Raw genomic sequence first — 58,503 nt, 5'->3', positions numbered from 1 at the left:
TAGGGTTGTGAGGAACAATTCAAGTGGTAGCTGTGCACTATAGCATTACAACTAAACCCTAGGAAGAACAGAACTGACTTCACCAGAACAGTCCTGAAGTTTCAAACCATTAAAAACAAACAGTAAACTTAAAAAACGCAAATTGTACTAGACAGTTTGGTTTGCTCCACTTTACAGCATCAAACTGAATGCCTGGACGTCATTTGCTGGTCAGGAAGATGAGTTAATTTTTTTTTTTCCTGCCACACACTAAAGTTTTTTGCTCCAGGGAACATTATACATAGTGTTAACACACTCAATTTACATTGTAGTTTTAGTGTTGAAGATTTCCTGGAGGGCAGGAATAGCGCTATTCCATCGTTTTTAGCCCAGTCAGACTGGATGACGGAGAGAGGGAGGGTGAAAAGGAGGGAGGGAAGGGGAAAAGGCAAGGAAGAAGGAATTCAAATTAAACACTCTTCCTATAGGAAGAGTGTTTTTAGAGTGTTTTTAGAAGCTGAGCAAGATGCCCTCCAAGATTATGTTTTTTAAAAAGTAAAGTTTTTCCCATTAATGGTGGTGCAGAAGCGTCCTAATCCCATCGAAAGTACTCTCACTCTTCCTCCATTCGCTGTCTTGACCTCCCCTGGGCCTCCTTCATTCAGCCTCCCAGTCCCGCCCACTTGTCTCCGGCTCCTACCCTCCACTCTAGCCTTCCTGGCAGCCTGTACATTGCGCATGCGCACTAGTGGCGTTCGCGCCGCGGACCCAGAGAGGGGCGTTCCGCGGAGGAGAAGAGGAAGAGGAAGTTGGGGGAGGGTCCTAGCGGGGAGTGAACCGGAAGTGTAAAGGTTCCTGCCTCTCCTCGGCCAGGCGGAACCTCTCTGCTGGGCCCGGTGGCCGCAAAAGAACTTTCTTTCTCCCGCCCGAACGGTCGCCGCGGCCAACTGCCTCGCCCGCCTGGCAGCCTAACCCTCCTTCTCTTCTTCTCCTCTCCGGCTTCGCGCGGCCCTGCCTCCCTCTCGCCCGGCGGCATCCGCTTGCTGCTGCCACCGCCTCCTCATCTTCTGCCCGGCCAACCGGCCTGCCCCGCTGCAGTGATGTGCGACAAGGAGTTCATGTGGGCCCTGAAAAACGGAGACTTGGATGAGGTGAAAGACTATGTGGCCAAGGTAAGCGGGGATGAGAAGAGTAGGCGAGAACACGGAGGTGGGCTGGAGATGAGGCTGAGGAAGCTGATGGGAGCTGGACTGCGGGGATGGGGGTGGGCGGGAGGAGAGACTTCCTGGGTGGAGGCGGCACCAAGGAGACAGGGGCGTCTAGGGAGGAGCTAAACTGAAAGAAGGGTCTAGGTAACTTGGTAGCGTTCTGTGTCAGGTAACTGCTGCGTTAATACAGTCAGGCGCTACCTGACTTCCTGGCCTCTTGGGGGAGGGGAGGAGTGGTGTCTGGCTCATCCAGAGTTTCTTCTGCGCACTGATCATTTGAGTTTGGCCCTCTTCTACACCAAAGTTACTTAAACCTTTCTTTGAATGAGGTAATTCTCCATCTTGGACTTACCCATTACTAAATGAAGTAACCTAAGTAATTAGGATCAGAGGAACATGTTTTTTAACGCTGGGCCTGGTGTGAAGTTAAAGAATTCATTGACCGTGAAAAGAGTACCGAAAATAGAAATAGTTAAAATTCTGAAACTGAGTATCACTTCACTGTGGTGTCTTAACTTTGGGTGTGGCCTTTTTCCTTTCCCCCACCACAACAAATACATATTTGCTTCAAGTGGTAAGGTTGTCAACTGGCATCTGGGAATGTTTAAGGTATCTGAATAGTTTTTAAACAAGCATGTTAACTTCAGTTATTCCATTCTTCTCCCTGATTTCACCTGAAATGCTTACATGTGTAGTAAATAGCAATGCAGTTTAGTGGCAGTGTATTTGGGGGGTAAAATCATGATGAAGAAAGACAAACTCAAACCTCAGCCCCAAATATAAAACTGAATCGACATTGTGGCAGAGTGGGAAACTTAAAATTCCAAGCCAGCCTGCCTTTCCATCCTGAAACTGTGCCTTTGTAATTATGAGAGAACTTAACATGTGATTTTAATTTAGTGATAATCTAAAATGAATCTTCCAAAACAAGTATAATTTTATGACAACCGCGGATGGCATCTTGCTCACCTTCTGAAAGTGTGAGAACCCAGTCTAGATTTTAACTCTTCAAAGAATAGGACCTGACCTGGGTTTTTGCTTCAGAGGCTGTGTTAGGAAGCAAGTAAGCGAAGCAGTTTCTTAAAACTTACAGGATTGTGCAAGGCAAACTGCTGAAGGTTTTTACTTTATTTAATGCCATTACAATTTAGACTTTTTGGATGCTGCTTACCTGCTTAGTTTTTTGCAGTGGAGTTTTAGGACAGGCTGTCTTCTCGTCACTGCCTTCTCAGCTGGTAGCCGACTGAAACTTGACTTATTGGCTATTTCAATATAAAGCTAAAAGGTAGAAATTATTTGGTACACTTACCAGTGGTGGGACACTGCAATACTCTGGAAGTAAGTGGGCTTTTGTTTTCCTGTCATGGTGGAACCTAGGTTGTTTGATATACTTGAAATACAAAAAGTTGATTAAGTACTAACTGAACTTACAGCTACCAAAATAACACAATGTATTTAGTGTTTTCCTGACACATTATTTTATGTCATCCTTGTGAATACTGGGAAGTAAGTCCTATTATTGGTCCCATTTTACAGATTACTGAGATGCAAGATACTTAAGAAAAGTTATGGAGATGGTAAATTGTGAAGCAAGAACTAAACTGCTGACTCCAAAACTGAAACTCTTTAACTGCTCCACGCACTATCTCTCAGTCTAAGATCTAATTGTGAAAGCGTATCATACCAAGATTTCTAGTAGGACATTCCCAGGGTCCACATTCAGGCAGGTAAATTGTGCCCAAAGAATTCTCAACTACACAAAAATATTTATATGAAAATATATGCCAATAAAGATGGATTAATTTATTTCCAATTAGTTTTATAATTAGGTTAGGTTATCATGTTCAATTTGATTATTTTCCCTATATTACTACCGTAACCTGTTCTTCATTAATGTAAAAAATTTGCATAAGAGGGAGGGTAGACATTCAGAAAAAGCAAAAGGAAGTATTGAAAGTTGGACTATCCAAAAAGATATGACTGTAACTGTAATGTAATCTGATGTACAGAGCATTGAGCTTTATCCTTTCTTAGTTTTGAAGATTTCATAAAGTATCTTTCACTTTGTTAATGAGAAATAATAACAAGCACTGAAGTTTATACTGACTCAGCTCCCTTATGGTGCCCATTTATACTTTCAGTCCTTATTACAGTTTCTTCTGCCCCACAGCTGTCTTCCCTGCTTATTTATTGACTCACATTTTTCATCTACCAATTTGTGAACACTCACTTTTTGAGTTTCTGTAATGTGCATCTATCTGAGTAGGTGTGTACAAAGAAAATACTAAAGAAACACTTAGACCTGTCTAGTCTTCATTCTCAGGGGTGAGAGTCTATTTTAAAAACTCTCCTCAACATTCCTGTGAAGATCTCTCATATTGTTAACCTAAGAATCTACCTGTAAGAGTAAGATAAGCATTTTAGTATTCCCCTCCTCCTCCTCTTTTTTTTGGAAACGGTTTTTTTGTTTTTGTTTTTCGGAGACAGGGTCTTTGCTTTGTCGCCCAGGCTAGAGTGCAGTGTCGTGCAGTTCACTGTAACTTCAGACTCCTGGGCTCAAGTGGTCCTCCTGCCTCAGCCTCCTGAGCAGCTGGGACCATAGATGTACACCACGACACCCAGCAAATTTTATTTTTTGTAGAGACTGGATCTCACTTTGTTGTACAAGCTGGTCTCAAACTCCTAGCCTCAAGCGATCTTCTGGCCTCGGCCTCCCAAAGCACTGGGATTACAGGTGTGAAAGCACTGGTTCACAGGTGTGAACCCGTTTTTCCTTTATAAATTAGTATTTTTAAAAGTCAGTAATTACACTTTTCTGCCTGCCTCTGACTTCTCTATTAAAGTTCGAAGTGTGAGTATCCCTAAATCATTGGTTTTAGGTGAGTTCTTGAACTTAGAAAAGTCAGTTCACAGTCCCCAAACAACTGAAAATTGTATTTTGAAATGGAAAAGACAGTATTGAGAGAAAAATTTAGATTATTTAGAGAAAAATTTAGATTATTACATTAAATGTTTCATGTATAACTTTAAGACAATATCTGAAGCAATTTTAAAGTCTTTCAACACTACATTTGTTTTCTTGACCACATTTAGTTAATTCATTCATTTTTACTAGGCATCTTTCAGGTCTTAAACTCTTTAGTAGTCCTGGGATGATAGTAAAGAAGTTCGACACAGTTTTCAGGAAACGTAAGCATCTATATTTAGCAGACCTACATGAAAAAAAATTCATACTTTTATAGTAGTATGCAAATTATAAATAACATCTCATTTTCATAAAATTCAGTTGTCCGGCTGGAAAACAAGTGAAAGCCAGAAAATAAGGTATTCATGAGCAGCTATAAGAGACATTCATAGCCCCATTTTTGATCTGGATGTTTCTTTTGGGTGACATTATTTTTGACTTTGTCTTACATTTCTGCCTTTATGTTCTCCTGTTGGAGTTAATTCTAGCCTCACCTGAATTTCAGACTGCATAAGCTCTGTTCAGACAAATTCCAAATTGAGCTGTTTTCCTCTCAAAAACTGTTTTTATTCCTGTTGTGTCTCCATTTTCACTAATGGTATCATGACCCAACCATTTGCCCAAACTGGAAACTGGGAAATTTTCCTAGATTTCTGAGGGTTACCAAGACTACCTTCTTAGTCTCCCTCATCCATTCCTCACTCTCCTTTCTTCTTCTCACTACTTTAGATCAGTTGCTGCTTCTTTCCAGCCTGGACTATGTTTTCTTTCTTGACTATGAGAAGATAGTCAAGAAAGAAAATATAGTCCAGGCTGGAAAGAAGCAGCAAAAATTGACCCCTTCCTGGTCAGTTTACACAGTTTAGGTGGAGGGATCTATCAATAACATGAATGTAAGCATGTAATCTTTTTCAGCCAGTCTCCTTCACTGCCCTTAAAATATTAATACTTTTGTGATTTCTCACTGCTTATTTTAAAAGGGCCAACTCCTCATTGGTATGGTGTACTAGGCCACTATTATCTGGGCTTGCTTTTCTACGCTTGCCTCTCTGTAAGCACTCTGCTCCAGACCCTACCATCCTGTTTCTTCCTTGTAGATCTTTACATGTGTTCTTTCATCCTCCCTGACCAAGTCTGCTCACCTCAATCCCTAACCCCCAACCTGTTAAACTCCTATTTACCCTCCTAGGGTAAGTATCACCTCTAACAGAAAAACACCATACCAATGAGGAGTTGGCCCTTTTAAAATAAGCAATGAGAAATCACAAAAGTATTAATATTTTAAGGGCAGTGAAGGAGACTGGCTGAAAAAGATTGACTTCACATAGAGTGCTCCTTCTTTTACTGTTTTGCTCATCAGATTGCTGTGATTTTGTTTACATGTGTCTTCATTAGGCTCTGAACTCCTGGAGGGTAAATAATATATTCTTTTTCATCTTTCTGTCTCCAACATAACGCCAAGGAATTTTACACATTAAAATCATGTTTCTGGTAAGAAATTCATTTTATTCTTAACTTAGCAATAATTTCAGCATACTTCATTAATTACAGAATAATAATTACCATTGACTGGATGACTTACATTGTCAGGTACTGGAAAGCACTCTGCAAGATGTTTTACCTAAGTTTTTATTTGCTTCTTACCACAGTGTTTCAGTATAAGTAATAATCTCATTTTAAGGATGAAGAACCTGAGGCTTAGAGAACTGAAGTAACTTGACAAGGTCACAAACTAAGTAGCATAACTGGAATTTAAACCCAGAACTGTCTGAATCTACATGGTGTGTGTGTGTGTGTATTTATAACCATATCAGTTTGCTTTAAAAATGTTTTTTTTTTAGCTAACAACACTTTAGAATTAAGAAAACGAGAAAGAGGCTTGTAAGAAGCAGGTACAACTAATTAGCTCTGACTGTGAATGAAGACAAAAATGGCAACCGTATTTTAAAAATTGTAAATGTAACAATTCAGAAATAATTAGTATAGAGACAAACATCTCTGTAAACTTAAACTCTCATCAGAGACTGTCATTGCTCAAGACGTGTCCGTAAGAGTGACTGATAGCCTGCAGAATGTTTTGTTGTATTTATGGTCACATATAATCTAACCTTATAATTTATGTTCCTAATTGTGATCCTACACAGTCCAGAAAAAGTTAAATTTTGTTTGTTTGCCTTAGGAAGAAACAAAAATAACTAAATTATTGAGATTTCTATTCATAATTATTTAAATAAAACAAGTAACATTTGGAAAAAAGTATGTTTATAAAATTTTATGGATTTGAGGATTGTGATGCAGTATACAGGTATTATTTCATTTACTTATCAACAGTAAGCCATGAGCATTATTAATAATGTTAACCCCATTTTAGAGATTTTAGAGGCAGAGATTAAATAACTTGCTCAAGATCATAAAGTTCTTAAGTGGTGAAGCTGAGATTTGAACTCACTTCCTTGGGTTCTGAAGGAGTTTCATAGCCCCATGCTGTTAACTACTTCAGCATACCCTTGATCTTCATTTCTCAATAAGGCCAGAAACTAGGGGGGTACTATATTATTGAGTAAATAGTAAAAATAATCATAGCAGGATGGTAATTATCCATTGAGACTACTAAAAGGTGAGCTTTCTGGTGGATTTTGAGGATCCAACACGCTTACAGGTGAGTGCTTGTGAGTTGCATTGATAAATAGCCCCTTTTAATCTTCAGCAGGTCTGATATATGTACTCTCTTGTTTACATGTACTTCTATTTCACTTGCTGTGAAATAGAAGCCTGGTCTCTAACTTCCCTTTCTCTGTGGTTTCCTTTCCCTCCAGCCTCCATTCTAATTACATCTGCCGTTGACACTCTAATAGGTTTGAAAAGCAACAATTGTGCACCATGTGAAAGGATAGAATCTCTTGGACCTGAGAAAGATATCAACTCTAATCTTTAGAAATTCCAAGACTTATTGAGATCACTTTTCACTTTCCTAATAAAATAGCCAATTTAAAAGAGGCCCTGATTCAATCTACTTTGCATTTATTGGTTTTAGGCAGCTTCCCTTTTTTTTCTTCTTTAAATTATTAGTTTCTTATAAAAATGTATCACTATGTGTTGCCCTTTCTACAGAAGGGCTGGTGACCCATTCAGAAAGCATATGTGAGCTTGTATAAGATACAGGTGCCCTCAGTAGACAGAGAAACATTAGTATAGATTCTTTTCTAATTATTAATGCTTTTAGTCATTTTAAAAAATATATAAAATAGAGGAAGATCTTTTTTTACGTTGGAACATAAATGTTCATTCAGATGTACATAGGCTATATAAAGTGTTTTGGTTTGAGATTCTAAACATTTTCCTTTTATTAGTGCAGATAATTAAAAATTTAATGAATTAAAGCTGATTGAAATTATAACAATATTATGTGCTTGTTATTTAAAAAAGCAAAGCTGTATTGAATAAAGTAAAATATCCCATTGACTATTTTTCCTACCTATGTGGTTCCTCTCTTTAAAATATAAAATTGATTAGGTGTTTTTAAAACAGAAAAGAATAAAGAAGACAAAAATTGGCCAAAATTTTACTATTTAGATAACTCCTAACTTTTAAAAAGTAAAATTAAATTAATTCAGATGTGGATTTTAAAATGCCACAGTTAGGACTGAAAGGTAAAGATCTCCCCTCCCCAGTGCCTGTGAACAAATCAGCCATTCTCAACAGGTCCATGTAATTAATTTCAGAAAAACATTGAAAATTTACTTACTCATCTGTTTTTCCCGCTTAAAAAGTTCTGTAAACACTTCTGCACTTTGCTTTCCACATTGAAATGTATTTATTCTTCCCTTTTTAAATGGTGAATAGTATTCCATTTTCTGGATGTTTATTTAACTATTCCTGTATGATAAACATTTTGTTTCCAGTGCATCTTTGCAATTAAACAGGATTGTAGTGATCACCTTTGTACATATACCTTGACAACTTTTGAGACTATATCTGCATTACTCTCTTCATGAGTTTCGTCAGCTTAGGCACACATTGGCAGACATGAGACCAATGCTTCCCTCACACCATCAACAGCACTGGGCATCATCAGACTTTTTAGATTTTGCCATTTGGATAGATGAAAAATGATTGTTTATGTCTTTTGTTTATTTTTCTTTTAGTTGGTCTGTTTTTTATTGGTTTGTATAAACTCTATAAATTAGGGAAATCAGTTTTTTATCATGTTTTGCAAATATCGTTCCCAGTTAATCTCTTGACTTCATTTATTTTCTTGTTCTACAATGGTCTTTTACTTTTTGTGGGGTTAAATGTATCGCTTTTTTTCTTTTTTGTGACTTGGATTTTGTATCCTGTTTACAAAGACCTATTCTCTTCTGTAAAATTACAAATAAATTTGCTCTTCTGGAACTTCATTTTTTCTTCCATTTTGGACATTTGACCTTTCCATTATTTATTTTGAAGTAAGGCATGAAATAAGTGTATAGTTTTTTTTTTTGACAGTTTTTTTTTGACAGTTCTCATACCATTTATTGTTATAGTTCCTCTTTACTAATAATTTGAACCATCATCTTTATCATAAACAGATTTCTTGCTCTTTTTCTATCTATACCAAACTGATTTAATGATGTGTGGTTTCAAAATATGTTTTAGTATCTCCCTCTCACATTCTCTTTAGGATTTTTGCAGGTGATTCCTTAAAATTTTTTTTCCCATAATCTCAAGAAAAATATTAGGATGATTTGAACCTACCTAAAACTTAACCTGTATCTTTTAATAAGCATTAAGCTTTTTTTTTTTTCTGGAATGCTGGGATCGTGTGATCTGTGGGACATAATACTTTAACTTTTAATTCTTTATGAATCAACTTAGGATAGGAGGATGTCATGCACTGTGAGAATGTGCCATATCAAAGATTCAAAACAGAGGAAGTGTGTTTAGATAATCAAATCACAGCAAAATTGGTAATTAAAGTTAGTTTATGGTATTACATCACAGGCCACCTTGTAATAAGAAAAATGGCTGAAAGTAGTTTTTTTGCAGCTATATCTTTACTAAATAATTCTGATAAGCTTAGAAGCTTGATTTTTTTTTTCAGTCCACAGAAAATTACCAGTGTGAAGAGGAGCTGTGATTACTGAAAGAAAAGAAACCAAAATGTAAGAAGCTGACCCAAGAAAGTGAAGGGCAAAGAGCCATATTTACCTTAAAGTTTCAGAGGCCTCAGGCAATAATTAATATGTATAAGCGTAACCTTGAGCTTCACGAAAAGTTTAAACTTGGTTACTTTTCCCTTATTTACAAAGTCAGAGACATGTATTACATATTTTAGGAAGATTTCAATTTGACATATAAAAAAAAATGAGCATTTGGATACTTAGGCCTAAAGTAAGTATCTGAAAAATACTGAAAAATGGAGGTATTAAAAAAAAATTGTAGGCCAGGCATGATGACTCATGTCTGTAATCCCAGCATTTTGGGAGGCCAAGGCAGGAGGATCTATCACTTGAGCCCAGGAGTTCAAGACCAGCCTGGGCAACATAGCAAGACTTCCATCTCAACCACAAAAAAATTGTAGGTAGTAAACACTTTAAACATAGTACAATAGACACTCATTATGGCACTGTCCTTTAGGGATTTGGAATTGCATTATTGATGAAACCATAGCATAGAGGCTAAATGTGTTGGCTTTGGAATTAGATCTTCCAGGTCTGGCCTTCTTACTAACTAGACACTTTGGGTGAATTAAGCACTCAGAACTTGAGTTTCTTCAATTGGTGAAAATGGGAATGATTGTAATACCTACATAATAAGTGTAAACTGTGTACCATTGTGCCTGGCATATGGTGAGTGCTAGTAAATATTAGCTGTTGTTACTAATCAGCATCCTCATAAATTTGTTTAGAAGCAAGATTACTTACAGAGCAACTAGTCCAGCTCCCTTATTTTATAGATAAGGAAAAATTAGGTGTGAAAGCCCTTGACCAGTATCATAGTGCTATTTGAGATTGAAATTTAAATTCAGTTTTCCTGAACTTGGATGAGGGTTGGTTGGTTGGTTGGTTGGTTGGTTGGCTGGTTGGTTGGTTTTCCACTACACCATTGTGTTTGCTAATGAAGTCATCTTATGCTAGCTGTTAGCTCTAATAAATTATTCCTTTTTGTCCCACAACATCTGCTTGGCAAATTTCTTCTTCTTCCTGAAGTTTTATATTCATGTCTGTTTTGTTCTGCATAGATTCCCTGACTGCTTGTGCAGTTTATTGTTTCTTGGTGACATCTAATATAGAACTTTTTTGTTGTTTTTATGTTCTGTTGTGGTTTCTTAAATTTGAGAGCTTATGGGCTTCTGGCTTGACTAACAAGTTATTAGACTTGAATTTGAAAAACAGCGGCTTAAGAAACTTAAATCTTGTTCTGTGGGGTATGTCTTTAATTTTTGAACTGCTGAAATGAGTTTTGTCTTAATGACTGGTTAAAAAAAAACCAAGGTGCATTTATAAATATGGATCAGTTATTACCATTTAGTCACTTGAATAGTGGCTCACAAACTTGAGAATTCAGAGGCTCTTCACCGCCCCCTCCAGCCCCCTAAAAAAATGTCTTCAGATCTTTAAGCTACAGTGCTTATAGTGGGGCATTTTTCTGTTGACAGGGGTCATATAGCACTTGAAGCTTCTTCCTGTGCTTGAGGAGTTCCCTACTTATATAGTATGAATCTTGATCAAAGGCAAGGTCTGGTGCTCACCGCAACAAAAGCCAAAAAGGGCAAATAAATTGCTTTCTCTTGCCCACACAGGAAAAGAGCTCATAACCCAAACATGACTAATTGGATGCGTCTATCTAGAGCTGATACAAATGCTCAGGCACAATAAAAGATGTAGTGGCAGCAGTAAAACACCACTTTCCAAAAACAGCAGAAGTCGTTATGTGCCACTTGTAGCATCTCTTCTGTGCCCAGGTGGTTCTTGTGACAGATTTTGATTTCACAGACAGTCCCGGACTTAATTTTTTTTTTGACGTTGCGATGACGCAAAAGTGATACACATTCTGTAGAAACTGTACTTCGAATTTTGAATTTTGATCTTTCAAAATCAGAGCTTTCAAAGTCAAAATCATATCACTGCTTAGGGATATGCATGATGGTACTCTCATGGTGCAGGGAGTCGCAGCTCCCAGTCAGCCACTCAATCATGAGGGTAAATAACTGGTACTCTGCTGTGTATTGTAATGCCAGCTGTTTTTGCCCAATGGTAGGCTAAGGTAAGTGTTCTGAGCACATTCAAGGTGGGCTAGGCTAAGCTGTGATGGCAGGTTAGGTTTATTAAATGCATTTTCAGTGTAACCCAATCATAAGTAGAGGAACACTTGTATTTCTTGCTTTTAAGCATCCTTGTTTTCTGTCCATTTACTGAGCTTTGTTCTTCAATCCTCCTAGCAGTTCTGGGAGCTACTTTTAATATCTGTTAATGTATTACATGTCTATTAATCAGTCTGATTTGGTTTCTGTTGCTTGAAATTAAGAACCCTATATTAATTTTTACCTATTTATCTCACCTAATATTCTGTGGGTTTTTTGAAGGTAGCAATTATCTTTGTATCCTCAACAGTTATCACATTGCTTGTTATCTGCCATACAGTTTCGTTACATTTGTATTTAATTGGTATTTGCAGAAACTATCCCTTCCTTTGTTGTTTTCAAAGTTGGTTTACCATATACCACTTTGTATGTTAACAGATATTCTTAGTGTATGATGTTCTTTCATTTCCTCTCTTAGAAGTAGCTCTAAATTTTCAAGCTGTTTGTTGTTTTAAACCCAATGAACTTTGTCCAACTTTCCACACTGTTTGTAGTGACAACAGTTGTATTAGTATAACAGCAACTTCCACTTGTAACCTCTCATGACTATCATTTTAGAATTTCAGTCAAGAATTGTTAACACTATACAGTCTCACCAAAAGTAAAGATAGTTTTGTGCATGCTTCTTGTGAAAAATAAGAATCATCAGTACTTTTACCTTGGTATTAAGAAACAAATGTTAAAACCTATACTTAATGCCACATTACTTATAACAATATGAAAGCATATGGACCCTAAAACTTAAGTCCTTAGAAAATATTTTTTATTATTTATTATTTTGAAGTTCTCTATAAGAGATATTACACTTTCATTTTGGATTTCGGTAGACCTTGGTTTGATTCCCAGCCCTGTCTACTTACTAACCTTGACCATGTTATTTAATTTCATCAAACCTCAGTTTTGTATCTGTAAATAGGGATTGTGATAATACTCAATTCATGTTGTGTACAAGTTTTAAAAAATAATGTAAATGTAAAATTTGCAAAGCAGTGCTTAATACACTGAAATTCTGTAGTAAGTATTTGCTGTTTGTATTATTGTCTGTATAGATCTTAGAGGAGATTTAGAGAGGCCAATGCTTAATAGCAAGAGTTGGGAGACATTTTTTGTAAAGGGGCAGCTAGTAAATAAAATATTTTAGGCCTTGGCAGTCACACAGTCTCTATCATAACTATTCATCTCTGCTGTTGTGCAAAAGCAGTCATAGATGATACATCAATAAATGAGTCTGTCTGAGTTCCAATAAAACTTTATTTACAAAAACAGCATGCTGGCTTTGACCCATGAGCCGTAGTTTGCACACCTCTACATAACACTGAAGTTAGTAAAACTACTTTGTCTAAGTTTCACTTTATTCTCAAGTTTTTGAGATATAAAAAAATTAAAATGTATAATATAAAACTTATTTTGGGGGTCAGCATTTTCAAAAACATTATTCAGAAATCTTTATGATTCAAATATGTTGGACTGGAAAAGCAAGGCATGGAAAGGTGCTTGTGGATAGAGAGAAGAGAGAGGGAGTTTGAATGAAATTCTCTAAAAGAAAAAACATAGAATTTCTATACTAAATTTGAACCTTAGGCAAGAGGCCTAGATTTCTGAAAATGAGGAATCATTACTTGTAATATACAAATAGGAACTAATTTAGATTCTTAAACTGAAAGTAGATTCTGCGAAATCTTTTCAGCTGCATGAGATCATCCTTCACCAAAAACGTTCCAGAATTTTCTTCCCAGCCCTAATGTGAGTCCTGTGCCTGGCTTGATTTCCAACTCCAGAAGCGAAAGAGAAGGCTGGTTAGCAGTTTTCACTGGTTCATTCATAATTCATGCAGCAAATACCATTTGAGCACCTACAGTGTCAGCCACTGAGATGAGTTTTCTTTGGTAGGTTTAGTTAAAAGGGTTAGAAAACATACAGCAGATAAGATGGTTGTATGAGTTCTGAATACATTATTTCCCTTATTTGATACATGAAATATGGATAACACTTAGCAGCTATACAGTTTGTTAACATAAAGTTATATTTGGTTCCTTTCTCCTCTCTTCCCTCCCTCCCCTCCAACTGTGGAGCCATGAATTAGAATCTTATAAATGAAGCTACTTTTTGATTGTCAGTCTTTTTTCCAAATTGACAATTTTTTCCAAATTGACATATTATAACATAATGTTTTAAATGGATTTTCTTAATTTTGATAGTCTTTCTTTATATAAACACGTGTTTTGTTATTAAAATTTTAATTTCTCACAAGTAAGCTTTTAAAAAATACTTCACCATTTTCAATTAGAAAATTTCTAAGTGTAATTAATTGCTTCTAAACCTTCCAAAGAAGAAGAATGGTGTGTATTTAATAAGTAAATCAGCTGAAAACTAAAACTAAAATTTCTATAATTTGAATGACTGAAGTAGTCATTTTTGAAAGAAAAAAATGCCTAAGTTGAAGGTTCCAAGTAAATGTATAGGTGAGATAAGAATACATAACAAATGTATTGTTATTCATTATTTAAAATGAGTTCATATTTGTATCATTGAAAGTTTGATGCATTTGGGAGGATGACATCAGCAAGAGAAAGTTCATTTGGTGTGACGTTAACATTTCAGAAAACATGTCAAGTAAGAGCAGGTTGATGTTATACTTTCGTCCTTACAGACCTTCTTTCTTTCTATGGTGCCATCTGTCTGTTTTTCTGTATTGTAAAGTTCCAAATAAAGTATTAATGTATTATCACCTTTCTTGTTTGCTTTGTCCCCTCAGTGGTAGAGTTTACATATAAACCCATTGCTGTGTTGTAATTTATAATTGTGGTATTGTTTGACACACTGATATCAGTCACCAGTACAGTAATAGGTGATTCTTTTTTGCAAAGTTATATCCTAAATAAGGACTTTTAACCTGGGGGATTGGGTAGGGAGGAGGACAGAGAGAGAGTATTAGGAAAGGAGGGACTATATTATAACATTCATCTCAAATGGATCTGTCATTTTTTAAATATTAAACACTGCAGTCTTAAGGAATTCTGAATTCCCATTGGGGAAGGATAATACGTAACTGTAACTGAAATTATTGGGGACATCGACTCAACTATATAGAATTTTGTAAATTTAATACTTTTGCTGCTTTCTACTGTCAAGTGTCCAATATTTAGTTTACATGCTGTGGTACAAAGTGGTGACACATATGCTAATTTAGTCTACTATTTGTTAGGTAGCTTTTGGGACACTGATCTCTTGTGGCAGTACAGTATGTACCTATACCTTGGAACTCAGTGGCAGCAATGCGTACATATCTTACAGATCAAACAAAGAATATTATTTGTCTCTTTTCACCTGAAGAAAGGTCTAAAAACCATTCTCTGTAGGAGTCGGCCATTTCACTTAGAAATAGCATAAAGAGTACTATTTTATTGTAGTGTTTATTATTCAAATAAACCTAATGCTATGTAATAGAGGCCTGTAAGAAGTACTAATCTAGTGAATAATCCCCACCAAGCCACACTGTGGAGGAGCATGTAAAAGATTTTGCTGTTGAAGAGAAAATCTGAAACTTCTAAAAACATACCGCTTATTTGTTAATATGTTTATGTTTCATATTAAAACCAGTTAGGAAAGTAAGGGAGAAAAAATTGAAAACAGCTGGGAAAAATCTAGTGAACAGTGGTAGTCTTTTAAACCATGTAATTTCATATTAATTTAACCACCTCCAGATTGGTTTTTCACAGGTTTGGATGTGTCCATAAGTAATATTCTTGTCATTAATAGAATACTTTAATATTTTAACATTTATTTTCAAAATGGTCTGCAATTCTAGTATTGAGTCCTTCTTTGCTCCATCAGTAATTTAGGAGATTTAGTATTGGTTTGGTTGTGTGTATGTGTTTTGTGTGTTATTTTTGTTCATTCATTCATTTTTTTTTTCTTATGTTTACTTTGTGCTAACACTTTTGGTATTTTGCTAATCCCAATTAATCTAATCTAATTAATTGCATTAGATTAATGCAATCTAATCCCATTGCATTGGGATTAGATAATGGGTTCTGTAAGGTTTTAGACTTTGGAATGTATTGAAGTTTTCTTTGTTCTGTTATATTTTGTTGATATTCAGTGAAATAGTAACGTACAATTTCCATAGAGTACAAAGTTTGATATACATTAACAATCTCATTAATTATTAATCATGCCTGCTGTGTCCTTACCTGCCAAAGACTAAGATGATTATGATAGTCTCTCTGTACAGTGCTATTTTTGTCAGTTGTTTTCTTGCCGTTCTTCAGATAATTCATAACTAGCTTTTACATTTTTTCATGTAAAATGAACATCTTCCCCATTTACTTTTTTTGCTTTGATTCTACTTTATCATGTACTAAGATTACTCTTCCTAGCTTTTTAGATGTATGTGCCTAGTATATTTTTGACCATTAAACAAATTTTTTTCACATTTTCATATTTTGCTTTTAGGTATCTCTCAGTAGCAGCTTCTGGTTGGAAATTTGTTTACTTTTCTTTTTGTTGTTGTTTAACAAAATTCAAGATTCTTTATCTTTAAATTTGATGTTAAGAGCCTAGCACATTGAACCTGTAATCCCAGCTACTGGGGAGGCTGGGTTGCTTTAGCCCAGGAGTTCAAATCCAGCCTGAACAAGGCAGTGAGACGTTGTCTCAAAAAAGAAAGAAAGAAAAAAAAAAAAGGTATATATCTCAAACTCTCTCCAAATATCATTGCTATAGATAGTTTCTCTCTGTAGTCCTCTGGAATTCGGTGTTCTAAGGAAGCCACAAATATGAGACCAGTCTAATTTAATTTTTTTGGTGTTAATGTGATTTTGACTTTTTAATTTTGGGAGTCTTTTTGCTTTATCTAAAGAAATTCTAAAACTATTTTTGGGAGGGGGGAAATAAACTGAATTTTTGCCTACAATACAGTGAGTTCTTATAATCTATAGGCTCAGGTCTTTCCTGAGTTCAGAAAACTTTCTGTTCCTGTTCTGGTTATGTATCATTTATAAGTTAGAACTTTATACTCCTAATACCAATCATCTTTTTCTTTAAACATTTGTACTACTTTATTACCTTGGTATTCTGGGAAAATTTCTTAAGTTTGTTCTCAAGTCTTTACTTAATTGAGTTTTCTTAATTTGAATAGTGTTTCCCAACTCTACTGACTTTGGTACAAATTTTAATTTTGCAATTGCAGTTTTAATTTCCTTGCTATATGTCACTTTCTCTGTAGCTTGCCTTTCCTATCAGCCTGCACCTCAGTTTGTTTACTTTGTGTATTTGCCTGTTCTCTTCTTAAGACACCCTTACTTATTGAGCCCATGTCTTTTGGATTCCATTTTGATTACTCTGTAGATGTTTCCTAAAGTTAAGTTTCTTTTCTTTTTTTTTTTTAATTAAAAACCAAAAAAATATGGACTGCTTCATGAATTTGCGTGTCACTCTTGCAGAGAGGCCGTGCTAATCTTCTGTATATCATTCCAATTTTAGTATATGTGCTGCCGAGGCAAACACTAAAGTTTCTTATATTGAATCATTTCAGAGGTATGTATTTCCTTAGAGTTTTTTTTCTCTCTTTTTCTACTACATTTTAGAGGAAAGAATTTTCAATATATTTCTTTTGCCATATGATTTTTATACGCCTACCTCCATATTGGTTTTCTTTGTTACCTATCCTTTAAAGGGGAAATACTATTCAGATTTAGGGTGTGCTAGCAGTTAGGATGTGAGGATTGCCTCTGACCACACTTAAAACCTGCTTATGTACTAGAAGAATCCTAGTGCTGGTGGTTTTGTTCACCCGATCTTTTATATTCTCTGTTGCCTAAGGCATAACTTCATTACATTGTTTAAAAAAACATGAAATCATGAAGACTGGAAAAGAGAAAAATGTTTAAAGAAAAAAATGTTAGGCTTAGCCCAAGCTTAATTATCTCTTCATGGTAGCTTGATTAGACCCCTCCCAGGCTGAGCTACATCTCCTTTTCTGTATTCCCAAAACAAACTCATAGCCTGTACTGCAGCTTTAATCACATGATATAATTTAATCACATTATATGAATGGTTTACTTTTTGTCTTGCCTTTTATGGCTACACATTCCTTGTGGGGAATGACTCCTTTTTCATCACTATCTCAGATGCTTGCCACAGTTCCCAAAACTTTATAAGCTATCAGTAAATGTTTCACGAATGATTGAGTAACCATATTGATGTCTTTGGGAAAATATTAGAATAAACCATTTAATAAGCATAAAATACTAGAAGGAAAAAACAACTTGGCATTGTAAAGAGGAAAGTATACTATGTAAGTTTGATTTCATTCTGTTGTTGCAGTAAAACAGGAGGCAATACACTTAGTTTATCTTGATCTTAAAAAAACAGATGTTCCATTAAAAAAAAAACAAGCAGATGTTCCTCCTGAATAATACTGACAAACTAGAAAAATCTTCCCTTGCTTGTAGTACTGTTAAAAAAGCAAATAACTCAGTGGGGATAGCCAGGTGGCATATATTAAACTCTAGGGATATTTCCTATACAGCCAATAACATTGCTCTCAGAAATTAGATGTAAGACATGTTCTATTTAATATTTAATTTCTCTTCTCTGGATTAAAAATAGTTGATGGCACACTCACCAAATTTTCACGAGAATAATATCATCAGGTCGAATCAGTGAATTTCACCGTTTATGTTCTTCAGAGTCAGCTTAATCTAATTCTATACTTTACACTCTAACGTCTTGACCCACCCATGTATAGGTTTCAGTAGCAAAGCCAGGCATAGGCAATGATTGTTAGTGTTTACACAAAGTACATAATCAACCCATGAGTACTTTTCCGCCAATCTCCAAGGCAAAGGGTGTCTGTGACCAATTTTAGGGACATTAAAATACAGAAAAATGTGTGCTTAGGAATCAATGAAATAATGTAACTGTTATGTTCTATAAAATAAGAATTTTAGTGTTACAGGCTATTTGATATTTATTGCATGTCTAGAATTAGAATAAGTAAACTATGGTACATCCACTTGATAGGATATATGTATCTTTCAAGAATGATGTCTCGTGAAAGAATACATAGTGTGATCACAACTTTTTAAAGCAATTATTTTCATAGAAAAGGATTAAACAGAATTATAGCAGAGTGGTAACAATGGTTGTATTTTGGATGGTAGGCCTTGCTAAAATATTTTTTAATTTCCAGATTTTATTTTATAAATATGTATGTGGTGGCAATGGGGTGGTTTATAACACTTAACAGGGGATCAGTTAGAAATCATGCTGTACTAATTTCCTTTCTTTGAAGTTTCTAGACTGTTATAAAGATAATCTGAAATACTTCACTGAAATTTGAATGTTTCAAAGATATCCTTGAGGGAATGATGGGGAAGGATGATTGGATGAAAGTGTCATGAACTAGATTAGGGATCAGCAGATGGTAGGTCTCTCTGACCCATTAGTGACTCAAATTCAGGATAACAGCAAATCAATGAAAATATTTAGTTGTAGTTACAGTGTGTTGTGACTGCTAAACACAAGTAATAACCTAGTGTAAAAATAAGAATTGCTTGTGCCATGTGTCTGCAAGGGATAGAACCATAACTAGTAAACAGTGAATTTTCCAGTACTGAGAGCAGGAATGGACTGATCAGCAAGGTTCTGAATTGCCTTTCATTAGAGATACTCAGTTATAGGTTGGGCAGACACAAGCAAGGATTAAAACATAGAATGGGTGGCTGAATTAGATGACATTCAGAACCCCTTCCAACACTGAGATTGTATAACTTTCAAAGACCCTAATAAGGTTTTAAAAATACCGCTTTGTGAAGTAGTAGCTGTTTGGTAGGCAACAGGTTGCACTGTGACAAAGCTGTTATAAGTGACTGTAGAAACTATTAAAATAAGACTGCTATGCACAAGTCACCCACAGACATTGTAGGCAATATATAAACAAGACATTGTTCTTTCATTGTCCTTTCTTTAATGAAGTTTTTATTAAAGTATATAAATAACATACCTGATCGAATAGAGGTAAATATAATGAAAGACATATAAACAAGAACTATGAGGATTAAGGGAATTATATATCAAGAATATCAGGAAAATACCAATAGTATTTAATTTTTTTAGGTTGAAAAACGTGTCCAGTGCCCAGTCCTAAAATGCCACGTGTTTTAGTCTGTTTAGGGTTGTTACAAAGGAATATCTGAGGCTGAGTACTTTATAAAGAACAAGGTTTATTTGGTTCATGATTCTGATTCTGTTGTCTAGTAAAGTTTAAGATTGGGCACCTGCATCTGTGAAGGGTCACAGGCTGCCTCCACTCGTGGCAGAAAGTGAAGGGGAGCCAGGTGTAGAGAGATCACATGGTGAGAGAGGAAGCAAGGGAGGGAGGAGGTGCCAGGCTCTTATTAACACCAGCTCTCACAAGAACTAATGGGATAAGAACTCACTTATCCCACACCCAGTGAGAACATTAATCTATTCATCAGAGATCCCGCTCCCATGACCCAAACACCTCTCTTTAGGCCTGCACCTCTAATATTGGGATCAAATTTCAACATGAGATTTTCCTGGACACACATCAAAATTATAGCACTATGCTTTGGCATTGGAATAAATGATATAATAATTAGGTTCTCCTCTGACATGGAACTCACCAACTTATTGATATAAACTGGTCATGCATTGTCACTTTTTTTTTTTTCTTTCCAATTTTTTTAACACTAAGAAGAATTCAGGTTAGGACCAAGGAAGACTCAGAGAAGCTAATCTTGGGTTGCCAGAATGTAATCTTAAGACCTTTCTTGGGTTCCATTTGGTTTAGAATTTCACATAGACTTTCTCCTTTCCACTATAATCTAAATCCTCATCTTACTCTTAGAAGCACCAGAAGTCAACCTATCCTAAAGCATGTTATGGTTTCTATGGTGGTTCCAGATACAGTGTATGTATTTAATTTAAACTACTCACCAGAATATACTATGAAATAGTAGTGTTTCATATGTGTATTATGTATATACATTATATATGTTACTTAGATTACATATATGGAATATACCATATTTAGAGAAAATAATAGCTTCAAAACAACGTAGTATGTTTTAATATAATACAATCTAGGTTGTGAATTTAATAACTGACAGACTTCATGTTGCAATGAAAAGAAAGAGTTTTAAGAGTAAAGGGAAGCTTTGTATTTGCAACATGGAGACCCTTGACCTCGGCAAAAATGGTTATGGTAATAGTGTTGAGGGTGGAAGCCAAATTAGAGTGGACGGTGAAACACTGGAGATAGCAAATATAGACAATCCTTTTGTAAAGTTTAGCCCTGGAAGGGAGGAAAGAGAACAGTAACTGAAGGGCAGATGTCAAGTCCAACAAGAGGTTGCTGCTGTTTGCTTTTTTAGTGGAAGAGCTGTGAATGGCACATGCTGGTGAGAAGGAGCCAATAAAACAGGAAAGGTTGAAAACACAGTCAAGAAAAGAAAGAAACATGAAGTTTTCCCCAAAAAAAGAAAGAAGGGACGATATACAGAACATAGGTGAGGGATGGCTTTTGATAGGATGACAGGATAAGTCAGTTCCAAGAAGGTGTGATAGAAGTTCCTGAGGGAGATCATGTCTGTAGGCAGTCTTCTGTATAAAGAAGGATATGGGCTCATCTGCTGAGAATGAAGGGGAAGGAGGAGACAGAAAAGTCTAAGGTCTATAATAAGTAGAAGAGGTTTAAAATAGTATCTGTGGAAAGTGGAAGAGCCAGAGGAAAAGGAAAACATGGTAACATTTCCATGTGAGGTAAGGAACGTGTTAATATTGTGTATCTCTCTTCTCTATCCCCAGAATTTGGGAAAGAAAATTAGGTTTTCATTTTTCTCTGTAACTGGTAATGTTTTATGAAGTTAGAATGAAGATTACAGAATAGGTATCTTTATCTCTGCTAATGTCACTAAGGCCTAGAGTATAGGCTGGAGGCAGGGAAGAAAGGAACTATATAGAGCACTATCTTCCTTTCCTATTTCATCACCACTGTTGGACCTACCACCCATCAAGACTGCTGAAAACCTGGTGAAATTGTCATTCAGCACCCCCCAACCATGGGATCTGCAGATAAAGACAGCTTTAATTCTTCCTTTTCGAAATGGATGCCTTTTATTTCTTTTCATGCCTGGTTGTACTGATTAGAACCGCTAGTGCAACATTGAAGTGGTAAGAACAGACATCCTTGTCTTATTCCTGATCTTAGGAGGAAAGCATTCAGTCTTTCACCAATTAAGTATGATCTTTTTTTTTTTTTTTTTTTTTTTTTTTTGAGACGGAGTCTCGCTTTGTCACCCAGGCTGGAGTGCAGTGGCTCGACCTCGGCTCACTGCAAGCTCTGCCTCCCGGGTTCACGCCATTCTCCTGCCTCAGCCTCTCCGAGTAGCTGGGACTACAGGTGCCCGCCACCACGCCCGGCTAATTTTTTGTATTTTTTTAGTAGAGATGGGGTTCACCGTGGTCTCGAACTCCTGACCTCGTGATCCGCCCGCCTCGGCCTCCCAAAGTGCTGGGATTACAAGCGTGAGCCACCGCGCCCGGCCGTATGATCTTAAATGTAGGTTTTTTGTAGGCCAAGGAAGTTTCCTTCTTATCCTAGTTTGCTAAATTCTGATGACAAATGCATACTGGGTTTTTTTTTTATAATCCATTGAGATGATCAGTCATATGGCTTTCTCTGTTTGTTAAAATGGTAAATTATATTCACTGACTTTTCGAATATTAAATCAACCTTATTCCTGGGATAAACCCCACTGGTCATGGTATATTATCCTTTTTACATAGTGTTGGATTACGTTTGCTAAAATTTTTTGTAAAATTTTTCCATCACTTTTCATGAGGAATATTGGCATACAGTATTTTCTTATAACATCTTTGTCTTGTTTTGGAATCAAAGTAATGCTGAACTCATAGAATGAGTTGAGATAACATCCCATCTCTTCCATTTTCGGGAAGAGTGGGTAGAATTGGTATTATTTCTTCCCTTAAATGTCTGGTAGAATTCACAGTGGTGCCATCTGGAGTCTGAAGGTTTCTTTGTGGGGAGGTAATCTGTTGTCCGATATTGGCACTTTGTATCTTCGCTCTTTTCCTGATGACGTTTGCTAGAGGCTTATCAGTTGTATTGATCTTGAAGAATCAGCTTGTGATTCCTCTCATTTTTCTGTTTTCTGTTTGTTTGATTTTTACTCTGATCTTTATTCTTTTCTCTTGCTTATTTTGGATTTAATTTTTTTTCTAGTTTCTTATGATGGAAATACAAAGATTATTCATTTGAAATCTTTCTATTTTTCCAGTAAGGCATTTAGTGCTATAAATTTCTCTATAAGTACTGCTTTGCTAAGGCCCTGCTGACAAGGATTTTTTTCTGTCAGTCACACAAAGCCTTTTCAGTCTCGTCTTTTTGTCTGCTAAAATAAGAATTGTAATGTAAATGTCTGAAGGAATAAAGGAGAAAATTTAAACTCACAACTCCATTTCATAGGCATTTTGCACTCGTATTAAGAGTGCAAGGGAGGATATAACATTTTTTATTTTTTGAGATGGAGTCTCGCTCTGTCGCCCAGGCTGGAGTGCAGTGGCACAGTCTTGGCTTACTGCAAGCTCTGCCTCCTGGGTTCATGCCATTGTCCTGCCTCAGCCTCCCAAGTAGCTGGGACTACAGGTGCCCACCACCACGCCCAGCTAATTTTTTGTGTTTTTTAGTTGAGACGGAGTTTCACCGTGTTAGCAAGGATGGTCTCGATCTCCTGACCTTGTGATCCTCCCGCCTCGGCCTCCCAAAGTGCTGGGATTACAGGCGTGAGCCACCGTGCCCAGCCCTGAAGGATGTAACATTTTTGGTTCACAGAAGTATCTTTGACAAAGATCTTATTGATGATTTATTGCACTTATTTATTTGCTTTGTCTCACTCTAAAGACTCGTCCAGTTAATCCTGTCTAGCTAATATTAATAGAAAGGAAATGTTAATAATGGGAGGAAAACTAATTTTATCTGAATTGTTAAGCATTATTTGCCTCAACAACATTTTTGTAGTTGTGAATAAAGACTAAGGTGGTATGCCAGTTCGCCCTTACTATTTAAATTTGATTTTGAATATAAAGCATGTTACAATAAATAATGTCTTTAATTATTCATATTTCAACCATTATGCAGAAACCTGCCTTAATCCTATTTTGAATAATCTTTTGTCTAGTATAAGCCAGTACCAGGAATCCACAAAAATAATAGTGAACCTTTATTAAATATAATAGCCTTCATTAAACATTTGTTAAACAATGTGTCAGGCACTATGCTAAACACTTTGCATGGGTTATCTCTTCCAGTGAAACACTGAAACCCTGTGAAGTGTAGACATTTCTATTCCCATTTTACGGATAAGGAAACCAAAATTTAGAAAGTACCTGGTCTCTGGTACCACAACTAAGTGGTAGAGTTGGAGTGCTAACCTGGTCTCCAGTGATTTTAGGCACATTATACATCCTTATATAGACATTATATATATACATTATATTACATATATACATTATACATTCCTTCTATATCCTTCTGATTTACAGGAGGCCCTGTTGTAATGCATGTATCACATATTGACTTAAGTAAACAATCCATTAGAAATTATTGCTTTGAATTATTGAAGTAGTCTTAACTTAGAAAGATTGTTTTATCATCTAATATTTCAGGTAGGAAAATGCTGTGTGATGAAACTCTTGATCCTCCAAAAAAATATATATTTGAAATACACATGTGGGCTGGAATTTGGAAACACTCTATAATTTAGTTCCCTTAATGCTTCACTGACACCATTGGTTGCTATGGTAGACAGTTGATATCACCCTTCTCTCAGAATGCTTAAAAATAAGTAAATTCATATTTGAGTATACCTATTACATACATAGATAATACTTATAGATAATAGCTAACCGTATTTCTGTTAATATTAGCTAGTGTGATATTTAAGTGCCTTACATGGATCATGTAGTTTAACCCCCACAACTCCATGAGCTGCAGGTACTGTCATCTCTGCACATAGAAAGTAAGTAACTTGCCCAAGGTCTAATGGTGATGGAGCTCCTGTTCTTAATTCCCACATCATACTGTAGGAAAATATAAAGAAAAAAACATATAATTTCTACTCCCAAGGAATTTGCATTCTGTTGGGAAAGAAGGCATATACAAAGTTGTAAGGGTACCATATATTTAAATACTAACTGATTCCTGTGAGTTTTACGAGAAAGAGAGCTTACCATTATCATGGAAAGTTTCATAGACAAAGTAAATCTTAAATTTGATTGAGGCTTGTAGGACCTATAGTATTTAAATTAATGGGAAGGAAGGAGGGAGCAGGCATAAGTGACAAAGGGGAAGGGGAGTTTGGAGGAGTTTGGAGTATGTGTGTTTGAAAGAATGGTTTATAGTGGCTGTAAAATGATAGGGCTCTGAACATCTTGATTCAGGGTATGGCTTGATGAGTTGACCAAACTATGCTAAGTGAATAATACAATTGTTGAGAAAATAAACTTTGTTTTTCTGAGCCAGGGTCTCACTCCTATCACCCAGGCTGGAGTGTAGTGGCAGGGTCATGTCTCACTGCAGCCTCAACTTCCTGGGCTCAGGGGATCCTCCCACCTCACCTCCCAAGTAGCTGGGCCACAGGAGCATGCCATCACGCCTGGCTAATTTTATATTTTTAGTAGAGATGGGGTTTTGCCATGTTTCCCAGGCTGGTCTTGAACTCCTAGGCTCAAGTGATGTACCAGTCTTGGCCTCCCAAAGTGCTGGGATTACAGGTGTGAGCCACCACACCCGGCTGAGAGAATATAGGATGTTTTGCTCCTCAGTAAAATCTGAACTCTCCTAAGAGGGAAGGGGCAAATACCGAATTAGAAACAGCATGTTGGTACAGAAAGAGAATGGGTTTAAATCTCTACTCTGTTACTAACTGAACCACAGTAAAAAGTTATTTAACCTCTTTCAGCTTTAGAGTTTTCATGTATTAGATGGAAGTTTTTCTCTTCTTGGGGTAGTTTGAAGATTAGAAATAATGGGTGTATCACAGTGCCAGATGTATTGCAGCTGGTCCATAGAGAAGGTAGTCATCATTTTTAGTCTCTGTTAATCTTCAGTGAATGAAAATGACTTTTTTAGACTTAAGTTCATTTTTCTGGCACTATACCTCCATTCATCACCAGGATTGTCATGTTCTTCTGAAAGCCCTGAGTTCCTTTTTTTGTAGCACTTGTATTTTGAAATTATATGTTTAATTATGTGATTATTAATATCTGCCACCCAACCCCAGACGGTAAGCTTCATAAAGTCAGGAGTCATGTCTGATTTTGCTGACCACTGTCTTCCTACTGTCTAGCACAGTGCCTGCCACACAATTGGGCTCTACTGAATGTTAAATGAAATAAATTCTTAATACCTAATACTGAAATTACATTGTGATATTGATGGCTGCCTACATCAAAGTGGGAATACTTTCTTTGAAGAATTAAAATACATGTAATATGAACTGTGTAAAATCTCAGTGCTTGAACTCACTAGTCTTTTGTGGTCACATATTGACATTATGCTGATTGAACTCCTTAGAAATGGAGGACAGTAATGTATTTCGTTATATTTATCATTATTGTATATTGTTTTCAGCTTAACTAATTGTGGCTTGAATTTCCATCATACTGTATGTTAACTCTTGTGCAGAATTTCATTTCAAGTTTTTGGTTATTTTATTTTGCAAGAAATGTTAATTGTTTCATGAAACTCTTACGGCTTTAAGAAAGTAAAACATCAGGTGCCTCATTTCACTTCTTCAGTCTTCCATTCATATAAATATTGTTTTCATTTGGTTTTCTTATAAGGGAGAAGATGTCAACCGGACACTAGAAGGTGGAAGGAAACCTCTTCATTATGCAGCAGATTGTGGGCAGCTTGAAATCCTGGAATTTCTGCTGCTGAAAGGAGCAGATATTAATGTACGTAGAGGACGTGATCATTCTTGAAAAAATTTTCTGTTAATATGCTATGGGTAATTGTTTTCTATAGATTATAAAATAGCTATTTGTAGAAACTTCGTTCTAAATAAGAATACAGTCTGAAATTATGCCAAATTGCCTATAACTTAGAAATACAATGGTGGGATTTTTAAAAATAAGCCAAAAAAGCTGACTTTTTTAAGCTGACAAAAATTGAAGGTTAGTATGTTTCCCCTGTGGCTGTTGCTTTTCAAGTTCTAAAGCTTGGGGAGTTAGCACTAACTGTGGGTAACAAATGGCTATGATGTAATACAGCATAGGACTCTGCAGTCATAGGCTAAATCTAAACTGGATTATTGGACAAAGGTCAATGGGCAAGTGGTCAGATAAGTGCAGTCATCTCCCAACTTTAGCCTTTTGTAGCTTCTGTATTTCAGGGGGATGCCATGCTACCCGGCCCTTTTACCTCCTCTTTGGCTGTGTTTTACCCCTGTTTTCCCTTACTGGACCACACTGGCATTTCTACAGTTGTGGGGAATCAAGGCTTAGAGAGGCTAAATAATAGTACCACAGTAAGTGGCAGAGCCAAGATTTGAGCTGAGGTCAAAGCCCTGCTCCCTATGCTCTACTACTATGACTCCTAAGGAAAGACATTGCTTGTGGGCTTGGGTCTCTGGTAGCTCTAAGAGACTAGACACTTGACTCTGTGGATTTATTTATTTATTTATTTTGTAGAAAGGCAAATAGGTAAATCTAGAAAGAGTTTTCTAGTTAAAACTAGAAAGTAGGAAGAAATGAAAAACAGATAAAGTTATCTCTGTTTATTATTTCATAGGCTCCAGATAAACATCATATTACTCCTCTTCTGTCTGCTGTCTATGAGGGTCATGTTTCCTGTGTGAAATTGCTTCTGTCAAAGGTGAGGTCAATTGCTAATAGTATTGCTTTTTCTATTACTGTGTTTAAGCCAAGTATTTGATTGTTAATTTATTTGAATTTTGTGTGGCAGCAGGGACAGAAAACTGGAAGCAATATACAAAATTGAGGCGTAGTGTTACTCAAAATAGCTGGCCCATAAACTGTTACTAGTTTGTGGTAGGTAAGGAGCTTGGGTGAATATAAATCAGCAGTCTTCTTTGTCAAGAAAATATTTTACACACACACACACAAAAACCAGCTTGAAATAACCATTGTACTTGATGATATAGAAGAATGTCATTTTGGACAGTAACACTTTGTGGACTGGCACCAGGTTCATACACCGTGCTTTGAGTAGCACTGGTTTGAAATGTATATGTTTCATTTTCTGGAATACATACCGAGCAAAATGGTTAGAGGTAGTTTGCTGTTAAGTAAGGACTCTCCAAGTTATCTGGTTTCTTGATATGCTTGAGATAGTGGTAAATTTGGAGTTTTCCTACCTTTTTTGTCTTTGCTGTTATAAGCCCTTAGATGGAGTTCAAAATCCAGACTCAGAAATTAACCATTTAGTTGCAGCCATTCTAGCTGTATTAGATGGATCCTACAGATGTTGGAAAGCAAGAAATCTTCAGAAAATATTACCAGTTACAGTATTATCACTAGTATTTAATCCCAGCCTTGTCATTTTATGACCATACTCTGGAAAGTGTTGTTTATAGTATTTCATTTGGGATCTTAAGCCCTGCTAAAAGAAGCAAGAGAAAAACAGAAATGAGTAGACGTATATAAAGCATTTTGCCACAGTGCCTGATACATAGTAAGCACTCAATAAGTAGTAGCTTTTATTATAACTAAGGCTGAAGAGGATTTTAATGCTTTGTAGTGTCAGCTTCAGTAAGATATGAAGAAAATTGGGAAAGAAGATAGCACATTTATCTCTTAACACTTTATTGACAACTTTGTAAAGATATGGTTCTAAAAGCAGTTAATTTGGGTCCTCTAAATAGAGCTAGTGTTTTTTCTATCCATAGCTTCATGTTAACCACAATTACTGGATTTCTTTAAATATGTTTGTTGTTGTTTGGGTTTGGGTTATATATCAAGAGCAATTTTTATACCTTACTGATAAGAATGATGCATTTGTCCAAAAACCAAAATAAGTGGAAATATTACTCTTTGCCACTAGTGGATCCAGCATCTGTCATAGGGTGTGCTCGCAAAGATTTCCAGTCACTGTCTTTCTCTTTACTGTTCATCCCTCCCCAAGATCTGCGAAAGGATTACAAAGTACCTTTGAATACTGCTAGATAATTTCATCCCTGGGAAATATTTTTGCTTACTGTATCAAAAACAGATTTGCTGTTTATGAAAGATTTATATAATTTCAATATTGTATTAGTTAGGACTCTGTCTTGCAAGTAACTGAACCCAGCTCAGACAGGCTTAAACAGTAAAGAGATCTTATTAATTTATATAACTGTACAGTTGAGGCACAGCTTGACCCTGGATTTAAGACACATGACCATGATCTCATTTTTTTATTTTTATTTTTGGCCTGTGCCACTTCTCTTCCTCAGCATTGGCTTTATTTCCATGGCTTCAGCCTATCTGCTAGCTCTCAAAAGAAATGGAGGACTCCCTCCTTACCCTTCGTTCCCGCCTTTTCCCTGACTTTTTTTTTTTACCCAGCCAAGGGTTTTGTTCTCTGAAAATAAAAACCTCCATGGGATCATTTTTTGCTTAGGTCCCTTGTCATTTACTAAATGAGCTGCCCTAAATGTACTCTTTCCTTCTAACCATATCTCAAACTGTAGATCAGAACAATTTTTCTTTGTGTTAGACCTCTCTGTCCTCCTAGGAAAAACAAAACAGGATATAATTTTTATGCTATAGAGAACCCAAACCATTGTTCTGTACTCCTTATTCCCAAAACATGAGGCTTCAGGTCATTGAGACCTTGTGGATGTAAGTTTCCGTTGTTAAAGAGTTGAAAACATTAAATGAGTTCCTGAAAAGTTGGCTTGATTTGCATGTACATTAGGCCCTAAGATGTCATCCCAGAAGGTTCTCTGTGTGTGTACTGTGTTGCTAAATTATTGATTGTAAGTTGTCTTACTTTTAACTAGTTTGTTTTTTCTTTTGCTTATGCCCATTTTGTTCTTTTGTGTCTGAACCTTGACTTTTTTTAGCCAAATAAGTGACATTTGGAGATAGCTATGTTGGTAGCAGACCGTTTGTAACCATGTAGAGCTGTTGTTTTATATGAAAGAGATTTTCTTCTTTTTGAAATCAGCATAGTACATTTTAGTTCTGCTTTTTCAAAATTAATTACTTTGATTTTATTATTGCATAAGCTTCTTTAATGGATACCCTGTAGTTTTGTTAGGCAGATTTTTTTTGAAAATTGATTATACTCTTTCAAAAATTCTTAGTTGCTAAAATAGAGCTGTTCCAGTGCATCTTTTAAAAGTTATAATCAGTGTTTATATTAAGTCTAATTTGTTCTGTCTTTTATCAAAAGTAGAATTCTTATGGATTATTATGAATTCACTTGAAAAGACTTGGTTTAAGAACTTTCCAGAGTCATTGACATTTCCAATACATTGTCCAGTTGATTTATCCTTAGCATAGGAAAAAAGGCAAAATAATAAACAGGGATTTAGAAACCCAGTATGATCACAACTAATAGGGGAGAAATCAGAAAAACAAACATGATTGCTAGAATATTTGAAATCAAACTTTATGTGATATGCTGTATCATTTATAATTTATCATAAACCCAAATACTTAGGTATTATTATCTCTCTTTTATGGATAAGGAAACCATTTATCTCGGGGTGGTCTAACTGCTTGAAAGTCAAATACAATGTAATGGAATCAAGATTTGTTCCAAGATGTAGGATTCAGCAGCCTGTGTTCTTACTATTGCTTGAAATTGCCTTTCAGAAGTACTGTCAGGTCAGTCAATGAGAAATGGAACATGTACATATCTGCAGGTAAAAAGACTTGTGGCCTCATTTTTAATTGGCAAGCTGGTAAATGAGAAAAATGTAGAGATCAACAGATGAGAGGCTTCCATTTCAAAGTTTAGGTCTGAGCACATTCTGTGGTGTTCCCTTTTTGCCCCCAATGACAGAAAAGATGTTTTTAAAGTGAGTTGATCAGTATCTGCTTCGGACCAGAAGAATTGGATCCATCAAATAAGAAATTATAAGGAAACCTTGAAAGACAGAAAACAGGCAAGGTAGGGCCAAAGAAGAAATTCCCAAATAAGAGCAAGAGAGTATTGTTGCAAAAGGCAAGAGCTGATCCAAGGCCACGCCCAGAGGTGCCCAGTACCCCCAAGCAACAAATGGAGTGATAAGTTGGATGCACTTCAGGAAGAAGCAAATTAAACCCAAAAGGAAAGACTGAGATGCAAGAAGGGGAATGATAAGTAAGAAGTTAGTGTGAATTAGTATGTGAATAACTCTAAACAAATATTTAACACTAAAGTTTTTAAAAAATAAGCTAGAACCAAATAAGGTAAATAATATGAGATGATCAAAGCTTCTGGTATTTTCACCAAATCCAGAGTACCTGAGAAACATGGTAAAACTAGCAAGAAGAAACAAGGGAAAGGAGGCAGATAATTAATGCAGGCTCAAGAAGCATCCTTGAAGAGGTAGCAGCAGCAGAGGAGTGAGAGTGTGAAGAAGCTGATGTGAGTGTATGAGACAGACACTCATAATAGAAAAGTAGCAACTGACCAGTACAGCAGTCTGCGGAGAGGCCAAGCCCAATGCCTGTTTTTATCAGAGCAATAATAGGCAGCCTGTATAATCATGTGTCATTTAGAATTATAATTATCTCAGTGAAATAAGGTTCCCCTTTATTTGCCCTAAAAAATCTTAACCAGGAAATTTTTGGAATGAAAAGGATATTTAAAAGGTGGTATTAAAAAGTCCTTCAGTTCAAACCCCAATACAGGAGAAGCACAAGACAGAGAAGGGCCAATGGGGTCATCCCCTCCCTAACGAGACTCTCTGTGCTGGGGGTACTAATTACATGGCAGGAAGAATGGGGCCTCTAAGGGAAGTGTGGGGTCTGTCTCTCCCTTTTTTCCATCTTTTTCCTCTCTCGCTTTCTTTCTTACACAGAAACATACACATACCCAGAAACCTATTTCTCAGACCCCTTTTTCTCCTCTTTCTCTCTCCCTCTCCCACACCTCACACACACATACTCCCACTTGCAACTATTCTGTTTCTCTCCTGGGCTCCCCCACTTTCCCTTCCCCACCCCACTTGTATGCTCTGGAATCTGTGGAGACGCCAGCCCTGCCCAATCAGAGATGCCAAAAATGGGGACATGACTTCTGGACAGAGGACATGGGCCACGCCCCCATGCATCCCCACCCCCGCCCCTCCAGACGGCTTACTTACCTCATACGCAGCTCATCTTAAACCAATAGAATCGCTCGGTGGACGAGAGTGTCTGACTCAGATATCTACCTCGGAGGGAGTTTCTGCTACTTTAGGGAATTTTTGACTGGGCTTTGAGGTTGAACTTTTTTTTTTTTTAAAGAAAGAAAAACCCTGGGATCCATCTGTTTTTTTTGTTGTTGTTGTTTTTGTTGTTGGTGGTGGTGGTGGTGGTGGTGGTTCTTAATTTTTAATTTAGTTTGGGGAAGTAGCTTGTTTGTTTTTTTTTATAAATATGTTGATTTCTTGTCAAAAAAAAAAAAAAAGTCCTTCAGTTCAAAAGTTGGCAAACTTTTTCCTAGGCATACTCTTTTTGCGAAGGCATGCCTTTGCAAACTACATGCTCACTGATGTAACATTGCCATAGACAATACATAAACGGATGGGCATGGCCGCATCCCAGTAAAACTTCATATACAAAAACAAATATCCAGGCCATAGTTTGCCAACCCCTGCTCTAGCTCATAAATAGTTTGGAATTTATAAGGCACATCGTTTTAAAACCCTAACCCTCAGTGGTAAGATGATGCTTCCCTAAGTGCTACAAGGTGAGTGTGTATCCTTCTGGATGCTTTTATTAGACTATGCTAGCACTTATTTTTGAAAAGATTTTTTAATGTAGCCAAACAAGAGTTTATAGGACACTTATCTGGGATATTCACTGTTCATTACTAAACTGGTCTTTCTGATTAAAATCTGAAACACTTGAATAATAGCAAGGTTGCACAAACACATTAGTAGAAGGGGGCTAAACATGAAATCATATTCTTGAATAGTATTAGCTGATGGACTTTCCTAAGTTCAGAGTTCATTTACAGTAGTCCCCCTTTTCTGCAGTTACCCATGGTCATGGTGAGTACATTACTAAGATACTTTGTGAGAGAGACACCACATTCCCATAACTTTTATTACAGTTAACTTTTATTAGCATGTTATAGTTGTTCTATTTTATTATTTCTTCCTGTGCCTAATTTATAAATTAAACTTTATCATAGGTATGTATGTATAGGAAAAAACATAGTGCAGTCATGTGCCATATAATGACGTTTCAGTCAACAGTGTGCTTATGGAGATGCTGGTGTAAACAAACCTACCTCACTGCTGGTTATACATAATACTTGGTAATGACTGTGTTATATGTTTATGTATTTACTATACTATGCTTTTTATTCTTATTTTAGACTAGAGTTTCTTCTACTTATTAAAAAAAAAAGTTAATGTAAAAGAACTTCAGGCATGTCCTTCAGGAGGTATTCTAGAAAAAGGCATTTTTATCATACGAGTTGACAGCTCCATGTATTCTCTTGCCCCTGAAAATCTTCCAATGGGAGAAGATATGGAGGTGGAAAAAGTGATATTGATGATCCTGACCCTGTGTAGGTCTAGGTCTAGGCTCGTGTTTGTGTGTGTGTTAGTTTTCAACAAAAAAGTTTTAAAAAATTTTTAATTAGATAAAAACTTATAGAATAAGAATATAAAGAAAGAAAATATTTTTCTACAGCTGTGCAGTGTACTTGTGTTTTAAGCTAAGCTTTATTACAAAACAGTCAAAATGTTAAAGACATTTAAAAGTTTATAAAGTAAAAAAGTTACAGTGAGCTAAGGTTAATTTATTGCTGAAAAAAGAAAATTTTTCTTATAAATTTAGTGTAGCCTAAGTATACAGTGTTTGTAAAGTCTATAGTAGTGTGAGTAGTAATGTCCTAGGCCTTCACCTTCACTCACCACTCATTTCACTCAGAACAACCTCCAGTCCTGCAGGCTTCATTGATGATGAGTGCCCTATACAGGTGTACCATTTTTATCTTTTATACTGTATTTTTACCATACCTTTTCTATGTTTAGATACACAAATACTTACCATCGTGTTACAGCTGCCTATAATATTCAGTACGGTAACATACTGGATATAGGTTTGTAGCCTAGGAGCAATAGGCTATAACATATATCCTACGTGTGTAGTAGGCCATACCATCTAGGTTTATGTAAGGACACTCTATGATGTTCACACAATGATGAAATTCCCTTGTTAAGCGACATGTGGCTGTATCTATTAGGGTTCATTACTGTCTGTGGTTTCAAGGCATCCATTGGAGGTCTTGAAATATGTCTCCTACAGATAAAAGGAGACTACTATATTTTTCACAGTTACATATAATTGGACATCTTAATATAGTTTTGACAATTCTGTAAGAGAAATAATAGTAGTTTGCCTATAGCATTAATACACTATCATGTGGCACATTTATTTTCATTTTATTTTATTTATTTATTTTTTTGAGACAGAGTCTCCCTCTGTCCCCCAGGCTGGAGTGCAATGGCGTGATCTTGGCTCACAGGTTCAGGCACTTCTCCTGCCTCAGCCTCCCAAGTAGCTGGGTTTACCACACTCAGCTAATTTTTATATTTTTAGTAGAGATGGGGGTTTTGCCATGTTGACCAGGCTGGTCTCAAACTCCTGACCTCAGGTGATCCGCCTGCCTCGGCCTCCCAAAGTACTGGGATTACAGGTGCGAGCCACCACGCCTGGCCTCATGTTGCACATTTCTAGTATTAACATAATACATATAATATTGAAGATTATATTTTCTATAATACTAAAATTCCATATAATGTACATAATTCCTTATAATTTTAATAAAGAACTTTAAGAAGTTCAGTATTCCTAATCCTAAGGAATACTATTTCTAAATAATCAACTGTGGGGTATTGTGGGGAAATATCCTAAATATTTACTTCTTTTATCAATCATTTAAAGATGTTATATTTGCTATAATTTAGAATTTAGACAGATAAGCTTTCAGTCATTTATGCTGGTGTATTTACACTCCATGCCTTACATGGTATATACTGCTATTAAAAATGACCTCTCAATCGCCTATAGAAATACGAATTCTTATAAATAAATAGAAAAAGTTATACCCCAGCATGAGAGAATCAAAATCCCATGAGTTGAGAATTCAATGAAAGTTTCAAAACATTGTAGTTTTATTCTTAGATTACAAAAATAATCTGACAGCATACTTAATTTGTTATTATAAGCTATCATTTTGTTACTAGTGATATTTAGCATACTGAGCTATACCTGAGAGGAGAAAGCCCAAAAGAACTGCTTTTTTGTTTTCCTTTTTTTCTCTGCTTCTGTGTCAAAAGAATTTATCTCCTCAGGAAGCCAACTCTAATCTTACAACAACAACTATATATAATATACCACTGATGGTTATGCAGCGCTAATTTTAGTGACTCAGCTGTTTCAGACCACTCTGTAAGTTAACTATTCCTGGCTTGAGAACAAAGGTATACTCAACTGCATTCTTATTTAAAGGAAGTCAAAATATTTATGTTTTATGTATAATTGCTATAGAGATTTTAAAATACTGAAATTCAGTCTGCTGAGGAAATAGAAAAAACCATCTTGTCTGGTAACATTCATGTTTTTGATAAATGTATTTTCTGTGCTTTTTCTTTTTAATCATGCCGCCAGTTAGTAAAACTTAAATATCCCTCTCAAGTATCAGCATTGTTGACTCCCCAGGGAAGTGTCTGTGGTGCAGAATGTGCTACTTGAATTGGGAATCAAATGTGTAAGATATAAGGGCTGAAAGTTAGCCCTTTTTAGCATAAGCAAATTGGTGTGCCTGCAGGCAGAACAAATATTTACTTGAATTACTATTTGTTACTTGAATTACTACCATACCTCCAATAAAATCTGAATAGCTTCAGATATTCCTCCACTCACATTTTAGGCTTATTTGGAACCCCAAAATTCTGTTCCATATAAAACATGGTCAAGTTGGGTTTCAAAAAAGTTTTAGGACTGGTCTTCCTCAAAGAGCTCAGCAGTGCCTTACTGAATTGTCTTATTTTTAAGAAACTGTGTCATAAAGGGCCTACCAGAGTGATATATCTACAAGATTTACCCCATAAATAACTGAAGAACCAATTGTTAGACTGTTTTGATAGCTTTCACCAATCTCATACACAAGTATGCCCACGGTGTACGTTCATTGTTATTAACTATTTAGCTCTTTTAGACTACAGCACATCATTTTAGCTTCTGTTAGTGATCTGTGCTATGTGCTGGGGTGCCACACACCAACACACACACAAGTTTAGTTCTCAGTTCTGCTTAATAACTCTGGGTTTGAGCAAGTTTCTTAATATCTCAGCCTAAGCTTTCTCTTCTGTAACATAGGCCTGTATTTATCCCATAGAGTTGATATGAGGATAAAATAGCTCACAGTTAAATGACATTTACTATGTACAAGTACAGTTTTGAGGGCTTTGTGTATATTAACTTATTTAATCACCATAGTAGTCTTATAAAATATTTTTTAATCCATTTTACCACTGGGGAAACAGAGGCACAAAATGATTTAGGAAATTTGCCCAGCATCACACAACTAGCAAGAAGGGGAATTGGAATTCAAATCCAGTCAATTTTGCTCTAGAGCCTGTGTCTGTAACCATTACATTATACTGCCTCTCAGTATAGCCAAGTACTCAAGTGAGATAATGTGTATTAGCCACTCGCTGAAATGCCGAGCACATCATGAGTTCTCAGCAAGTACAAAGACTTTAGGATTGATGTGCTTCTCAGGAAAGGAAAGACTTGCTGTAGGAATGAGGGTTCCCTGAAGAAAATAAACTTTATGAGAAGAACTTTGTTTCAAGTGTGGACGTACTTTTTTGTCTGAAACTTAGGATGTACCACCTCTTAAGTAATATAACAGCAGCCGGGCACAGTAGCTCACGCCTGTAATCCCAGCACTTTGGGCGGCCGAGGCGGGTGGATCACCTGAGGTCAGGAGTTCGAGACCAGCCTGGCCAACATGGTTAAACCCCATCTCTACTAAAAATGCAAAAAAAAAATTAGCCGGGCGTGGTGGCAGGTGCCTGTAATCTCAGCTTCTCAGGAGGCTGAGGCAGGAGAATAGCTTGAACCCCGGAGGTAGAGTTTGTAGTGAGCTGAGATCATGCCATTGCACTCCAGCCTGGGCAACAAAAATGAAACTCCCGTCTCAAAAAAAAAAAAAAAAGTAATATAACAGCTCAATATGTGACTGTCTTTGAAGAGGAGTAATTTGAAGGCTCGTTTGTGCTTTAACCCATCCTATTTCCATTAACCCATCCTATTTCCATGATGAATTTTTCTCTGAAACCTTGAAATGATCTTTCTATTCATGTTAAATGTGATTGCTATAGTGATATTAAAATCATATTTTTACTAGGGGTACCATAAGAACAAATCCAAGACCATTATATATGCAACTGAAAATGAACTATAGTTAACTGTGTTCAAATAAGGAATAAAATGAAACATAAAATGTCTCATTGCTCACATGTGTGTGAGTCTCATTTGTTAGTTTTTGTCATTTGAGTAAGTTTGAGCAGCTGCTTGGAAAACTTGAAGTACCTGCCTCTTTAGATTTTAACTGACATTTTAAGAATTGAATTTTTGGAAAAGTTAAAGAGATGAGACAACAGCATCAACACTTAGCCCACTTGGTAAATTAAAGTTCTCAACAAATGCTTTGGTTCATATGACATTCCCCATTGCATACTTAGCACGTTGTTGGAGAAGCAGAGTGGTGCAGATAGAGGAGCTTGGCAATGAAGTTAGTAAACCTAGATTTAAGGCCTGGTTCTGTAACTTCATAGCTAGTAAATCACTTGACATCTGAACTCAGTGGGTTTAATAGTATTCATACCCCAGGATTATTCTGAGAATCAAAGAAGGTAATGGTCTTTCCTATTTTTAGTACTTGCCACACTATTTATGAAATATATGAGAACTAGTCTCTGATTCTCCCTAATGCCCTAGAACAGTGGGCAACAAACATTTTCTATTAAGGGCCAGGTAGTAAACATTTTCTATTAAGGGCCAGGTAGTAAACATTTGGGGCTTTCTGTGCCTTATGGTCTCCATTACAGCTTCTCATCTCTGCCACTGTGATGCAAAAGCAGCCATAAGCAACATGTAAATGAATGAGCCTAGGTATGTTCCAGTAACATTTTATTTACCAAAGCTATATCTGCCACTTACTAGAAACTCAGTAAAGAGTCACAGAATGGACTTGTGAATTGAGTGTCTATGAAAAGATGCTGTGGTGTCAGAGTGTGCAACAGATGACATGTCGTATGTGTGCCATCCCACAGTTCTTTTATTTTCTGTAAGATACAAATAAGCTGCAGATATCTAAAGGTAATAAATTCCAAAATCTAGTCTTGTCCCTAACATTTTGGGGGGAGAGGCCATGGGTAATTTTCAACTAAATGTGGTATAGAATACAAAATTTGGAGTCAGATGGTTCTAGTTTTCGTATTTGTTGACTGACCTTGAGCAAGTTTCTTAACTGAGCTTGAGAGCCTGTCTACAAAATGGAGTTAACAATGTCCACTTCAGGGGACTGCTGTGAGAAAAATGTGGTTACATATTTTTACTGTTACATTAAAAACTCAAAACTGCTATGAAAAATGTAAGGGAGGTAACCAATAATAATATAAGGTATTATATTAGACCTTATAGGGTATCCAGAAATTGGCTTTACTCTGTCTCCTGTATCAATATGTAAATTAAATGTGCTATGAAATCATCCTGCACCAGTAGATAAAATTGCAAAGTATGTATAATTGTAGGTATTTGAATAATTTTTAATGTCACTAAATACCAAATCGATTTTTAGTAGTTTCTGAAATTGAATCATATGTTTAAGTTCTATGGTAATATTTATATATTTAAACAGTGTAAGGTTTTCAGATTCTGAACATTTTCTCATAGTACCATGGAACTACAAACAGTTGCCTCAAATCATGAGATAATGGAGTTCTTTGTGAGTATAGTAGTTTCTCAAGACTGTTCTAAAATGCATATAAATTGATTCAAAATAATTGACAGTATTCTTTCTAATGATACAGTAGTACATACTTAGACAAGATAGTATTTTTTAAAAAATAATTTTTCCTTTTAATTTGGATGCTTGTGTTCACTAAGGGTAATATTTCTGTTACTATGACCCAGATGTGAATTTTTTTCATTTAATATTTATTGAGCATCTGCTGGCTACCAGGTATTATCCTAGGTATTAAAGCTATAGGGACAAATATAACAGGACCCCTTCCTTCATGGAGCTCAGCCTAATTTGGGGAAGACATACCTGTTAATGGTTAATTATAGACTGTGGTAAGTTCCCTAAGAAAGGTGGAGTTTAGCCATGAGTAAAAAAAACCCTTACTACAATGATCTAAACAAGAAAGTCTGAAGATGTGCAGTCCAAGGCTAAGTGACTGGCTCCGCTGTGTATGTTGTTGATATCCCACACTGGGCACCCGCCCCACGCACCCCCCCCCGCCCCCATTTTCCCCAATCCTTGTGGTCACAAGACAACTACTGAACCGCCAGGCATTGTGTCTGTTGACAACAGGAAGAGGGGGGAAAGAGCTAAGGCCAAAATTAGGTCAGATAGTCACCTGTAGCTTTAAGGGAGTCTGAGGATTTCACTTATTTTCAACCTCTGTAGTAGAGGAAAGCAAAGAAGAACAGGTTGGAAGTGGGTTGTGTCAGATGCTGAGTGAGCAGTACTGACCTGTGATCTCCAGGGCACCAGCTGCCTGGGAAACCAGCTTCCTGGGAAATCCCAGCAGGCTTCACAGAGAATCTAACAATTGAATGAGAGGTAATTGGGTGGTTCCAGGGAAAGAATAAAGAATGTCTTTGATCCTTTACGTTTTTCGAAGTCTTCATGAGACATTTAATATCAAAAGGAAGTACACACTGTATTCATTTAAATACTGGGGATATAGGAGTTAACAAGGTAAACAGATCCTCCGCTGTTGGACACCTCATTTTCTAGAGGGAAGGCAGAGTAACACCTCATTTTTCTAGAGGGAAGACAGAGTAAACAGGTATACAAATAAATGTAACTTAATTTCAGGTAGTAACAAGTACTGTGGGGGGAAAAAAGCCTTTATAAGGGTAAAAAATAACTATTTTGGATAGAAAATTTCTTAAGGGTATTATATACTTTTCTCTTAAGCAGAGTAACAAGACATGATGATTTCCTTGAAGCCTTACCAGCATCCAACCCTCGGGGGTCTGTTGAAGTTTTGGTTAATTGTCCTTACGCTAGCTAAGCTTTAGCCGGGCTCAGTCTTGGTTTCTTTCTTACTATAGTCATGTCAAGCTCTTGTCAGATGTTACTGTTGTTAGTGTGACCGTCTTCAGTAGGCCTTCTCTCCTTTCTATTTTCTGTTTCTGATTTGATTTTGACTGAGAAGGTCTGTGTTTGAAATAAAAATTTCTGAGTGAGGACACCAGCATGCTTCTATGGAATGATAAAGAGCTTGAACTCTGTAAAGCTGTTTCAATGGTTTTTTAAAGTTTTATATTCACCTCCTGTCAGTTCAAATCAACATAAGGTTGCTAGAATCCTGACCTGATAAGTATCTGTCATAAAATGTTAAACTAGAAACATTGCAAATATTCCTTGAATTGCCTTTAATCCTCAACTGCAGTCTTAGTCCTTTCAGACATTCGTTTTGTATTTGATTCTAAATTGCTTTCTTTCCAAAGTGAATTGACCATTCAAAACCATGGTTGCTAAAGAAAATTTTCTGCAGTAATTGGTTATATTCCAAGGGGGAAGGGTATGTGTGTGTGTTTATCTATGTGTATATGTAGATAGGTAAATCCATATGCATATATAGAGATAACACACAGTTTGCCCTCCATAGCCATAGGTTTTGCATCCATGGATTCAACCACAGATCAAAAATAGATTCAGAAAAATAAGTTAATAGCACAATAATTACAAATAATATAAATTAAAAAGCAATACAGTATAACAACTGGGTGACCCTTGAACAGTGCAGGGGTTTAGGGTTGCCAACCCCTGCACAGTCAAAAATCCACATAGAATTTTTGACTCCCAAAAAACTAATAGCTTACTGTTCACTGGAAGCATATAGATGACATAAACAGACAGTCAACACATATTTTTTGTATGAGTTATATACTGCATTGTTACAGTAAAGTAAGCTGGAGAAAAGACTATTAAGAAAATCATTACAAAGACAAACTACATTTACTATTCATTAAGTGGAAGTAGGTTACCATAAAGACCTTTATCCTCATTTTCTTTGCTTCAAGTAGCTTGAGGAGGAGGAATTGGGGGTTGGTCTTGCTGTCTCAGAGGAGGAAGAGGTAGAAGGAGGGACAGGAGAGGCAGGCACACTCCATGTAACTTTTATTGAAAAATATCTGCTTATAATTGGACCTGCACAGTTCAAACCCATGTCGTTCAAGGGTCAAGTGTATTTATATAGTGTTTACATTGTATTAGGTATTATAAGTAATCTATAGATAATTTAAAGTATACAAAAGTATATAAAGTGTGTATGTTATATGCAAATCCTAAGCCATTTTATATAAGGGATTTGGGTATCCAAGAGGGAGTTAGGAACCAATCCCCCTCACACACAGAGGGATGACTATATATGTAGTTGACTGTATTTATATTTGGTTCAAGAGAGAGAGGGTGTGTGTGTGTGTGTGTGTGTGTGTGTGTGTGTGTGTGTGTGTGTGTCCAGTTAGCACTTGGAGATCTATATATATATAGAAGTGCTAATTTTTTGCCTGATTTTATAAATTTTGTAAATTTTATAAATTTTGCATGGAAACAAAGCTGCTTGTTATTCTGTCAATTTATCAGTATAACTATAATCAGCATCTTCAAAACCTTGACAAAAGCCTCTTGTCAAGATAATGTCAGATAACCTCTGAGGAGTTTGAGAGTTTCATCCTTAAAATGTTACTAATCCAGTTTTCTTGGCCTATTTTTACATGCTAAGAACTGATAATGTACAGGGGAATTAGGCTGTCTGAAGTAAGAAGTAGATAAAGGTGACAAGCAGGTAAAGATATGTTCTTGTTGTTTCATGTGGGTATATCTTATCTTTCCAGCTAGATTGTAAATTATTTATGGGTGGAGATAGCATGACTTGAAGTTTTTTTAAACATTCTCCGTGTTTGACCTCACACTATCAAATAATACTTGATTATCTACAAGTGTGGCATTTGAAGATCAATAAATTACTTGCAATGCCTTAAAAACGTTTACTCCCTAGAATGACAAACAGCCTGTCTGTTTGGGTCACTTTAACTTGGCCATAGCAACCTTTTTCTCCTCCAGAAAACTTCAGAAAAATCAGCAGAATCATGCTGTAGGCAAATGAACCTAGTTCTGATTGTAATCAGATGTCAGCAATAAAGGGACTTCTATGTTGAAATTACCTGAAAATAAGTGAGTATGTTATATAGTGTGCTAGTAGGCAGGCAGCCTGTTCACAATGGAAATGCTTTGTTGATATATTCACAGCAGTCTGTCTTTAAATCTGCCGATTTAATACTATAATTATTTTATCAAGTTCCTTATATTTTTAGTTCCTATTTGTATCCGTTTTTTTTGTTTGTTTCAGACGGAGTCTCACTCTGTCACCCAGGCTGGAGTGCAGTGGCACAATCTAGGCTCACTGCAACCTCCGCCTCCTGGGTTCAAGCGATTCTTCTGCCTCAGCCTCCCCAGTAGCTGGGATTACAGGTGCCTGCCACCATGCCTGGCTAATTTTTGCATTTTTAGTACAGACGGGGTTTCGCCATGTTGACCAGGCTGGTCTTGAACTCCTGACCTCAGGTGATCTGCCCACCCTGGCCTCCCAAAGTGTTGACATTACAGGCGTGAGCCACTGTGCCCGGCCTGTATCAATAAACATGTATTGATTACCTCTTATTGGGCCTGTGCAAGGCCTTGGGATTGCAAAGACTAATAAGCCTTGTTCCTGCCCTCAACATAGTTAGTCTGGTAAAAGGAGACAAATATGTAAAACAGTCAGTGCCTTGAAGCATTGTGGTTGCTGTGACAAGAGTTATATGCAATGTGTAAAGACCCGAAGGAAGAAGAGGGCAATTGTGGTCTTGGAAGTTAAGGGGATAGTGTGTTATGTATAAGAATGTCATTACAGCTCCAGGTGCCACAATTGTAATTTCATAAAGCAGTTGACACTTGAGCTGAACCTTAGAAACTTAGTGTCTAAGAGTCCAGTAGAGAATTGAGGCACCATCCCAAGCAGAAGCAACAATGAGAAAAGTCACAGGGACGAGAAAGAAACCATGATGTATTAGAGTACAGTACGTTGTTTGGCGTAGCCACACAGTCAGGTAGAAAGGATTTAGCAAGGCCTATGACTAGAGAGGTAGGTAGTGAACAGGTTATGCCTTTATGTGTCATGTTATTTATCTTTATTCTATTTCGTGAGAATGCCATTAAAGGCTTTTAGGTATATGAACAGTATGATCAGACTGGCATTTGAGAAAGAACACCCAAACATTTAGAGTCTGAGTTAGAGTTGTGTAATAAAAAAGGCCGGGCGCAGTGGCTCACGCCTGTGATCCCAGCATTTTGGGACGCTAAGGTGGGCGGATCACAAGGTCAGGAGATCGAGGCCAGCCTGGCTAACACAGTGAAACCCCAACTCTACTAAAAATACAAAAAAATTTAGTCAGGCATGGTGGTATGCACCTGTAATCCCAGCTACTCGGGAGGCTGAGGCAGGAGAATTGCTTGAACCCAAGAGGCGGAGGTTGCAGTGAGCCGAGGTTGTGCCACTGCACTCCAGCCTGGGTGACAGAGTGAGACTCCGTCTCAAAAAAAAAAGAAAGAAATCATTGCATCAAAATGTTTATACCTGAACTAAAAAAGTGATGGTAGCAATGGAGAACCAAGGACAGATGGGAAATGTTAATAGTATGGTCTGAAGACTTAAGTAAACAAGAACTGCATACTGTCTCCACATCTTCTGGAAGATGGTAGTGTTCTTCACCTTGTTGGAGAATATTGAAAAAGGAGCAAGGTTTATAGGAAAAGATTACACATTCATTTTGGGAGAGGTTGAATTCAAGGTATTTATGGAACTTAAAGTAGGTAAGTCTGAAAGCCAGTCCTCAGAATGAGGACAATAAAGGTTGGACATGGATGAGATGATTAGGAAGAGCACGTTGAGCAAGTTATAAAGAGTGTTAAAGACCTGAATCCTGTATAAAGGACAGCCAGAGAAAGTAAAGGAAGGCAGGGGAGAGTAGAAGGAGTTGGTGTGGGAGGGAGAGGCAGGCTAGACAGGAGAATGTGGAGATAATACTGTCTTGAGAGTTAGGACCATAATGAGTTAGGAATGTCACTGTTCAGATACTATATATGTTGACTAGACTTGGCATTTAGAGGACGTTAGTGACTTATTTCAAAGTGTTTTCAGAACAGTATAGGTCAGGTTGCAAATTGTCTGTCATGTCTGACTTTTCCTTGTGCTTTAGAAAGAAAACCCTAGGTTGTAGTTGTCCACATGGCAGCCTAGGTAATCCTTGTGTCTCAGCTTTCCTTGCAGTAATTATGGCTGTGTGTCTAACTTTTAGGCTACTGGGATATGCACAAATGATGTGTGTCACTTCCAAATCATTACAAAATATGAAGCCACTTGCTGTGGACTTTTCTCCTTATCTAGAAGGCTAGAAGCAGCTGTAGGATGAGCCAGCTCCAGACATATGGGTGAGGAGTGTACCCATGGGAGATCAACAGAATGGAAGGAACTTAGGTCCTTAGATGACCTTAAAGGACAGAGCCACCCTGCCAACCTCTGTGTGCTTGGCACTAAGACTGTTTTATAAGCAAGAAATAAATTAACTTAGTTCAATTCATTGTGTTTTAGTTTCTCTCTGTGGTAGCAATTTACCTTAAGAGTAACAGAGCAATTTACCTTAAGAGTAACAGATTGGTTCATGAATTAGTCTGTTCTCACACTGCTATAGAGAACTACCTGAGACTGAGTAATTTATGAAGAGAAGAGGTTTAATTCACTCACAGTTCCTCAGGCTGTACAAGAGGCATGGCTGGGGAGGCCTCAGGAAACTTAAAATCCTGGCAGGAGGCAAAGGGGAAGCAGTCATATCTTCTCATGGTGGCAGGAGAGAGTGTGAAGGGGGAGGTGCTACACACTTTTAAGCAACCAGGTCTCATGAGAACTCTACTCTATCACAAGACAGCACAAGGGGGTGAGGGGTGGTGCCAAACCATTAGCACCCGTGATCCAGTCACCTCCCACCAGGCCCCACCTCCAACATTGGGAATTATAGTTTGACTTGAGATTTGGGTGGGGACACAGAGCCAAACCATTTTAATTCATTAGTTTGTGGGACTGGGGAAAACTCAGGCTGTTACTGTAAGTGTTACCTTCTGATTCAGTCATTTGTGAGGATTGCATAGGGTTGCAATATTGGAACAACAGAGAGAAAATGACTAGTCATATTAGTCTGCTAGGTGCCACCAAGAGCAGTATTTACCTAGAAATAATTTGAACATCACTTACTTAACTATAAGAATTGATAAAAACACAGTTTTTACAGACCAGGATATAAAAGTTAATCTTGACAAAATAGAAAAGCTGGCAAATTAGGAGGTGGAGGGAGTGATGGGAAGGTTGAGAAAGTATCTTATAAAATTACTTCATGAGAATTGATGGAACAAGAAATACAGGTTTAAATAAATATCGTTTACATTTATAAAGAACAAAATATTTTAAGTATAAGAAATTGAGAAGGTCTGGGGAAGGGTGGTAGTGGTGAGCTAAAGGCCTATGTATGTAGCAGGAAGTCGAAAGATAAAATCTAAAGTTATAGCTCAAATATCAGCATGAGTATATTATTTAAAGCTATGCAAATAATTAAAAACAATTAAAAAAATGGTTTCTTCAAGGAAGGGATAGGGCCAAATATACTTAAATTCTTCAGTTACTTCAAAACTGGTTCATCTTTTTTTTTTTTTTTTTTTTTTTTTTTTTTGAGACTGAGTCTTGCTCAGTTGCCCAAGCTGGAGTGCAGCATCACGATCTCATCTCAGCTCACTGCAACCTCCGCCTCCTGGGTTCAAGTGATTCTCATGCCTTAGCCTCCGGAGTAGCTAGGATTACAGGCGTGTGCCATCACATGAGGCTAATTTTTATGTTTTTAGTAGAGATGGGGTTTTGCCATGTTGGCCGGGCTGGTCTCAGGTGATCCACCTGCCTAGGCCTCCCAGAGTGCTGGGATTATAGCTGTGAGCCACTGCGCCTGGCACTAAATTTATTCTTCAGTATTGTATCCCTTTTGATGGTATTACAAATGGAATTTTTAAATTACATGTTTGAATTGTGAACCTTTTATCATTATGAAATGTCCCTCTTTGTCTCTAGTAATTTTTTTTATCTTAAGGCTTCTTTTGTCTGATATAAATATAGTCACTCTACTTCTAATTACTCAACTATTTTTAAAGAAGTATATATGTATACATATTTAGAATAGAAGAGTAGAAGGAAACACTAAGATGTTAACATTAGTTGTATCTAATGTATAGAATTATGAGTTTTCTGCAGTAATTTTGCATCATAATTAGGAAAAAGGTGACATATACATTTTAAAAATATTTTATCTAAATACTTCTGGTTGCAAATAGCAGAGATAGTCAACAAGCAGAAAAGGAATTTTTGAAAAGATACTGGCCTAGTTGCAGAATCAACAGGAAAAGCTGGGCACCAGGTTGAGAAGAGATTGAGCTGTGGCAACTGCAGGGCTCTGGGTAGTAGGAACTTCTCAGCTGTTTCATCGAGGTGGTGCCCCAGAAATGAGTTCTAACTTCTTATATTCTCTTTTGATCTCTTCAATCAAGATTCAAAATCTAGGAGAGAGTATTCTGCTTTCAAATCTTTGAAATTTGGTGAGGAAAATAAGCATCTAGGTTTTATAATCCTAGGACTATAGAGGACCCTGGGAATGGTTAAGGGGAACAGAAATACAGTTACAATGAATATGATCTAGTATTTGGTAGCACAACAGGGCTACAGTAAATTGTTAACTGTTGTTAACAACTTACTGTTTACATTTGTTAACAATTTACTGTGTAATTTAAAATAAGTAAAAGAGCGGAATTAGAATGTTCTAACACAAAGAAATGATAAGGGCCCTGATTTGATCATTACACATTGTATGCCTGTATCAAAACATCACATACCCCATCTATATATATAACTGTTATGTACCCATAATAATTAAGAATTAAAATTTTAAAAAGCAAGAGGGGACAAATGATTCCCCAAGATGAAATTAGGGTGCTGCCATCAAATGGAGGGAAATAAACTCTGAGAGAGCTAAAAAGCAACAGAAGTTCACTATAATATGTAACTGTTAATGCAGAATTATAGTTGATAATGCTAGTCATAAAAATAGCCATCAAAATGAATAAGAAATAACTTTTTTTGAATACAGTTATCCCTTAACCATTGTGGCGGGACTCACAGCACTGAAGTTCTCACGGACTGACGTCTCTCCCACTTGACCCTGAATTCCATGTCTTCCATGAAGCAGTTAAATTCATTTAGAAAATGAGGAAATAGAGACTTTTATAATAATACTGAGGAGGACTTTGTGATAATTTAACACTTCCTAAAATGTCATCTCCTCCCTGGTTTAACTAATCAGCCTGTAGTTTCTTGTCAAGACTCAGCTCAGGCATTTTACCTCATCCCGGAAGACTTTCTCCCTTAAAACGCCCTCCTGCCACATCCTGTTCTGATTATGGGCCTCTCATCCCTGTTACTGTTCTCTTCCCATGGTGTTGTGTTGGTTGAGTTGTCTGACTCATACCAGCCAGACTGGCAGACTCTTGTCTTATTTTTCTTTGATTCTCCAGTCCTTTACACAGTATGCGCACATTAAACATTCAGTAAATATTTGTTGAGTGAATGGGTGGATTTGCCAGAGAAAAGGATAAGGCATCCCATCTAGAGCCCGCATGGATAAAGGCATGAAACACAGCAGGAACTGGTGAGAAATTCTGTAGGATTAGAGCATGGAGCGGTTAACTGGAGAAGAGACTGGTAAAGCTGACCAGCGTTAGCCTCTAAAGGACCATATATGCCAAGTTTAAACAATTTTGTAGGTGTCAGGAACAAGCAGAAGAATGTGTGAGATTTGGCAAGGGGAGCGGGTCAGGACTCTAGAGAATGTGTGGTGAATAAATACTGGCTGGAGCTAGAGCTGGTAAACAGAACCCTCAGATGGTAGGATGTTGTCTCTGGGAGTTAAGAATCAGACCTGGTTTGGGAGCAGATTAACCTACCATGCACCTAGGCACTTTTCCAGGTGCTGGAGTAGAGTGGTGAATTACTGCTCCCATGGAGCTTTCATCCAGAAAGGGTAGACAGATGAAACAACATACAGGCACAAAAGGGCACATATACACTCTCAAAACCGGAATGCCGCGTTGCAGATAAAATGTTCCAAGGCAGCACTCTCCAGGTTAAGCGTTCAGAGCAGTCTGGTGTCTGCACTGAATATTTCCCTACAATATCGCAGGGAACCTTCTTATAGTCCGCATCTCAGGCATTTGCTGCGAAGTTTTTACAAGTAAAATGATGAATACAGTATATGTTCTTGATGTATATAATACTGAATGCACTCTACAAAAAGTGTTTCAAATAAAAAAATAATTTGTCACAGGAATACTTCAGCAAAGTGATTTACTTTTTCCCCGTTTCATACTGCACATAGGGATATTATTTTTAAAGCCTAATTAGATAAATATATGATAGTATAAATAAAAGCCAGTGATTGCCTGGGTTAATTTTGTACCTTACAATTCTTAGTGCCTGAAAAATAATGTGGCATTTTTACAATTAATCCATAACGTTGCCAACTTGTTTGTTTTTCTGCAGTAGAATAGACTCCACTAGTAAAGGAATTTTTAATTCTTGATGTAAACATTAACCTGTGCCATGCGATCTAGTCTTACATTCCCTTCCCCCAGTTGTGGGCTCATTTAATGATAAGGACCCTTTCCTCTCTTTTCCAGGGTGCTGATAAGACTGTGAAAGGCCCAGATGGACTGACCGCCTTTGAAGCCACTGACAACCAGGCAATCAAAGCTCTTCTCCAGTGATGGATGGATGGACTGATAACTCCGGAAGAATGACTCTCCTGTGGCCTCACACTGCTGCCTGTCTGTCTGTCACTCTCTATCTGCCAGCTTCTTCAGCTAAATACTTCAAGAGGGGTGAGGGGAGAGAGAAATTCATAACAAATCAGACTACCAGAAAAAAAAAAAATTGTTTTGGAGGAGGGGCAAAAAGAACCATGATCAGGCTTTTACTGGGATTCCTGATCAAGTAAGCCTCTTCCCTTTCTAATAAAATGTACACCTTATACCCAAGGGAGAGCAAAGACAAAATACACCAGTAACATTTGACCTTTTCAGCTCCCTAGCTAATTTATTAGATTGTGTTGAAGGTCTGATTCTACAAAGGCCAACTCTACATATTTGGTAGCCCTAACTGTCTGAGCAGTAGTGGCTGCTGTGATGTAAACTTAGGGTGCTGAGATAAGCAATTAGCTCTAGCCTTCTGCCTTAAGAATGCACTCTACTGGGGATTTCCTGGCATAGTTAAGAGCGCTGCCTATAAGGTTGGTGACCAAATCTTTCCTCGGTGACTTTAAGCTTTATGTGAAAGCTTAGTTAAGGTGAGGAGGGGCACACTCCTAAATTGCTGGATGACTGAACTTTGGATTTTCTCTCCCCTTTCACATGGATTTCATGTCTCTTTAGATAAAACTGACTAGTTTTATTTATAAAATCTTAAGTTTTGGAAGTCTATAAAGGAGAAACCATTCCAGTATGCATATTTTTCTCTCCTCTAGAGTCATACATTTATATAGCATTGAAACACTTTCAAACTCCTGCTGGTAGTAAAAGGGGATTTAAAAATAGAATCATAGCCATAAGCCTGTTAGTATCATATAAAGAGAGAACAGTTATCTTAGTACCTATGGATTTTCTTTATTTGCTGTTTGAATGGATTGACCTTGGTTATGTGTTGAGAATTAAGGAACATTCTTTGGAATGCCTCTCTCAGACCCATCTTGGAGGCTGATTACTTACTGCACCAAAGCTCTCACTGGGGTGAGATTTACTGTTTGGACAAATTTAGCCCCATCCCTTCAAAAATACACTTGTAACCAGGTTTCCCAGAGTTGTTGATAGGCTTCTGCTGAACATATGCCAACCCACCTGCATAATATATTTTTGTTGCTTTTATAAATCATGCATCACATAAAGTGTGACAACTTCAAAATGTATTCTCTGTTCTTGGAATACAGTGCCCTAAAATGGTGTTCTTATGACCTGCAGAAAATATTTACACATATTTCCAAATATTTATTTCATGAGCAGTACAGCTAATTAAAATATATAAGCTTAAATTTTATATCTTACATTTAAAATATTAAGATTCCTTTGACTTGCCATCCATATAAGCTTGCTAAAAATATTAAGACCAAGTCATGCAATAATTGAATGTACCTCAAATTTTTAGAGAGGGGAGGGTGGGTTAGGGACTGATACTCAGATTGTGGATAATAATTGAATTGATTTTTAAAGGCAACATAGCATTCTACAGCAGGGTTAAACTATTATCAAGAACAGTCACCCTGGTTAATAACAAGTTTTACTGATCAGTTGCTGGTTGATTGGTTGGTTGGCATGTGGGTGTGTGGGTGTATAGGTGTGTGTGGGTGTGTGTGTGTATTTTTCCCCATGAGTCCTTTTTTTTAATCCTGTGGCTTTTTCACTTACAATTAGCCTAACCCTGTAATTTTCCTACATCCAAGAAAACAATCACAAAGTAGTGGTTTAAATACTTTGTTGTATTTGGCTAATTTTGCTGTCTTAATGCAGCCTATTAAGAGTTGGGTTAAAAATCAGTAATCAGTACTTTATTACATCACTGAACTGAAATATGGAGACATCCTCGTTGAAAATGGAGGGCACTCTATCAGTCTATAACCATCAACGTAGTGCAACAGGGTGTTTTGATACCTTTGTTTTCACCTCTTGACATAATGCTATTTAAAGGCTTGAATTTTTCCCTTTATATAATTTTCACCTTTACTTTCAAAGTGTTTTGTTGTAGTTGGCTATTGCAGAGAGTGCATTGTCCTATCATTCCTAAACCTGGTCTGCTTTCTACATTCATGGTATGGAAACCATGTGATTCTTTGTACAGTTTATCCTGATGTTCCTTGTAATGCAGTAGAGGCTATTTCGCCTTCCCTCCTTTCTCAACCTTTTTGTAAACCCTATAATTATGAAGCGATTGCTTGAGAAAATAACATATAAACATAGAATAGAATAGACTGACCAAGATGGTTCACAGTTTCTTTTTTTAACTAGGTTATTTATAATGTATTTCTGAACCACTTGGCAGACAAATTCACAACACTTAATGTTCATATTTTGAGTAAAGGAAGCTAAAACCATGTTTGCTTTCTGGTACTACATGCATTAGCGAAAGGTTAAGTAAGTTTTGTTCTCCACTGAAGTAATACTTAACATCTCAGAAAAAATTTTGCATGTTCTGTAGTTTTGTATTAAATCAGTCATTTCATATGCATTATATCAAGTACAAACAGGTAGTTTACCTGTTTATAGTAGTGTACTAACAAAGTCTCCCTTGCAGCTTCAGACTGTTATCTATAGGCTTATCGTTCAAATACAGCACTTGAATATCCCAAGTAGTTCTTCTACGCATAGCTCACCTTTCTAAACCCAGTTAAGCATGGAAGAGAGGTAGTAGGTAGGTGCAGTGTGTGGAAGCTGCAAACAAGTAGGCCTTTTATTCATTGATTTCTTTTCCCAAGTACTGGATTTTAAATCTGTATGTATCTGTTTGATATTTTTTTCTAATATTTCAATTGAGCTGCTGTTTTCTTCCATGCAATATTGTATACTCAATTGTGTATAGAAGAAGCTGGTGAGAGTGCCCTCCTACATAAATAAGCAATTGCAGTGTTTTGCATGCAAAATATAAAAAATTTAAATTGTCCTGATTCTATTTTGTAAATGGAGAAACAATCATATCTTTCTAAGCAGTAATGGAGGAAGACTAGTGCTTTGTGCATTTTGATATATTTGAGTTCATTTTTTCCACAATGTCATACTTTTGACGCAATTGGGTTTCTCATAAGTATCCTAGTTCATGTACATCCGAATGCTAAATAATACTGTGTTTTAAGTTTTGTGTTGCAAGAACAAATGGAATAAACTTGAATTGTGCTACAGCTAATGTGTCAGCAGCATTTTTCTCAGTTATTATCACCTTCCTTTTGTAGTCATCTCTACAACTATACCAGAAGCTTGATTGACTCAAACATTTAGTTAATCTTATCCCACTTCTAGAAAAAAATGAGTGGAGGGAAAATGAAACATAAAGATTTAATTGAAATAAACCTTACCAGTCTTTGAAAGGATTTGCTTTTGTGTCAGTCTCCTGACATTGTTTTACTGTAACTTCAGTAACGCTCCTGGTTGACGGGGAGCAAGGTGTAGCCAGCACATCCCAGATCGTCAGGATCTTCAGGGGGCTTGAAGAAAATGGAGTCGTGGTTAAACCTCTGATCCTTTCATTGCTCATCTAAGTTGCTCCACATTTTTTGGAGATCTGCATTTCCCAAACTCAACTACAAGCACTTTTTTAGAGTGTAATTTTCAGGATGAGTGATCACTTTGAACCTTAAAACTGAACAAAATTAAATACAAAATCAGTTTGATTGTGTTGTAATCTTGTTAGCACCAGAAGACTATTCTGCAGTTTACTTTTAGTGATAGAAAAAAATATATATATGTGCAGATACTAAGTTACAGCAAAAGCTGTATTTGAGAACTTTCACGTTGTTGACTGAAGTATAAATGGGGACCATGTGCGGCTTTAGGTGGAAGTGTTTACAGAAATTTTTTTAAGTTCTCATTTTAAGAATTGGAATCTAGGACCGGCGCAGTGGCTCACGCCTGTAATCCCAGCACTTTGGGAGGCTGAGGCAAGGAAGACCACTTGAGCCCAGGAGTTCGAGACCAACCTGGGCAACAGAGGGAGACTGAGTCTCTACAAAAAATTAAAAAACAATTAGCTGGGTATGGTGGCAAGTGCCTGTAGACCCAGCTACTTGGGAGGCTGAGGTGGGAGGATTGCTTGAGACTGAGAGGTTTGAGGCTACAGTGAGTGAGCTGTGTTTGTGCCACTGCACTCCAGTCTAGGCAACAAAGCGAGACCCACTCTGAAAAAAAGAATTGGGGTCTGTAAAGAAAGTTTAAATCTGGTTAAATACATTTTAAAGGGACTAGAGTCCCCTTATATAATGATTGAAGAACAGACCAGTATATGTGGATGGAAGGCACACATCTGGTGGAAAGAAAGAGCTTAGAGGGAAATGAGTTTGCCATTAGAGAATAGCTGTCATAGAACTTTTCATGCAGCACAGTGTACCAGACCACCATAAGATTTTTTTTTTTTCTCTTTCTGTAGCATCAGTGATTCTCAAAATGTGGTCTCTACACCAACAGCATCGCCATAACCTGGAAGCTTGATAAAAATGCAAGCTTTTGGACGCTAGCCAAGACCTACTGAATCAAACTCGGGCTGGACCCAACAGTCTATGTTGTAACAAGCCCTCTAGGTGATTCTGATGCGTGCTGAAGTTTGAGGACCATTGAATAACACCATAAGAGCAAGAAACAGTCAAATAGCCTATAAATAGATGCCATCAGGCATGACTTCCTAAAGAGAAAGTAAATGGAAGCCTTTAACATGTGAAATGTAGCAAAACTGGCCAAGTTTTGAAGCTCCAGATGCCCAGGAAAATCTTTAAAAATGAGTTTCAAAGGTATATTCTGGCCAAAAGAAGTCAGGATGAAATGTAACAATGGTTCCAAAGGTGTAATACTGGTGAAAATGACCCTTAGTTATTCTTAGGGGGTTCTTCCGCCTTATGTCCCCAAAGCTGGATTCCTGAGACTCAAGCCTTACCCTTAACCTTACCTTTCCTTGAATTCCAAAGTAAAGTGGAAGGTGGAAGCCGGGCACAGTGGCTCACGCCTGTAATCCCAGCACTTTGGGAGGCCAAGGTGGGCAGATCACTTGAGGTCAGGAGTTTGAGACCAGCCTGGCCAACATGGGAAAACCCCATCTCTACCAATAATACAAAAATTAGTTGGGTGTGATGGCGCACGCAGCTCCTTGGGAGGGTGAGGCACAAGAATCGCTTGAACCCAGGAGGCAGAGGTTGCAGTGAGCCGAGATCGCACCACTGCCCTCCAGCCTGGGCAACAGAATGAAACTGTCTCAGAAAAAAAAAAAGTGGAGGGCTGGGAGAGACATGCAAAGAATTCTTGTGACCTATGACATGAACTGCAGTCTCATGCTTTTTATATGCAGGTCATTGTGGGGTGCAGGACTGGCAGGCAGAGCCACTCCGGGAGGAAGTCAAAGGCTGCTTTCTCAGCCCAATGCCCCCGTTTGCTGTCACAGTGTGCTGTGAAGATGGATTCCCCACTGCAGTGGGTATGCTGCTGGCTTGGAAACAGCAGCCTTGGGGCAGCCAGGTTCCCTGGAGTGGAGTGTCCCAATTCCTCCGCACAGTGGAGTGGCTTTTGCCCTCCGTTTTTCTTTATGGGTGGCCACTCATCCTATCCAACTAACTAGGTCCTGTGTCAGGTCAACGATCTTACCCAGATACCAGCCAGATCATCACACATCAGCCATGGGATATTTTTCTCCAAGGCTTTTACTTCCTTAAAATATGATTGCTGATTGAGAAGAGAGAATTTAACAACAGCTTTAATAGCACCTGGCCCTCGACAGACATTTCACTGTGTTTGTTCTGAATGATGACGTAAAACCATTATACAGTAAAATGTGAAAACAGCTTTGATTCAGTAAATCCTGCCCTAGAAAAGACTATTAGAAGAGCCATGAGGCTACCTGTGTCCATGTACCCAAATATTGACCGTGGAGCCTCATAAGTACTACTGATATCGATTGCAAACTGAAATCGATGTGAAGACAAATATCACAGAGTCATAACAATTCACTGAGGAAATGCTGAGCGTGGGTCAAATGCAGGTCACTGTGAGACATCATGACACATACTCAGGCACAGCTATACATGACAAAGCAAAACAAAGCATTGTCTGGCCACTCCAGCAACTTCTATGATTAAGCAGCTGAAGCAGCAAGGATGGTCTTATTTCCACTGTTTTGATAGAACAGTGGATCACGTGTCTGGCAACACTCGTAGCAACAGCATCTTGTCACACAAAGGAAAATAATACATAGACAATTCCTAGCCACCAGATGTTGGTTTTGAGAATACTACTAGATAGACTTTTTTTAAATAAGCTATATTTTTCTTCTTTTTTTTTTTTTTGAGACAGAGTCTTGCTTTGTTACCCAGGCTGGAGTGCAGTGGTGCAATCTTGGCTCACTGCAACCTCCGCCTCCCGGGTTCATGCAATTCTCCCTGCCTCAGCCTCCTGAGTAGCTGGGATTACAGGCACCCACCATCACGCCTGGCTAATTTTTGTACTTTTAGTAGAGACGGGGTTTTGCCATGTTGGCCAGGCTGGTCTCGAACTCCTGACCTCAGGTGATCCGCCCGCCTCGGCCTCCAAAAGTGCTGGGATTACAGGCGTGAGCCACCACGCCCATTTTTCTAAGGTTTTACTTACAAATCTGGAAGTGTCTTGTATACCTATATCCTCTTCCTAGCATCTAATAATGTTCTGTATGTTTATACACATCCCCTGTGGCAAGCTACCAAATCTAATTACGTCACTGCTACTCTGTGATTTGCTAGTCAAATTTCATTAGGCTTGAAAGTCTTCAGATCAAAACTAATTTATGGTAATTTTTCAGTTAATAGTTCATGAGATTAGACCACAACACTATGAACCTAGAAACTCTGTAATATAACATTCTTATTTAAAATTATCACTTAAGGGAGTTAGGGTTTTATGACATTTTGATGTTAGTTTCACCATTTTAACTGAACATTTACTATTATCTGGGGACCATTCTAAATATTTTATGTGAACTGACTCATTTGATCTTCCTAATAATCCTATGAGGTGGGAATATTGCCATCCCTATTTTTAGATGATCAAACTAAAATGAGAGGTTAAGTGACTTGCTTATGGTCACACAACTAGTTAGTGGTAAAGCCAGGCAGTCTGGCTATAAAGTTTGTGCTTTCTACACTTATATTGCCTCTCCAACTCTCACTGAATCAACTAATTACATTTTATTCTATGAATACAGCTTTTTCTAAGACTCTTTAAAAGATACTTGGAAAATATTATATGGACTTGTTTATGATTTTAAACAATTACAAATCTTACGCATTGATCTGGATGAAATCAGGTTCTACAAAGACAACATTTAATTTTCAAGTTTGAGAAGTAACAATACTTTAGTGTAATAAACAATTTTTTTGACAGTCTAGAAAATTGTGATGTAATCAAGAATTGACAAACCATGGTCCCCAGGCCGAATCTGGCCCATTGCCTGTTTTTGTAAATAAAGTTTTATTGGAACGCAGCCAGGCTCATTCACTTACATATTACCTATGACTGCTTCCAACACTTCAACAGCAAAGGTGAGCAGTTGCAACAGATGTAGTTCATGAAGCCCACAATATTTATTATCTGGCCCTTCACAGAAAAAGTTTGCCAACCCCAAGATATAGATGTTTAGAAGGCATAGGTTGAGAAATACTCCCAAGGATTGGCCAGCACCTCATTACAGAGGGGTTAGCAAAATCATGAAAGAATGTAATGAGTTAGTTGAAGCAAATGAAAGGCCAAACCCATTAATAACACACCACTCTTTATGCCTGAAGTAGACTGTTACAATAATGGTCCCCAGTGAATCATGCCTATGGGTATCTGTGTCCTTACATAATCCCTTTGTATATTCACTCTTGATCTTGGCTGTGTGACTTGCTTGGCCCATCAAACATGAAGCCGGGAGAAGCTTGACAAGTGCTTCCTCATTAGAGCTTGCCTTCCTGGATCTTAGCATGGAACGAAGTCTGGAGTCACACTGCAGAAGAGGCCACATGAAGAACTGAGGTGTCCCAGCCAACAGCCCCAGCTAACCACCAGACATGTAAGTGGGGCTGTCCTGAACCATCTAGCCTCAGTCAATCCCCAGATAACTGCAGCAGCATGAGTGACCAGAAGGAGAACCAGCAGCTGAGCTCAGTCCAAACTGCAGACCATGAACAAATACAAAAAGGTGACTTTAAGCCACCAGATTTAGGCACAGTTTTTTTATGCAACACTTGACACAGTGCCCTAGCTGATGGACGTCTGATGAGAAATTAGGAGCATCACCTACAGACAGGAAAATAGGTCTAAATATTAAAAATGACCCAAAAAATGATACCCATGAGATAACAAGCAAATACCATTAAGGACCCAGGATTTCCTTTTCTTTAAACTCTTGAAGGAAAGAAAAATAGATTAAATAACAAAAACCTTTGCCTTCCATCTAGGAATGGTTAGGTCCTGTAAATAATCAACTCTTGTGTTTCTCTCTATGGAATCCTTTTTATCCCTATCTACCCAGACAGAATAGAGTCTCTCACATCCTTGTAGATTTTTCTTTCTGCCTGCTGGATGATTCAAAGGCTGGTAGGGATTTGCTGGTGATATGACTTGGCTGTGTCCCCACCCAAATCTCATCTTGAATTGTAGCTCCCATAATTCCCATGTGTTATGGGAGGGACCCAGTGGGAGATAATTGAATCATGGGGGCGGTTTCCATATTGTTCTCATGGTAGTGAATAAGTCTCATGAGATCTGATGGTTTTATAAGGGGTTTCCCTTTCCACTTGGCTCTCATTCTCTCTTGCCTGCCACCATGTAAGACGTGCCTTTCACCTTTCACCATGATGTAAGGCTTTCTCAGCCACATGGAACTGTGATTCCATTAAATCTCTTAATCTTTATAAATTACCCAGTCTCAGATATGTCTTTATCAGCAGTGTGAAAATGGACTAATACAGCTGGTATGAGCCAAGTAACTGACAAGCCAGTGACTTTAAGGCAAATTATTATAATAATGAGAAAAGGTTGTGGCTTAAACAGCAGTTGTGGGGTGCAAAGAGGGAGCAGGACATCGTGGAACAAAGCCAAGCCACAGTGCTGACATCCTCGCCAAGAGTCCCATGCTAACCACACTCACCAAGAGTCCCAGGCTAACCACAGGACAAGCCTGTTGGCCTTCCTGCTGGAGGAGGAGAAAGCAAGTGAGCCTTGTCCATGGCCAGCAAGGTGTGAGTATGCGTCCCGAACAGTACAGCAGCACGGGGTCCCTAACACTTCATGCTTTCACTTCATATCAGCACTTCCTCTCTCAACCCAGACCCATGCAGTCATTTCAAAGCAGCTCCCTTGAGGTCCACACTAGCCCATGGTCACCCCAGAAGCTAACAATTGCCCCCAGGTACAGGACTGAGAAGGAAGAGAGAAGTTAAAGGGCAGGGAAAGGAGACACATGATTTGTGGAACATAAATAATAAAGAGAACCAAAATTTCTACTATATACAGCTACAAACACAGCTACAAAACAAACAGCTACAAAAAAAATACAGCTACAAAACAAACTTGGGCCATTTCAGCTTGTAATGCATTTAACGGAGGTAGATGGTGAGGA

General features: G+C 37.4%; 1 protein-coding gene, 1 long non-coding RNA gene and 1 other non-coding gene across 3 annotated transcripts; 1 reads left to right on the top strand and 2 right to left on the bottom strand.

Annotated features, from left to right (window-relative positions):
• Positions 1-730: 730 nt before the first annotated feature.
• MTPN (myotrophin) lies at positions 731-52,072 on the top strand. Its single transcript, XM_004046277.5, has 4 exons — positions 731-1,151; positions 26,387-26,500; positions 27,336-27,419; positions 48,813-52,072. The coding sequence occupies exons 1-4, from the start codon at positions 1,080-1,082 to the stop codon at positions 48,897-48,899; spliced, it is 357 nt and encodes a 118-aa protein (XP_004046325.1). The 5' UTR covers positions 731-1,079; the 3' UTR covers positions 48,900-52,072.
• On the bottom strand, positions 16,896-17,002 carry LOC115935426 (U6 spliceosomal RNA). Its single transcript, XR_004071061.1, has one exon. It is a non-coding gene; the product is annotated as a U6 spliceosomal RNA (small nuclear RNA).
• LOC129523711 (uncharacterized) lies at positions 43,833-52,530 on the bottom strand. Its single transcript, XR_008667288.2, has 2 exons — positions 52,247-52,530; positions 43,833-46,640 (listed from the first exon to the last, which is right to left on the bottom strand). It is a non-coding gene; the product is annotated as an uncharacterized lncRNA (long non-coding RNA).
• Positions 52,531-58,503: the final 5,973 nt, after the last annotated feature.

The sequence above is a fragment of the Gorilla gorilla genome, chromosome 6 (genome assembly GCF_029281585.2).
Source record: "Gorilla gorilla gorilla isolate KB3781 chromosome 6, NHGRI_mGorGor1-v2.1_pri, whole genome shotgun sequence".
NCBI classification, from domain to species: Eukaryota; Metazoa; Chordata; class Mammalia; order Primates; family Hominidae; genus Gorilla; species Gorilla gorilla.
The sequence above is the reverse complement of the archived record's forward strand: the minus strand, read 5'-3'. Positions and strand labels throughout refer to the sequence as shown.

What these genes read in the sequence shown, in the direction of transcription:
- MTPN (XM_004046277.5), top strand. Translation starts at nt 1,080, where the DNA reads ATGTGCGACAAGGAGTTCATGTGGGCCCTGAAAAACGGAGACTTGGAT. An exon ending in TGAAAGACTATGTGGCCAAG is followed by an intron (nt 1,152 to 26,386) that starts GTAAGCGGGGAT and finishes TTTTCTTATAAG; the next exon opens with GGAGAAGATGTCAACCGGAC. An exon ending in TGAAATTGCTTCTGTCAAAG is followed by an intron (nt 27,420 to 48,812) that starts GTGAGGTCAATT and finishes TCTCTTTTCCAG; the next exon opens with GGTGCTGATAAGACTGTGAA.